The 72,089-nt window shown below is 44.4% G+C and overlaps 2 protein-coding genes across 2 annotated transcripts in view; one reads left to right on the top strand and one right to left on the bottom strand.

The window, feature by feature from the left end:
* The window catches only part of LOC123492833 (platelet endothelial aggregation receptor 1-like), a 24,427-nt gene extending 3,866 nt beyond the window's left edge, over positions 1-20,561 (top strand). The window contains exons 2-23 of the mRNA XM_045225975.1: positions 6,227-6,337; positions 7,241-7,342; positions 7,444-7,544; positions 7,768-7,860; positions 10,682-10,928; positions 12,343-12,448; positions 12,620-12,756; positions 12,991-13,203; positions 13,385-13,559; positions 13,746-13,866; positions 14,330-14,493; positions 14,844-14,946; positions 15,258-15,404; positions 15,515-15,646; positions 15,796-15,924; positions 16,075-16,200; positions 16,467-16,676; positions 16,824-16,933; positions 17,059-17,188; positions 17,353-17,415; positions 19,295-19,501; positions 19,949-20,561. Coding sequence (XP_045081910.1) covers positions 6,227-6,337; positions 7,241-7,342; positions 7,444-7,544; positions 7,768-7,860; positions 10,682-10,928; positions 12,343-12,448; positions 12,620-12,756; positions 12,991-13,203; positions 13,385-13,559; positions 13,746-13,866; positions 14,330-14,493; positions 14,844-14,946; positions 15,258-15,404; positions 15,515-15,646; positions 15,796-15,924; positions 16,075-16,200; positions 16,467-16,676; positions 16,824-16,933; positions 17,059-17,188; positions 17,353-17,415; positions 19,295-19,501; positions 19,949-20,091 — 3,070 coding nt within the window. The 3' untranslated portion in view covers positions 20,092-20,561. The remainder of the gene's footprint in view (positions 1-6,226; positions 6,338-7,240; positions 7,343-7,443; positions 7,545-7,767; positions 7,861-10,681; positions 10,929-12,342; positions 12,449-12,619; positions 12,757-12,990; positions 13,204-13,384; positions 13,560-13,745; positions 13,867-14,329; positions 14,494-14,843; positions 14,947-15,257; positions 15,405-15,514; positions 15,647-15,795; positions 15,925-16,074; positions 16,201-16,466; positions 16,677-16,823; positions 16,934-17,058; positions 17,189-17,352; positions 17,416-19,294; positions 19,502-19,948) is intronic.
* A 5,509-nt stretch (positions 20,562-26,070) lies between these two features.
* On the bottom strand, positions 26,071-56,066 carry LOC123492851 (lamin-A-like). The gene is made up of 13 exons (XM_045226167.1): positions 55,811-56,066; positions 53,422-53,813; positions 32,529-32,685; positions 31,987-32,112; positions 31,205-31,378; positions 30,906-31,031; positions 30,478-30,698; positions 30,049-30,385; positions 29,776-29,883; positions 29,466-29,585; positions 29,218-29,274; positions 28,655-28,861; positions 26,071-28,411 (listed from the first exon to the last, which is right to left on the bottom strand). The coding sequence occupies exons 2-13, from the start codon at positions 53,775-53,777 to the stop codon at positions 28,376-28,378; spliced, it is 2,025 nt and encodes a 674-aa protein (XP_045082102.1). The 5' UTR covers positions 53,778-53,813; positions 55,811-56,066; the 3' UTR covers positions 26,071-28,375.
* Between the last annotated feature and the right edge of the window lie 16,023 nt (positions 56,067-72,089).

The following is a 72,089-nucleotide window of genomic DNA, read 5'->3' as shown; positions in this document are numbered from 1 at the left end:
AAAGACAGTACCGTGCAGTACCGAAGAGCCCTCACTGCTGCTCGATCATCCTACTTTTCCAACTTAATCGAGGAAAATAAGAACAATCCAAAATTTCTTTTTGATACTGTTGCAAAGCTAACTAAAAAGCAGCATTCCCCAAGAGAGGATGGCTTTCACTTCAGCAGTAATAAATTCATGAACTTCTTTGAGGAAAAGATCATGACCATTAGAAAGCAAATTACGGACTCCTCTTTGAATCTGCGTATTCCTCCAGGGCTTAGCTGTCCTGGATCTGCACAGCTCTGCGAGGGCCTGGGATCGGGAGAGACACTTAAGTGTTTTAGTACTATATCTCTTGACACAATGATGAAAATAATCATGGCCTCTAAACCTTCAAGCTGCATACTGGACCCTATTCCTACTAAACTGCTGAAGGAGCTGCTTCCTGTGCTTGGCCCTCCTATGTTGAACATAATAAACAGCTCTCTATCCACCGGATGTGTACCAAACTCACTAAAAGTGGCAGTGATAAAGCCTCTCTTGAAAAAGCCAAACCTTGACCCGGAAAATATAAAAAACTATCGGCCTATATCGAATCTTCCATTCCTCTCAAAAATTTTAGAAAAAGCTGTTGCGCAGCAACTCACTGCCTTTCTGAAGACAAACAATGTATACGAAATGCTTCAGTCTGGTTTTAGACCCCATCATAGCACTGAGACTGCACTTGTGAAGGTGGTAAATGACCTTTTAATGGCGTCAGACCGAGGCTCTGCATCTGTCCTCGTGCTACTAGACCTTAGTGCTGCCTTTGACACCATCGATCACCACATTCTTTTGGAGAGACTGGAAACCCAAATTGGTCTACACGGACAAGTTCTGGCCTGGTTTAGATCTTACCTGTCGGAAAGATATCAGTTTGTCTCTGTGAATGGTCTGTCCTCCGACAAATCAACTGTACATTTCGGTGTTCCTCAAGGTTCCGTTTTAGGACCACTATTGTTTTCACTATATATTTTACCTCTTGGGGATGTTATTCGAAAACATAATGTTAACTTTCACTGCTATGCGGATGACACACAGCTGTACATTTCAATGAAACATGGTGAAGCCCCCAAAATTGCCCTCGCTAGAAGCCTGTGTTTCAGACATAAGGAAGTGGATGGCTGAAAACTTTCTACTTTTAAACTCGGACAAAACAGAGATGCTTGTTCTAGGTCCCAAGAAACAAAGAGATCTTCTGTTAAATCTGACAATTCATCTTGATGGTTGTAAAGTCGTCTCAAATAAAACTGTGAAGGACCTCGGCGTTACTCTTGACCCTGATCTCTCTTTTGACGAACATATCAAGACTGTTTCAAGGACAGCTTTTTTCCATCTACGTAACATTGCAAAAATCAGAAATTTTCTGTCCAAAAATGATGCAGAAAAATTAATCCATGCATTTGTTACTTCTAGGTTAGACTACTGCAATGCTCTACTTTCCGGCTACCCGGATAAAGCACTAAATAAACTTCAGTTAGTGCTAAATACGGCTGCTAGAATCCTGACTAGAACCAAGAAATTTGATCATATTACTCCAGTGCTAGCTTCCCTACACTGGCTTCCTGTTAAGGCAAGGGCTGATTTCAAGGTTTTACTGTTAACCTATAAAGCGTTACATGGGCTTGCTCCTACCTATCTTTCCGAGTTGGTCCTGCCGTACATACCAATACGTACGCTACGGTCACAAGACGCAGGCCTCCTAATTGTCCCTAGAATTTCTAAGCAAACAGCGGAGGCAGGGCTTTCTCCTATAGATCTCCATTTTTATGGAACAGTCTGCCTACCCATGTGAGAGACGCAGACTCGGTCTCAACCTTTAAGTCTTTACTGAAGACTTATCTCTTCAGTAGGTCATATGATTGAGTGTAGTCTGGCCCAGGAGTGTGAAGGTGAACGGAAAGGCTCTGGAGCAACGAACAGCCCTTGCTGTCTCTGCCGGGCCGGTTCCCCTCTCTCCACTGGGGTTCTCTGCCTCTAACCCTGTTACAGGGGCTGAGTCACTGGCTTGCTGGTGCTCTTTCATGCCGTCCCTAGGAGGGGTGCGTCACTTGAGTGGGGTTGAGTTACTGACGTGATCTTCCTGTCTGGGTGGCGCCCCCCTTGGTTTGTGCTGTGGTGGAGACCTCTGTGGGCTATACTCGGCCTTGTCTCAGGATTGTAAGTTGGTGGTTGAGGATATCCCTCTAGTGGTGCGGGGGCTGTGCTTTGGCAGAGTGGGTGGGGTTATATCCTTCCTGTTTGGCCCTGTCCGGGGTTTCTTCGGATGGGGCCACAGTGTCTCCCGGACCGCTCCTGTCTCAGCCTCCAGTATTTATGCTGCAGTAGTTTATGTGTCGGGGGGCTGGGGTTAGTTGGTTATACCTGGAGTACTTCTCCTGTCTTATCCAGTGTCCTGTGTGAATTTAAGTATGCTCTCTCTAATTCTCTCGTTCTCTCTTCTCTCTGAGAACCTGAGCCCTAGGACCATACGTCAGGACTACCGGGCATGCTGACACCTTGCTGTCCCCAGTCCGCCTGGCCTTGCTGCTATTCCAGTTTCAACTGTTCTGCCTGCGGTTACGAAACCCCTACCTGTCCCAGACCTGCTGTTTTCAACTCTTAATGATCGGCTATGAAAAGCCAACTGAGAGACCTGAGCCCTAGGACCATACGTCGGGACTACCGGCCGTGGTGACTCCTTGCTGTCCCCAGTCCGCCTGGCCTTGCTGCTATTCCAGTTTCAACTGTTCTGCCTGCGGTTATGGAACCCCTACCTGTCCCAGACCTGCTGTTTTCAACTCTTAATGATCGGCTATGAAAAGCCAACTGAGATTTATTCCTGATTATTATTTGACCATGCTTGTCACTTATGAACATTTTTGAACATCTTGGTATGGTTCTGTTATAATCTCCACCCGGCACAGCCAGAAGAGGACTGGCCACCCCTCATAGCCTGGTTCCTCTCTAGGTTTCTTCCTAGGTTTTGGCCTTTCTAGGGAGTTTTTCCTAGCCACCGTGCTTCTACACCTGCATTACTAGCTGTTTGGGGTTTTAGGCTGGGTTTCTGTACAGCACTTCGAGATATTAGCTGATGTACGAAGGGCTATATAAAATAAAATTGATTGATTAAGGCACCTAGACACCTGCCCAGGGGGAAGTTACAACCCCTACCCGTTCCACAACGGCCGTGGTCTCACCTATCGGTGGATTTTGTCACGGACCTTCCCCCCTCCCAGGGGAACACTACGATCTTGGTTGTTGTGGATCGGTTTTCTAAAGCCTGCCGTCTCATTCCCCTGCCAGGTCTCCCTACTGCCCTACAAACTGCTGAGGCCCTGTTTACACACGTCTTCCGACACTATGGGGTGCCTGAGGATATAGTGTCTGATCGGGGTCCCCAGTTCACCTCTAGAGTCTGGAGGGCATTTATGGAACGTCTGGGGGTCTCGATTAGCCTTACCTCAGGTTTTCACCCCGAGAGTAATGGGCAGGTGGAGAGAGTTAACCAGGATGTGGGTAGGTTTCTGAGGTCATATTGCCAGGACCGGCAAGAGGAGTGGTCGGGATATATTCCCTGGGCAGAGATAGCCCAAAACTCCCTCCGCCATTCGTCCACTAACCTTACGCCTTTCCAGTGTGTGTTAGGGTATCAGCCGGTTCTGGCACCTTGGCATCAGAGCCAGACCGAAGCCCCTGCGGTGGACGAGTGGTTTCGGCGCTCGGAAGAAACTTGGAACGCTGCGCACGTCCATCTGCAGCGGGCCATCAGGCGTCAAAAGGCGAGCGCCGATCTCGAAAATATTTACCCCAGTCCAATAAAGTGGCTGCTAATGTCGATTGCTCCTCTTAATAAAAACCATACGCCTGTTCTTGTAAAATTCTGTTTTAGTGGTGCAGCTTTTTAAGGCGTTAAGAGTGTGTGCCAGAATGTGTATTATTGTCACGGAATCAGCCGAGGCTGCTCCTCCTCCTTGCTCGGGCAGGCTTCGGCGTTCGTCGTCCCCGGAGTACTAGCTGCCACCGATCTATGTTTCGGTGTTTGACTTGTTTTGTCCTGATTGTGTACACCTGTTTCCCATTACGTTGTATTGTATTCCCTATTTAACCCTCTTGTCGTTCATTGTGTGTTGTGTATTATTGTATTCGTCATCGGCAGTGTTAGTGTGCGGGTTGTTTTTCCTCCTTGTATGGAGATTGTTTTCTTCTCTGGTTACTTTCAAGTAAAGTACGTTTCCAGTAAGCTCTGTGTCCTGCGTTTGACTTCGCCTACCGCATTTCACCGTCGCATTCTGACAATTATCTCCTGACACAGAAGACAGGAGGGTTGTAAGGGGTGATATATCAAAAGCAGCAGATCAGTGAATGTACATGATTTATGTTACAGGGAGCATTTGCCAAATCAACTCATAGCTACAGCTGTAGGTTTAGTGTGACTGCTGGGGTGTGGCTGCAGTTTATTTGTTACTTTGATTATGAAAATGCTTTGGCTGAAGCCCCTAAAAGGGATCCTAGCATGGCATTGTTGAAGAACCACACCCTTACGTTGTGAGGGGAGGAAGAGACCTTGTGAAGGGCTAGGTTGTTCCTCTCTTTGCTTGACTGAACCAATTACTAAATATCTTCTTTGGAATAGTCATAGAAATAGTTGAATACCCCAAGCTCTTTATTTCATGCTCGTTGGTGACATGAGAAGCTATAGTACACTAACTCTGTCATGGGGACTTATTACAAAAACAGAAGGGAATAAATAGCCTTGACCAATTCTATGTCAACATCAGTCCATCCTCCAAAGACCGTCCCTTTCCCACGATGAGGGGAATGGCCCTTCAGTCGACCCATGCTATAGTGTTCCTGAACTTCCCAAAATGTCCATGGGAGTTTTGGGGGAAAAATACCACTCTCTGTGCCGGCCTCCCTGCCGCTCCCTGAGAGCCTGCTCCGGTCCCCATCACTAGGCGTTCCCCTGGGTCTGCGTTTTGATTGGATCCAGATGGTGTGTGAGTGTGGAAGGGGACATGGCGGAAGAGTGTGGTCTTCTCTCCAGCTCTGATTGATAATAGCTAGGATGGTAGCTGAAGTCGCATTCCTCCCTCCAATCCATTTCTGTCTCTCTCTCTCTCGCTCGTTCACTCGCTCTTTATCACTCTCTCAGATTCAGTGGTGGAAAAAGTACCCAATTGTCATACTTGAGTAAAAGTAAAGATACCTTCAAAGAAAATGACTCTAGTAAAAGTGAAAGTCACCCAGTAAAATACTACTTGAGTAAAAGTCTAAAAGTATTTGGTTTTAAATATGCTTAAGGATAAAATGTAAATGTAATTGCTAAAATATACTAAATCATTTCAAATTCCTTATATTAAGAAAACCAGATGGCACAATGTTTTATTTTATATATTTCGGATAGCCAGGGGCACACTCCAACTCCAGACATCATTTACAAACGAAGCATTTGTGTTTAGTGAGTCCGGCAGATCAGAGGCAGTAGGGATGACCAGGGATCTTGATTAGTGTGTGAATTGGACAATCTTCCTGTCCTGCTAAGCATTCAAAATGTAAGTACTTTTGGGTGTCAGGGAAAATGTATGGAGTAAAAAGTACATAATTTTCTTTAGGAACATAGTAAAAGTAGTCAAAAATATAAATAGTAAAGTACGGATACCCCAAAAAACTACTTAAGTAGTACCTTAAAGTATGTTTACTTAAATACTCTACACCACTGCTCAGATTCCTCTGTTCTAAGTTGCCATATGGGGAGAATAGGGTGCGCGACGGGGAGGGTTTGGGTAAACGGCTCAATGCTGGCCCGCTGCCTTACCTCTGCTTCGTGTTTAATGAACTCTTTTACAAGGTGTAATACTTACCATGCTTTATAGGTGCTGAGAATATCATTAGATTCCCCTTGGACTGAAACTACGGGAAGGTTTCAGATAAATGTTAATATTCTTTACAATGTGAAGTGTTTGATATCTTTGTAATTCAGATGGTGGGCTAAAAGCGGACAAGTAGCCAAGCCAGTATGATTTGATTAGCTGTTTAATAAGAAAATAAAAAAGATAGGTATTTGATTGTCCCCTTTCCTGCTAATAACCTGATCCTTAATAACCCTCTCCTCAAATGTCGGTCCTCATGCTTTCGATCTATAGCCTATTATCACTGATATTTCTCCCATGGATAGGCATTATAAATATCCTCCATAACCTTTTTCCTCCCTTTCTCTCCTCAGGACCATGCAGTCACTGCAGACCTGTACCGTCCTGCTGGTTCTGAGTGTTCTGATTGGCCTGTCCTGGTCTCTGAACCCAAGGGATCCCAACGTGTGTAGCCTATGGGAGAGGTAAGTCAGTGTAGCTCATGTCATTTCATTGTACCAGAATAGAAGAGAGCACATTTTTTGTTTATACTGTTTAGTGTGTGAGAAAGAAGTAGAAGTATAACTAACTTGTTGTTCGTTGTTGCACTTATCATTGAATATGTAGCACTTGGCTCAAAATATGAACTTCAGGTTGTCTCAACTCTAGACCATGATGGGTCCTGTTAGAAATTGCATAATTCAAATCTGGTATTGGAATAAGAGAAAACATAATCAAGAGATATTCAATCCAAGCTAAATTTATTATATGCAAAATGTATGTATGATAAGTATGTTGGTTCGTATACGGGCTCACTGAAATACCACGCAGGGTAGACAGAGAACTAATCCATTGTTACAGGTTCTTCTTCAAATACTCTGACAGAGATATTTCCCACTCCCTGCTGGCCAATCAGAGTAGAGACTGAGCGTGGTTTAGACTTACTCAGCCAATCCGTTGGCGCACAGGCTAGTCCCAGCCTCTTGGCTCTCCACTTGTTGCACACTGTTGCCAGGCATAAGTTTTTATCATAACAACCTGTGGAGTCAGCACCCAAAAGACACCATTCCACTGTACTACGTTCAAGGACGGTTCACAGACAACAAAGAGGCAGTGTTCGTATCTGTGAGAAATACAAGTCTTATCTATAAGAAATACACGTTTTATCTCATCCTAGCCCCTAACGTTCCTCACATGAATCACAGCCTGTTATGTGAAACAATTCATATCAGTACAGTATAAACCTTTTATGCTTTAATCATTAATGCATTCTTTGTAAGTTAGTCATCCCATCCAGTTATGAGAAAATAGAACCCCACAGTCCGTTCTGTCAATGTATTGCATTTGCCTATTATTATGTCTTGAGTACATTTTGTCCTTTCATGCAGCTTCACAACCTCAGTGAAGGAGTCGTACGCCCACCCTTATGACCAGGTGACAGAGGAACCTTGCTCTGAGCCACGCACCTCCTACAGATGCACCCGTCACAGGTAACACAGTCTGCCGACTCACTTCCTGTCTACTTCCTGGTTCTGTCCATAAGGTCAGGGGGTAACAGGAAGGATTCTCTATTTGACTTTGTGTTGGCCAGGATCACCTATAAGACAGCATACAGACAGGCGGTGAAGATGGACTACCGCCGGAGGTACCAGTGTTGCCCTGGCTACTACGAGAGCAGAGACAAATGTGTCCGTAAGTTTAACGCCATAGCTTTTCTTTATTACCATATCAAAGCTAACTTAGAAGATTCATCAGTAGCATTTCAATTAATTAAATATAGACATATTTTGCCATTGATTTCTAGAATTCATCCTATTTTGTGCTTGGTTGCTGAGTTGGTTACATTCTGGAGAGTAGACATGCATGACCTTCGAGTCTACTAAAGAGTGTGTTTGTGTGTGTTTTTCATCACTAGCCCGCTGTACTAAGGAGTGTGTCCATGGGAGATGTGTTGCTCCAGACCGCTGCCAGTGTGAGGGAGGCTGGCGTGACGACGACTGCTCCAGTGGTGCGTTACATCAACACACACACACACACACACTGCAGGATATGACAGGTGACCATTACTCAAAAACTGATCCTCACACACAACACTCAGTCACACATAGGGCTTTCCAATGGAAACAGCAAGGGACCATTACCAAATAAACAGTGATGCGTCATTGAAGTAAGCCACAGCCCAGAAAACAGTTTATTAGACCAGGAGGACACTATGTCCCACTCCCTCCCCTTCCTGCCACTTGCCATTTTGTACTACATCAAGTATGTAACAGTGTATAGTGCGTATACTGCATGCTTAGACCCAGGACCCGGGATGTAAATCAATATTTTCCGTATTCTGCAAGTATACACTTTTGGAATCAAATGCAAAAAAAATTATAGTTTGCATATTAATTAAAATAGCTTTATCTTAGCACATTATTAATGTTTTACATTTTATTTATCCCAGAAACATTTTATTAACCCAGAAACTCCCAGTTAATCAATGCCAGTGTTCTTCTGAACTCAACCAGGTCACTAGTACAGTGCTGAATAGAGGGCTTAACTTAAGCTGGTGGTGTATGATGCCTTCAGAGGGGATGATGGGAAGGGGAAATGGAAAATGTTACCCCTCTCCCTATTTTTCCTCACTCTCCTTCTCTCTCTGGGTAAACGAGTGCTGGCCTTGGCACCATACTGCTGAGGCCTATAATAAAGCTCACTGGCAGAATGAGAGCTGACACTTAGATGCCTGTGTGTTGAGCTAGCTGTGGGAAATGAGAGAGAGGATGAGGTTTAGCACTGAGAGCTGAGAGAAAGACAGAGGAAGAGGGAGAGCGCTAGAGACAGAGAGAGAGAGAGAAGTGGACAGAGACAACGAGAGAGGAAGATAGAGATTAAATAAATGTAGTTTAATAAGAGGTCGTTGGGGAAGAGAGATTGTGATGGAATAGTTTATGTTGGGTGATGTTGGGGGGTTTAGATACAGAAAAGATGACTGGTTGAGTTTTGATGCTTAAGAACAGAGTGATATACTCTAGAACGGTGTGGGGGAAAGAAGGATGTGGTTCAGTTAGATATGTGGGAGATAATGCTGCTGTTGGATGCAGACGAGATCTCCACCACCACTCGGACAATACACTTGGGGAAAGAGAGGAATTTTCCCACCATATCTTAATGCATTCCATTTACAGAACAATGGAGACTTGCCATTTTAAAGAGCGCATCAATCAAAAAAATGTCACTTTAGAACCTTGATCAGATATAAACAAACATATGGACCATTTCTGTGAGAACAGGTCTGGGTTCTGTTATAAGTTGGGTAAGTGCAGAGGCTTGGGCACAGCCAGCTGGTCCTAGCACAGCTATTCAAAGCCTAGGTGTCCAATCCATCACGTTTCACTCACCCACACTCATGGCTGGCCTTGTCAGGCCTGGACTATGATAGCAGATAGTAGAAGGACTAGTAAACTGCAGGTCCTTTACTAAATCTCCATTGCCGTCCTGGAGAACGCCTGTGTAAACATTATTGCTTCTCCAGCTGAGCTTCCCATAACTCAATGTGACACACACTCGAACTGCAACCTCTCAGCGTCTCTCGCCCACACGGAATGAGTAAATGTTTGATTCATTTTAACAAAGAAAATAGAAAAGGGTCCTGTTCTGAGTTAGAGTAATAAACATGTCTCTGCTATGTGGTAGTTTTCACTCTAAACCCTAATTTGGCCATACTGTACCCTCCATTTAATTGTCAAAGAAGTCCTGCTTGAAACGGTGACACAGTACACACTGTATGTTACTGAAGGAAAGAGAGGTGGGTGGAAGATCTCATTATAAACTACGTAGAAAAGGTACAGTTCCTGTAGAAAATGTGTGTGCTTGCTTCAGCTGACTAAAAGTATTTTTTATCATAGTGGAAGTAGTAGTAGTATAACTGCAGTAGTAGTTGTGACTAAAGCAAGCACACTAGAATCCATATAGAACAGTACGATTTGTTTGTGATCATTCACACTGTATGTCATTCCCCACAAACCTCAATGAGACAATGAAGTATCAATCCATCATTGAATGGTTGTCATCATGATAGTTAGTGAGATCATCACTTGGATTGGATATCTTTTTTTCCCTTGAATGAGGTTTGTGCCCCAGTCAGTCCGCGTTATTGATGAGACATTGGAGGAGTCAGTGTGTGTCCATGTGGGATCCTGGTTTTCATGGAATCAGGAATGATCCCCCTGACGCTCTTTAACTCTGATTGAAATCCAAACCTTGTGCGGTTCACCGGTTGGCGATAACCACCAGAGCCATCCCGAAAGGCCACTGTAAAATTCCCAATTTTAACCTCATCCATCTTGTTGGCTCCATGCAAATCGCCCTGTCAATCGTGAATCACAAGTCGGTAACATGAGATTCATGAGCTAGTAGGGCTAGAGTTGGACATTGACTATGTCTCTGTTTGTTGGAAATTCATGACTATACATGGATAGATATATTGTCCCTGGGGGAGTGATCTTTACCATTGTCATCTACTCTGGTTCCTGTGCTGTTGTTTTTGGGTTGAAACATGACAGTCCCAGTGGTCCAAATGGAATAGAATTTAATTGGATTTGTTTTTGTTCATGTGCATTGCAATGAAATCACATACAGTATACAGTGTATCACCGTGCAACTACATCAGGTTAGGTTAATATAAGGAAAACCTCCTTCAGAGATATCAGATGGAAAACATTGTACACTGGTCCACTAGTCCACTGGTTTATCCATACATTTATATGATTACATATATTTTGTTGCATGGGGTTTATTTTTTGATGTGTCTGTTATCATCTGTGACTGTGTGTGTCTTCCAGCCTGCGATGACAAACACTGGGGTCCAGGTTGTGGTCAGCTGTGTAAGTGTGAGAACGGTGGCCTGTGCAATCCTGTGACCGGTACCTGCCAGTGTCCTCCAGGCTACATTGGGCGCCGCTGTGAGGACCCCTGCCCACCAGGCACCTTTGGCAAGGGCTGTCTTCAGAAGTGCCAGTGTGGAACTGGGGGTTCCTGTGATAAAGTGACCGGAGAGTGCCTGTGTCGAGAAAGTTTCACTGGGACATTGTGAGTAGTAGAAGTAACACTCTCTCAAATAGGCCTACAGCTATATGTATAAATATAAAGTAAATTGTATGTTAAGGTTGGAAAGACAAAATGTGAGGGCAGTAGACTAATTGTTATACCATATCCTATGGCCTTATTCCATTCTACCAATGCAGGAAAAGAGCCCCTCTTGAAACACTAGGTTAGAGCATGAGTCATTAGTTACAGCCTGTGTTTTAGATGCCCTTGAGGATGAGTAGAGAACCACTAGCTATTAGTGGAAACTCTTTATATGAGGCAGCTGCCAATGTCAGAAAACCGCACAGCACTCTAATAGTCCAAGGACCACCCACCAAAAATGTGTTGTTCCGTGACCTAGGAAGCAAAACTGCAAAATATCAACAACTAAGTAGATAAACTTATGAATATGAACACTGTGTGGTTCAAAACTTGTAAAAGTTGCACTTTAATGTATTATTTTTAATCAAAGAAATCATAGCGCATCTTGGGTAATATCCCTAGCAACGTTCCGACATTGGTATGTTTCACCTTGGTTACTTTTGTTGCACGCTGGCGCACAAAACACATAACTATTTGTGCGTTCGGTGTTCGTCCGTGCATAAGCCCAAGCAACACGTTACCGGTCCTTCACTGATCCAGATGAACCTGTATAAGGCATTTTGGCAGCTGTATTTAGCTTACAAGGCCATCATTTCGTTTGCCTGCTAGCCATACTAAAGACAGCACAACGTTTGCTAGCTAACACAGCTCTCAAAACATTCAAGGTCCCGACAGCTACATAATGCGCTGTTCTGGTATCTGAGATAAAAATCTATTTAGCACCTTTCAACAGCTTCCTACCTCGTATTATTCCGTGATTTTTCGGTCCGGTACATAAGTTGCCTTCTGCAAGCATGGACAATGGAACTTGTGTAACAAGGTTAACATGGCAACCTCATTATGTTGCTAGAGGAAATTACCCAAAATGCGCGATGATTTTGAAATTGTACCTTTTGATTTATAATATTTAAGCAATATGCAACTTTTACAAGTTTTGAACCACACAGTGTTCATACTCATAAAATTATCTACGTAATGATGTTAAAACTTTGTTGAAGTTTTGTTTCCTGGGTCACAGAATGCCTTTTCTGAAGCCTTTTTTTGGTGTGTGGCACTTTGACTATAAGAAATAGTAGAAGTGTTTGGCAATGTACCACTACTGATAAATTCTTCCGTGTACAGTTGAGTATTTGTTGCAATGCAGTCATTTTATTTGTCCTTAAACAACTTTCTCTGTATGTTTATGCACTGTGTCGCAAAGAGATTCCACTAAATTGAAAACGATAGGAACACCTTAACTTGTACCCTAAATTAAAATCTCTACACAACCTGAGTTGACCTGCCACTCAAGAGTTATTTCCTCCATGTTCCTCAGCTGTGAGAAGGCATGCCCAAGGAGTCGATGCCCGCTGCGATGCCCATGCCAGAACGGGGGCATCTGCCAGGGGAAGGGGATCTGTGCGTGCCCCCCTGGGTGGACGGTACGTTTCCTGATCCCTACACTGACTCAAACACAGCATCAGTGGGTCAACATGGAAATCTTTGTCTTTTGAGGTTATCAATCTGATCCCTGTTTTAATGTCATCGTACTATGTTCACTCTCTCTATTTCTCTTTCTTTCCTCTCTCTCTCTATCTCTCCATCTCTCTCAGGGTGAGGTGTGTACAGAGCGCTGTGCAGAGGGCAGGTTTGGTCCTAACTGTGCCCAGGAGTGTGTTTGTCACAACAGGGGCCACTGCGACCCTGAGACAGGCCAGTGCCAGTGTGCTGAAGGCTTCACTGGAAACAGGTGTGTGTGTTTATCTAACTCACTGCAGTAGAGACATATATTTGCAATATACTCAACCTGCACCCATGGTTGGGTCTAAGTTGTTTATATCATACAGTTCATGTATCTTTCATTCATAATATTAAATAAGATACATATAGAATAGTTTCTGATACAGTTCAAGCCAGAGATATCTTATTCCACTTTGGTTTCGGAGCATGTCCTGATTTGTGTGTATGTGTTGTATCTCCACAGGTGCAGTGAGGAGTGTCAGGTGGGTAGTTACGGGCGGGACTGTAAGGGTTTGTGTGACTGTGCCAACGGGGCTCGCTGCTATAACATAGACGGAGGCTGTCTGTGTGAGTCTGGCTTCAAAGGACCCCAGTGCAGAGAGAGGATGTGTACGCACGGCACCTATGGCCTTCACTGTGAACGCACCTGCCTCTGCCACGACACACACACACTCAGGTATGGATCAACAAAGGGTACACACACACATTGCCACACATAACAACTCACACACATACACACACACACAAACCCATAATAGTTTTTAAATGATTTTGTTGTTTATAATTCTTAGATTAGTTTAATTCCGTATTAATTGTGCTCACCCATGTGACCATATTTTCCTCTGTACATTGGCCAGCTGTCACCCACTGAAAGGCGAGTGCACGTGCCAGCCAGGCTGGGCGGGGCTTTACTGCAACGAGACCTGCTCCCGTGGTTACTACGGCCATGGTTGCCTGGAGCCCTGCCTGTGTGTCAACGGAGGGGTGTGTGACAGTGTGAGCGGGCGCTGCCACTGTACCCCTGGGTACACGGTGAGTGATTAGGACGGGCAGAACTGAATGGGGCACAGGATGGCACTGACAATAACTAAAGTATCATTTATTTGGGTTATTTACTTAAGATAATATACATGCATGCAGAAATGTATACTCATACTTCATATATTCTGCTTTTCTGCTGTTGTGAGCTGTTATAACGTGCTTATGTCTGTTGCGTAGGGTGTTCACTGTGAGAGTCCCTGTAAGAGTGGTACCTATGGGAAGAACTGCTCTCTGGAGTGCTCCTGCTCCAACTCAGTGGACTGCTCTCCAATTGATGGGACCTGCTTCTGCAAAGAGGGTGAGTCACTGATAGAGACAGTCTGACTGACAGATAATAGTCATAATATCTCTACTCAGATGGGACAAACAAACACACAGACATACTCAACGGTGTGTATGTCTGTGGCTACCTTATTGTATGAACAAGTCAGTTAGGGCTCGATTCCATCTGTATCGCTGAAGCGTTACAAATTGCACGATCTAAATTTAAACGTAATTTCCTATTGAGCCAAAATATGCACCGTTTACCGTGAATGCAGTCACCGCTAACGTGGGAACATTCCCTTTAAATTTCAGTGACGCTGTAACACTGAACTTCAGCGATACAGATTGAATCAAGCCGTAGGTCTCAGAAGCAGACTTGTATTTTGTTCCAAAATGGCTGCTCCTCTTTACAGAAAGACCGTTAGACAAACATACAGGCTGACAGACACAGACATGTATGATTCCTCTACAATATGTCCGTATCTGTTTCTCTCCAGGCTGGCGAGGGCGGTACTGCTCCATACCCTGCTCTAAGGGCACCTGGGGCCCTGGCTGCAACGCCACGTGCCAGTGCGCCAATGGGGCATTGTGTAACCCAGCAGACGGATCCTGCACTTGTACTCCAGGTTGGCAGGGGCCCCTGTGCGACCAACCATGCCCCGTAAGTGCCAGTGTAATACTGTAGCTATAACGTTTGTTAAAAGGTAACATAATCTAACATAACATAGGCCTAATGTGATTTTTTTCAATGCATAGATTAGTAATGTTACTCACACTATAATCACTGTCTTTATCTCTTTACTGTAGCTCATTCTGTGCATCCATAAACCTATATTCTGGACTACCCCTTATCTTCAGTCCTCCTTTTCCTCAATGAGATTAATCTGCCAGCTATGATGCATTTACAGTGTATCTTGCCAAAGTATTTGCTTGACTCTTGACTGTGCTGGCCAAATGGTTCAGGAATTCCCTTGACGATGCTTTCGCTGTTGGCATGTCTTTGCTGTACAGATGGGCACGTTCGGGCCAGGCTGCCTGAAGAGGTGTGACTGCCTCCACGCAGACGGCTGCCAGGGTGCCAGCGGGCAGTGCCAGTGTCTGCCAGGGTGGACTGGTAAGCACAGACGCCCCCGTTGAGTTTGTACCAGCTTGGATGTGGACCTGGAAATTAGTCAGTCCAATGTGATCTACAGGTTTTAATCTCTCTCTCTCTCTCTCCCTCCCTGTCTGTCTGTCTGTCTGTCTGTCTGTCTGTCTGTCTGTCTGTCTGTCTGTCTGTCTGTCTGTGTGTCTCTCTCTCTCTCTCTCTCTGTGTGTCTCTCTCTCTCTCTCTGTGTGTCTCTCTCTCTCTGTGTGTCTCTCTCTCTCTGTGTGTCTCTCTCTCGCTCTCTGTCTGTCTGTCTTGTTTGTGCCTCTCTCTCCTAGGTGCCCGCTGTGCCCAGACATGCCCAGAGGGTTCATGGGGACGTCGCTGTAACCAGAGCTGCTTCTGTCAGAACAGCGCCACCTGTCTGCCACACAGCGGTGCCTGCGTCTGTCGCCCCGGTTACTGGGGACCCACCTGTCAACATAGTGAGTACAGAAAATGATATTGTTGCCTTTATGAATAAGTAGAAAATGCTATGTTGAATGTTAAGTTGCTAAATTGTTATGCATCATCATAATCTCTCTCTTTCTCTCAGTGTGCAGTGCGGGTGTGTATGGTGACCAGTGCAGTATAACGTGCCCGTCCTGTGCCCACTCCTCCTCCTGCCACCATATCACAGGCCAGTGTGTGTGTACCCCAGGGTACACTGGAGCCCTTTGTGAACAAGGTCAGCACTAACCCATATCTCACCTATAGTCAAACTAGCAAACATATAGAAGACCTGCAGCATCTTGGCATACTTTAGTGCTTTACATGTTGAATATTTTATGTGAGTATTATATTTAACCTTGACGTGTGTTTTGGTGTAATTCATAGCCTGCCCAGTGGGTCTCTATGGTAAGCAGTGTACTGGAGTGTGTAGATGTGCCCACAACTCATCGTGCCACCATCAGGACGGGTCCTGCCACTGCCCCCCAGGATGGACAGGCCCTGACTGTACTTTACGTAAGTCTGGCTCAATGGATTTTGAAGTAAAATATACTGTATCACAACATATGCCCAACTTGATCTTTGCTGATTGAAATCAATAAACAATTGTATAAAGACTTCAAATTCATTATGAGTCATACTTTTAATCTCCGCCTATGTCTCTAGAATGCCATCCTGGGATGTTTGGCCTTAACTGTGCCCAAGTCTGCTCCTGCCCACCCAACTTCTACTGCGACCCACAGACAGGGGAGTGTGTGTGTGAGTCAGGACCAGGGATCGACTGCAGAAAAGGTATGGTATGGTCTCCCCTTTACCCAATGAACAGTTACTAACCATACATCTGTTTACAAGCTAGTAATGACATACTGTTGGCCATAGCTACCAGACTATAATAGTTGTTTATTGAGTTGTCTATTGAATCTACTACAATCCAGTTAAATAAGACGGTAATGCCACTTTGGTTATTGTCTATCTAAGGCAATCCAGCATTAAGCATTGTTACGGTGATGACTGGATGGCCTGTGACGGTGATGACCCATGTTCTCTGTGCTCCACAGAACGCTTTGTGAGTATGATGGTGCCCGTGTCCCCGGGGGAGAGGGACTCGTGGGGGGCCATCACGGGCATCGTGGTGCTGGTCATCCTGGTGGTGCTGCTGCTGGCCCTGCTACTGCTTTACCGCCGCCGGCAGAAAGACAAGCAAGCCAACACACCAACAGTCTCCTTCTCCACCTCACGCACGGTCAACTCCGAATACGCAATACCAGGTACTGTATTGATACAGCATTGATTTAAAAGATGATGATAAAAAACAAATGTTTACGAATAGTTTGACCACATAATGTATCCATACTGTAGTTTTACGTTAGGATTCATACACAGTAATGTATTTTATGTCCCTGCTTGCTCCTCAGATGTTCCTCACAGCTACCACCACTACTACTCCAACCCCAGCTACCACACACTGACTGGGGGCAGACCCCCTCTACCACACGTCCCCAACAACCAGGACCACGCCATCAAGGCAAGTGTCATAACCGTCATCTCCGCCTCGAGCCAACTCAGTTATATATTTAATACTGGATACACTTGTTGTTTGAGAGGAGCTGTATGATTTCTGATTGGTTAATATTGGTGTCTTTTAAACAGAACACCAATAACCAGCTCTTCTGTAACGTGAAGAACATGGAGAGGGAGAGAGGGCGAGGCCTGTTTGGGGTGGAGAGCAATGCCACTTTGCCTGCAGACTGGAAACACCATGAGGCTCGCAAAGAACCAGGTCTTTTTTACTGCCTGTTTCAAACTCTGCCCGTTCTTCGCCAACTTTCATCCTCAGCCGTTTTATCACCTGGTATTGATTTAATACCAAGACAGGCTATTTGTCTTTTATGAGTTTGCTATAAATAAAATAGATTATGCCAAATGTGTGTTTAATGTTTACAGGAGCTTTCAGCATTGACCGCAGTTATAGCTACAGTGCCAGCCTTGGGAAATATTACAACAAAGGTAGTTTTCCATGCTTCCTATATCCCTTTTCTCCTTCATTTCCAGCAATTCCAAGTTAACATGAAATATGCTTGCTTTTCTCTAGAACTATTCTAGGCAACATTTCCATCAATCCATTTTCACACCCGCCTTCCTTTAGTGGAATATTTGACATAAATAATGTCTGAACTGTCGACCCATCACCAGATTACAAGCTACAGTGGCTTGCGAAAGTATTCACCCCCCTTGGCATTTTTCCTATTTTGTTGCCTTACAACCTGGAATTAAAATTGATTTTTTTTCATTCGATTTACACAACATGCCTACCACTTTGAAGACGCAAAATATTTTTTCTTGTGAAACAAAACAAAAAATAAGACCAAAAGAATGGAAAACTTGAGAGTGCATAACTATTCATCCCCCCCAACAATACTTTGTAGAGCCACCTTTTGCAGCAATTACAGCTGCAAGTCTCTTGGAGTATGTCTCTATAAGCTTGGCACGTCTAGCCACTGGGATTTTTGCCCATTCTTCAAGGCAAAACTGCTCCAGGTCCTTCAAGTTGGATGGGTTCCGCTGGTGTACAGCAATCTTTAAGTCATACCACAGATTCTCAATTGGATTGAGGTCTGGGCTTTGACTAGGCCATTCTAAGACATTTAAATGTTTCCCCTTAAACCACTTGAGTGTTGCTTTAGCAGTATGCTAAGGGTCATTGTCCTGCTGGAAGGTGAACCTCCGTCCCAGTCTCAAATCTCTGGAAGACAAACAGGTTTCCCTCAAGAATTTCCCTGTATTTAGCGTCATCCTTCAATTCTGACCAGTTTCCCAGTCCCTGCTGATGAAAAACATCCCCACAGCATGATGCTGCCACCACAATTCTTCACTGTGGGGATGGTGTTCTCGGGGTGTTGGGTTTGCGCCAGACATAACGTTTTTCTTGATGGCCAAAAAGCTCAATTGTAGTCTCATCTGACCAGAGTACCTTCTTCCATATGTTTGGGGAGTCTCCCACATGCCTTTTGGCGAACACCAAACATGTTTGCTTATTTTTTTCTTTAAGCAATGGCTTTTTTCTGGCCACTCTTCAGTAAAGCCCAGCTCTGTTGAGTGTATGGCTTAAAGTGGTCCTATGGACAGATACTCCAATCTCCGCTGTGGAGCTTTGCAGCTCCTTCAGGGTTATCTTTGGTGTCTTTGTTGCCTCTCTGATTAATGCCCTCCTTGCCTGGTCCGTGAGTTTTGGTGGGAGGCCCTCTCTTGGCAGGTTTGTTGTAGTGCCATATTCTTTCCATTTTTTTATAATGGATTTAATGGTGCTCCGTGGGATGTTCAAAGTTTCAGATATTTTTTTATAACCCAACCCTGATCTGTACTTCTCCACAACATTGTCCCTGACCTGTTTGGAGAGCTCCTTGGTCTTCATGGTGCCGCTTGCTTGGTGGTGCCCGTTGCTTAGTGGGGTTGCAGAGTCTGGGGCATTTCAGAACAGGTGTATATATACTGAGATCATGTGACAGATCATGTGACACTTAGATTGCACACAGGTGGACTTTATTTAACTAATTATGTGACTTTTTAAGGTAATTGGTTGCACCAGATCTTATTTAGGGGCTTCATAGCAAAGGGGGTGAATACATATGCACGCACCACTTTTCCGTTATTTATTTTTTTAGAAACAAGTTATGTTTTTCTTTTCACTTCACCAATTTGGACTATTTTGTGAATGTCCATTACATGAAATCCAAATAAAAATCAATTTAAATTACAGGTTGTAATGCAACAAAATAGGAAAAATGCCAAGGGGGATGAATACTTTTGCAAGGCACTGTACATGTGACCTGGCTGACCCAGAGCTAGTCAGATCCTCTGTTAAATTTTACACTCTACCCCTTGTTAGTGACAGAGCTGAAGGACACTGTAGTGGCAGCTAGCAGCAGTTCTCTGAACAGTGAGAACCCTTACGCCACCATTAAAGACCTGCCCGGCCTGCCCTTCGGCCCTCCTGAGAGCAGCTACATGGAGATGAGGACGGCCATGCCCCGTGAGAGGTCCTACACCGAGATCAACCCTCCACCATTCAGCACAGCCACACTACGCAGAGGTGGTTTACTGTACTGTTCAGCACCCTTCAAGATCCTTCCAATTTATATCAGTAGTATATACGGAATATCTGGCTATTCTTGCATGTAAAACAGAAAAACAATGGAAAATTATCTCACTATGTAAAACGTTTAAGTTTCACATAGCATACTCAGAGAAAATGAATAAATGTTGGACTTAGAAGAACCCTGTGCAAATAGACAATTGTTTGTGGGATGGATTGACAAATAAGATGGATGGGTTTCCGTAACACATGGTTGAATGGGCAGAACGGTTTTCATGGAAATGAGGTCATGTGAGGGATTATTAAACCACAGGGGAGATGTCCTATGGATTATACTATCCTTAATTTAGCATTCACAGTATTTGAGTAAACATAAGACAATCAGAAATATAAACTCCAGTAAATGGATGACAATTACTTACAATATGTTTATTTCACATTTTTCAGAGCGCAGTTCCCTTGGGCAGGTCCCAGAGCAGGAGCCCCAGAATCACTATGACCTACCTGTGAACAGCCACATCCCAGGACACTACGACCTGCCACCGGTCCGCCGTCCACCCTCTCCCACACGCAGGAGACTGCCCCAATGACACCAGCCCAACTCTGAACATCACAATCAGAAGAAAAACTTTACTGCCATTCAAAAACATTGGTAGGAAGTTGTATTGGGGTTATTCAAGGCTACAAAACAGCCAGTTGCACCAGTGACAGTCAAGGCAACCTGACAAAGACAGCAGATTATGCCGATGCTTCTGTCAATGTGTTTACATTGTAACACTGCCCCCTGGTGGATCAATGTGACATTTTCTCCACCGTTACATGCTTGGGATCCAGACTCGAGCGCCAAGGCCTTTGGGGACAAGCTTTGAAGATGCCAGTATCGCAGTTCGAGGACATACATGCATACATTGGAGATTGACCAAATTTTGAGATTTTTTCAAAAAGTTATTTTCATACTGCAGTTGAAGGGACTTGGCTTTTGGAGCATGTGATTTGGCATACAAGCCTTTTGACCAGAATTGCATAAACCGGGACGGCAATTAAAGGGCATTTTTATATCTCAATGATGTCAGTAGTTTAGTATGATGTCCTCTCAAACCCCTTTTCCTCTCCACTATAGTCCATAGAATGTCAGCTTCCAATTAGGGGAAATCCAGAGCACATTTGTACAGCTAGCTCCTGAATTATTTTATATATTACAGTGGGGGAAAAAAGTATTTAGTCAGCCACCAATTGTGCAAGTTCTCCCACTTAAAAAGATGAGAGAGGCCTGTAATTTTCATCATAGGTACACGTCAACTATGACAGACAAATAGAGGAAAAAAAATCCAGAAAATCACATTGTAGGATTTTTTATGAATTTATTTGCAAATTATGGTGGAAAATAAGTATTTGGTCATCTACAAACAAGCAAGATTTCTGGCTCTCACAGACCTGTAACTTCTTCTTTAAGAGGCTCCTCTGTCCTCCACTCGTTAACTGTATTAATGGCACCTGTTTGAACTTGTTATCAGTATAAAAGACACCTGTCCACAACCTCAAACAGTCACACTCCAAACTCCACTATGGCCAAGACCAAAGAGCTGTCAAAGGACACCAGAAACAAAATTGTAGACCTGCACCAGGCTGGGAAGACTGAATCTGAAATAGGTAAGCAGCTTGGTTTGAAGAAATCAACTGTGGGAGCAATTATTAGGAAATGGAAGACATACAAGACCACTGATAATCTCCCTCGATCTGGGGCTCCACGCAAGATCTCACCCCGTGGGGGTCAAAATCATCACAAGAACGGTGAGCAAAAATCCCAGAACCACACGGGGGGACCTAGTGAATGACCTGCAGAGAGAGCTGGGACCAAAGTAACAAAGCCTACCATCAGTAACACACTACGCCGCCAGGGACTCAAATCCTGCAGTGCGAGACGTGTCCCCCTGCTTAAGCCAGTACATATCCAGGCCCGTCTGAAGTTTGCTAGAGTGCATTTGGATGATCCAGAAGAGGATTGGGAGAATGTCATATGGTCAGATGAAACCAAAATATAACTTTTTGGTAAAAACTCAACTCGTCGTGTTTGGAGGACAAAGAATGCTGAGTTGCATCCAAAGAACACCATACCTACTGTGAAGCATGGGGGGTGGAAACATCATGCTTTGGGGCTGTTTTTCTGCAAAGGGACCAGGACGACTGATCCGTGTAAAGGAAAGAATGAATGGGGCCATGTATCGTGAGATTTTGAGTGAAAACCTCCTTCCATCAGCAAGGGCATTGAAGATGAAACGTGGCTGGGTCTTTCAGCACGACAATGATCCCAAACACACCGCCCGGGCAACGAAGGAGTGGGTTCGTAAGAAGCATTTCAAGGTCCTGGGTGGCCTAGCCAGTCTCCAGATCTCAACCCCCATAGAAAATCTTTGGAGGAGGTTGAAAGTCCGTGTTGCCCAGCGACAGCCCCAAAACATCACTGCTCTAGAGGAGATCTGCATGCAGGAATGGGCCAAAAATACCAGCAACAGTGTGTGAAAACCTTGTGAAGACTTACAGAAAACGTTTGACCTGTGTCATTGCCAACAAAGGGTATATAACAAAGTATTGAGAAACTTTTGTTATTGACCAAATACTTATTTTCCACCATAGTTTGCAAATAAATTCATTAAAAATCTTACAATGTGATTTTCTGGATTTTTTTTTCTCATTTTGTCTGTCATAGTTGACGTGTACCTATGATGAAAATTACAGGCCTCTCTCATCTTCTTAAGTCGGAGAACTTGCACAATTGGTGGCTGACTAAATACTTTTTTTCCCCACTGTATATATACAGTGGGGAGAACAAGTATTTGATACACTGCCGATTTTGCAGGTTTTCCTACTTACAAAGCATGTAGAGGTCTGTAATTTTTATCATAGGTACACTTCAACTGTGAGAGACGGAATCTAAAACAAAAATCCAGAAAATCACATTGTATGATTTTTAAGTAATTAATTTGCATTTTATTTCATGACATAAGTATTTGATCACCTACCAACCAGTAAGAATTCCGGCTCTCACAGACCTGTTCGTTTTTCTTTAAGAAGCCTTCCTGTTCTCCACTCATTACCTGTCCCTCTCTGTGGATGACTTTGTCAACCACTTTGAAAAGAAGGTTGACGACATCCGATCCTCGTTTGTTAAGTCTAATGACACTGCTGGTCCTGCTCACACTGCCCTACCCTATGCTTTGACTTCTTTCTCCCCTCTCTCTCCAGATAAAATCTTGCGACTAGTGACTGCAGGCCGCCCAACAACCTGCCCGCTTGACCCCATCCCCTCCTCTCTTCTCCAGACCATCTCCGGTGACCTTCTCCCCTACCTCACCTCGCTGATCAACTCATCCTTGACCGCTGGCCATGTCCCTTCCGTCTTCAAGAGAGCGAGAGTTGCACCCCTTCTCAAAAACCAACACTCGATCCCACTGATGTCAACAACTACAGACCAGTATCCCTTCTTTCTTTTCTTTCCAAAACTATTGAGCGTGCCGTCTTTAGCCAACTCTCTTGCTATCTCTCTCAGAATGACCTTCTTGATCCAAACCAGTCAGGTTTCAGGACTGGTCATTCAACTGAGACTGCTCTTCTCTGTGTCACGGAGGCTCTCCGCACTGCTAAAGCTAACTCTCTCTCCTCTGCTCTTGTCCTTCTAGACCTGTCTGCTGCCTTTGATACAGTGAACCATCAGATCCTCCTCTCCACCCTCTCCGAGCTGGGCATCTCCGGCGCGGCTCACTCCTGGATTGCGTCCCTACCTGACCGGTCGCTCCTACCAAGTGGCGTGGCGAGAAGCTGTCTCCGCACCACGTGCTCTCACCACTGGTGTCCCCAGGGCTCAGTTCTAGGCCCTCTCCTTTTCTCCCTATACACCAAGTCACTTGGCTCTGTCATATCCTCACATGGCCTCTCCTATCATTGCTACGCTGACGATACACAACTAATCTTCTCCTTTCCCCCTTCTGATAACCAGGTGGCGAATCGCATCTCTGCATGTCTGGCCGACATATCAGTATGGATGACGGATCACCACCTCAAGCTGAACCCTGGCAAGACGGAGCTGCTCTTCCTCTCGGGGAAGGACTGCCCGTTCCATGATCTCGCCATCACGGTTGACAACTCCGTTGTGTCCTCCTCCCAGAGTGCGAAGAGCCTTGGCGTGACCCTGGACAACACCCTGTCGTTCTCCGCTAACATCAAGGCGGTGACCCGATCCTGCAGGTTCATGCTCTACAACATTCGGAGAGTACGACCCTGCCTTACACAGGAAGCGGCACAGGTCCTAATCCAGGCACTTGTCATCTCCCGTCTGGATTACTGCAACTCGCTGTTGGCTGGGCTCCCTGCCTGTGCCATTAAACCCCCTACAACTCATCCAGAATGCCGCAGCCCGTCTGGTGTTCAACCTTCCCAAGTTCTCTCCACGTCACCCCCCTCCTCCGCACACTCCACTGGCTTCCAGTTGAAGCTCGCATCCGTTACAAGACCATGGTGCTTGCCTATGGAGCAGTGAGGGGAACGGCACCTCCGTACCTTCAGGCTCTGATCAGTCCCTACACCCAAAACGAGGGCATTGCGTTCATCCACCTCTGGCCTGCTGGCTCCCCTTCCTCTGCGGAAGCATAGTTCCCGCTCAGCCCAGTCAAAACTGTTCGCTGCTCTGGCACCCCAATAGTGGAACAAGCTCCCTCACGACGCCAGGACAGCGGAGTCACTCACCACCTTCCGGAGACATTTGAAACCCCACCTCTTTAAGGAACACCTGGGATAGGATAAAGTAATCCTTCTACCCCCCCCAAAAAAAAATAAAAAAATAAAAAAAATAAGTTTAATTGTAAAGTGGTTATCCCACTGGCTATAGGGTGAATGCACCAATTTGTAGTCGCTCTGGATAAGAGCGTCTGCTAAATGACGTAAATGTGCCCTTGAGCAAGGCACTTAACCCTAATTGCTCCTGTAAGTCGCTCTGGATAAGAGCGTCTGCTAAATGACTAAAATGTAAAATGTAAATGTTAACTGCACCTGTTTGAACTCGTTATCTGTATAAAACACACCTGTCCACACACTCAATCAAACAGACTCCAACCTCTCCACAATGGCCAAGACCAGAGAGCTGTGTAAGGATATCAGGGATACAATTGTAGACCTGCACAAGGCTGGGATGGGCTACAGGACAATAGGCAAGCAGCTTGGTGAGAAGGCAACAACTGTTGATGCAATTATTAGAAAATGGAAGAAGTTCAAGATGACGGTCAATCACCCTCGGTCTGGGGCTCCATGCAAGATCTCACCTCGTGGGGCATCAATGATCATGAGGAAGGTGAGGGATCAGCCCAGAACTACACGGCAGGACCTGGTCAATGACCTGAAGAGAGCTGGGACCACAGTCTCAAAGAAAACCATTAGTAACACACTACGCCGTCATGGATTAAAATCCTGCAGCGCACGCAAGGTCCCCCTGCTCAAGCCAGTGCATGTCCAGGCCCGTCTGAAGTTTGCCAATGACCATCTGGATGATCCAGAGGAGGAATGGGAGAAGGTCATGTGGTCTGATGAGACAAAAATAGAGCTTTTTGGTCTAAACTCCACTCGCCGTGTTTGGAGGAAGAAGAAGGATGAGTACAAACCCAAGAACACCATCCCAACCGTGAAGCATGGAGGTGTAAACATCATTATTTGGGGATGCTTTTCTGCAGAGGGGACAGGACGACTGCACCGTATTGAGGGGAGGATGGAATGGGCCATGTATCGCGAGATCTTGGCCAACAACCTCCTTCCCTCAGTAAGAGCATTGAAGATGGGTCGTGGCTGGGTCTTCCAGCATGACAACGACCCGAAACACACAGCCAGGGCAACTAAGGAGTGGCTCCGTAAGAAGCATCTCAAGGTCCTGGAGTGGCCTAGCCAGTCTCCAGACCTGAACCCAATAGAAAATATTTGGAGGGAGTTGAAAGTCCGTATTGCCAAGCGACAGCCCCTAAACCTGAAGGATCTGGAGAAGGTCTGTATGGAGGAGTGGGCCAAAATCCCTGCTGCAGTGTCTGCAAACCTGGTCAAGACCTACAGGAAACGTATGATCTCTGTAATTGCAAACAAAGGTTTCTGTACCAAATATTAAGTTCTGCTTTTCTAATGTATCAAATACTTATGTCATCCAATAAAATGCAAATGAATTACTTAAAAATCATACAATGTGATTTTCTGGATTTTTGTTTTAGATTCCGTCTCTCACAGTTGAAGTGTACCTATGATAAAAAATTACAGACCTCTACATGCTTTGTAAGTAGGAATACACTGCCGATTTTGCAGGTTTCAAATACTTGTTCTCCCCACTGTATATATATATTTCTTTTTTTCTAGCTCCTCAATGTTTTTCACTGTTTTTCAATGTAATCATGCAATATGTTGTATATAATGTACATAAAATGGCTGAACTTTTTATGCACTTGTTCATTTGTATTTTGTACTCCAGTAGCTACTTGAAATCTAATATCACACATCAAACCACAGATTACATTTGATTAAGAAGTCAACCACAAGAGAGCAAGTGTTGGGAAAATAATTTTAAAGGCAAAAAATAGTAAATCACTACTACACTCTACTTGGATTGCATGGCTTTTTCATATTAGGAATAATCATTTCTTACAAATTCAATTGAGCATTATGTACAAGTACAATTTCCGTACAAATATGCAAATATGGCCTACATACTCTGTAAATCTATAAATTCCATTGTCTTTAAAGACAAAATACCACATATCTTTGGAATTGACACTTCATAATGCAAGAAGAATACATCATTTTCAATGATCACTAGCAGGTATCGATAAGGCACTTGAGAAAAGAAATATACTGAAAAAAGTAAAACTATCTGAATCGGTCAAGTAAGAAATGATTATTGAGCTTTTCTCAGGTATTTCTGAGGCAGTGAACTTTTCTCCTGTTTGGTAGTGATAGAAATGTGTATGAAGTACAAAAAAACACAAAATGTTCAAAAACTATCAAGTATTCTCAGAAAATCTTTACTGCTTATACATCCTATAAAAGGCTGCCAGACTACTGTACATGCCTCTTAATATGCAGTGGATAAAGCTTTGTAGATGATTGTAGCTCGTTCTTGACAAAGTTATAAAGAAATAAGAAGCCCTCATACACCCCCCCAAAAAAAAAAATTTATAAACATGCCCAAAAGCAAAGCCACTAAGCTCAGAAAAACATAGCCATTATAATCCTTTAGTGGGAGAGAGGCCTCTGGACAATAGTCTCAAGACTACAATACATGATTACAGAGGACAAAATAAGTCAATTGGCATCATATCATGAGGAATGGATGGTTTAAGTTTCATTTAGGTTTCCTTCTCTAGTAAATACTCTTTCTGACATTGTCAAAGTGAGAGTTCTTATGCACCATGTAAATATAAACAGTAATTGAAGACAATAATTGATTACACTGAAAATATGCTATGAGGCAATATTGGCACCAACATATTTGCCAGTGCAACATACTGTAGTTCATTAATAAAGTAAACGTTTGGCCAGATAGACTATATGGTATTAACTACCCCTATGGGCCGTTCAGGCTTGAGCAAAGCTTACTTACTAACTATCTGAACCCATTCTTTCTGACACTACACCTAATACAAACAAAGGTACAGAATGTACACATTCTGTTGCACTGCTGTCATGAGAAGGTAAGCATTGTCCTTTCATTTAAATCAACATACTTCCAACTCAGGCAATTTCTGACTTTAGAGTCTGCCTCATTCCCTCATCCATTAACATGCAGAATCATAATAGAACGTTACAGTAACATTACTATAATCCATCTGGCAATTATCCCAGATTCAAAATGCAGCAAAATAGTCCCTAGAAATCATATTTTTCTGCCTTGATGAGTTGCCCTACAGTACAACTACCTAAACAAAAAAGTGTGGCATAATTGTTTTGTTTTTTCAAACAAGACAAAGGTGAGGTCAGACAAGGATTATCAGCCTCTAAGAGGAAACTCTTTCTAGAGGTCATATCAAGACCTTCAACAACTTTACAATACAGTCCTACTTTGTCTTCCCCATATCTGTGCTCTCATCTCGTTTGCTTTCCTTTCTTTAACAACTACGAACCTCTTTCAAGCCTGTGAAAACAAGTCACAATTTGGAACCTATATCCATATCACCATAGTTGTCTGATTGTTTCATGAGTAATACTATAGATGTCATTCCATAAAAAACTACCGCCTTGTGTTCAGAAATATAAACCACTTGATGGCAGTTTCAAGTTTGAGCTCCTCTTTGTAACTATGGCTTTAGAATGACCAATCCCATCATCCCATCGCTCAGTCTAATACAAAAAACCCATAATCCTCTAGGGGTCTGAGGGGGTCAACTCCATCTCTATTAAGTGACATTCAGGACATTCTATGGTAGTGTATGGGGAATACCAGGGCAGAGATCCCTGGTTCCAGCCCCCACAGGGTTTGCTGCTGTGCGTGTTTAGTGTTGACAGCTTAGACATGAGACGCAAAAGTCCACTATGGATCAAAGTCCACTGTAATGGTTAAAGGTGCTTTCTGTGCCTCTCTCCCTAGATATGGCCCTAAACAGTGCAAGCATCTGCCCAGCCCACATGCAATATAACTCGAATATACAAGCTCATATATCTGAAGTGAATACGCAGCTCCTAACCCTTTTCCAAACACCAAAGCCAATCTAACCTGCAGATGATGTCATACAAAATAGGACCGATCATATACGAAACAAAGGAAATAAAAAGTAATAAACAAATAAAAAAAAGGAGTCTCCCATCCATGTGTGGTGTGGGAGGTTCTTGTCCAGGTAAGGTGGTGCCTGCCTGGTTTTACATGATGGAGCAGTTCTCCGGTCTGGGACCTCCCTGAGAAAGACAGGAAGTGACATGGGGGGAACAGGAAGGCGATGTTGTCATAACAGCACGAGAAACAGGAAAACTGGGATAACAGTGTTGCTGTGCGCATGTGAGTGAGAGAGAGAATGAGGGGGTGTTTGTGCTTTGAAACAGAAATAGTGTGTTAAAAGTGTCTTAAAATGTATGTTAAAATGCATTTGTCTTCATTAAAACGATCTACATGATCAAACAGATGATGGAGTCCTACAGTACCTGTCTGGGTGAGTTGCTGCCCATTATAAAGAGGGGAGACATCAGGCCCTCAGGTAGACCACCTCCTCCACTGCTGATGGAGCAGGAGCCGCTGGACACCCCTGAGGTGGCACAGCTCTTATCAGACGGCTGGCCACACGAGCCACAGACCACCGTGCGGCTCCGCAGGTTGTACTCACTGTCCACACCGCATGCGCTGTGGTTGCCCTGCAGAGGGAGACAGAGAACAGAAGGTTCGAACATTACTGTTAAATACCAACTGTAGCCACTGTGAGGCAGTGGTTCCTACACTTTTTAGCACTGGGACCCAGTGACGGTAAATCAAAGTATTTCTATTTTTCTTGTCACCCTTTAGATAAGTATTTTAGATGTATCATCACACTCCCCTGGCCTTGTTGGGTGACTAAATAAGTACTCTACATAAATTAACCTATTTTCATCTGAAACAGGCGATCATGAACAATGTTTTGGCTCAATAGCCTTCCTCACAGTGCAAGTATAGTATGAGTCATTTATTTATTTATCGTCCTGAGCCTGCGTCTTTCATAAACAGTGAGACTCACGTCATCGTCATCATCTTCCTGGAGCAGGGTGCGTGTAACTTTCCTCTGTGCCATTTCCTGTGGGAAAGAGAGGCGCAGAACAGTCAGTTTGTCAATTGGCTATGACGTGAGTAATGTAATTTATCAAATCTCACATGCATTCAAATATGTAGGAAGTGGGATGATGTTGCCAAGAGCAAGACTGAACAGTCAACGGGACAATGGGAAGGTACAACTACAAACATGTGCGTGTGTCGTGTGTGTCTCACCTCTCCATTGGCGCTGACCAGGGTGGTTTGGAACAGGTCTCCGCTGCCCCATGAGTTCTGGGTCTTCCACACCAGGTCTGAGGGGGGATTGTGGGTGCCACCTGCTCCTGAAGCCCAAATCTACAGAGGGAAGAGGTACAGGACTGTCTGTTATGGCCTGATCACATGCTACAGATACTTTACACACAGGCCTACATTGTGACAAACATGCTGCTCCCTGTTAGAATACACACTTCTCTCAACATCTTGTACGAAAAACTGAACACAAACATATTGATGACAGTGCAGACATGATGAAGGTTTTACTCACGGTGACGGTCTGTCCTGCCTTAAGGGTGAACTTGGGGGGGAACTTGTAGACGATGGGGGTGCTGGTGCCCACCTGTCTCTTCACCTGCCAGTGGCCCAGGAGCTGGTCCTGAAGGAGAACAGATAAGCATTAAGTCTGTTTCAGCCAATGTCAACTAAAATCACTAAGTAGTTCATCACCCAACATGGTGTTTTTACCATATAACAGAAAGCATGCGACGCATCGTAGCATAAAGCACCCATTGTATGTCAAGCTGACCGATTAACTCCATACCTCGTTGGCCTTGTTGCTGAGGCGGACGTACTTCCCCTCCAGGTCCACCTCGTCCACGGTGACGCGGCCACTAGCAGAGGCCTGCTGGGCGATGCGTGTACGGGTCACGACGCCCCCCGCCAGGCTGGAGGTCTCGCTGTCGTTGTCATTGAGCCGTCTCTTCTTGGCGCTGGCCGTGCCTGAGGAGTTGCGACTGCCGCTGGTGGACTGGAAAACGCGGGCGCTGTGGCTGTGTCCTGAGCCGGAGGTACGGGTGGTAAGGGTGTGTGCTGAGCCCGAACCGGTGGTACGGGACACGGTGACTCGGGTTGGGGGAGGGCTGGGAGACAGACGCAGTCTGGGGGGAGGCAGAGAAGAAGATTGTTGATACAAATCTAGTGTGTGTGTGTGTGTGTGTGTGTGTATGCATGATGTGTAATGTCTCCTCACCTCTCCTCCTCTCCCTCCAGCAGTTTACGGTAGGCGCTGATCTCCATGTCCAGGGCCAGTTTGATGTCCAGCAGCTCCTGGTATTCATCCAGCTGTTGCTGCATTCGCATGCGCATGTCCCTCATCTCCTTCTCCTTGTCCTCCAGGCGCTGGCGCATCATGTCCCGCTCACGGGCCAGAGACTCCTCCAGCTCACGCATCTTGGCCTCCCTCGCCGCCAGCTAACACAGAGAGGGTTGATACGCCGGTTAGACCAACCAAACGGCCATATTAGATAGAGATGAGATGAACTGTGCTAATACTTTGTATTAGAGAGCCAACACTTGAGCTAAGATTACAGCTGTCAGAGCTCCACAGTACGGAGATATACGGTAAGAGACTTCTGTGATTGACAGTGTGATTGACAGATGGACAGGGTGCAGCCGTACCTGTTTCTGCAGCTGGCTGAGCTGGGAGGACATGCCCTCCATCCGCACACGGGTCTGCTGCAGCTCCTCGTGGGCCGCCCCCACCAGGGTGCTGTTCCTGTCTGCAGAGTGACGGGCGTTCTCCAGCTGAGACACACACAGGGCCAGAGGTCAGAACGAAACCATGTGTCTGTGCTAGGTTGGCACTGGGCCAGTGAAAGGATGTTGAATGATGAATGGACAGTACTACCGATTTCAACTGATCTACTTCTAGTCCACGTTTGAGCTGGCAGTGTGGACCTGTGGGTTCTGCTCCCTACCTTGGAGTTGTAGGTCTTTTCGATCTCGTCCTTGTAGATGCGGACCTGCTCCTCGTGCTGGGCTCTCAGCTCCATCAGGGCCTCGGCCAGCTTACTCTCGTAATCCTGCTTTGTTCCTGCACTGTCAATCTCCACCATGCGAGACTCGTGCCTGCGCTTGGACTCCCTCAGCTCCTGCAGGGAGATAGACGGTACAGGCATACCTGAGTTATAGAAGAGAGGGTGAAGAGGTAACCTCATAAACCAGACTGATCTCGGTGTTCCATCAGTCTGGTTTACAAGGCTAGTGAAGCGAAAGAAAGAAAGAAAGAAAGAAAGAAAGAAAGAAAGAAAGAAAGAAAGAAAGAAAGAAAGAAAGAAAGAAAGAAAGAAAGAAAGAAAGAAAGAAAGAAAGAAAGAAAGAAAGAAAGAAAGAAAGAAAGAAAGAAAGAAAGAAAGAAAGAAAGAAAGAAAGAAAGAAAGAAAGAAAGAAAGAAAGAAAGAAAGAAAGAAAGAAAGAAAGAAAGAAAGAAAGAAAGAAAGAAAGAAAGAAAGAAAGAAAGAAAGAAAGAAAGAAAGAAAGAAAGAAAGAAAGAAAGACGAGGAAACAAAATAAGGGAGAGAAAAATAATGAGAGAAAGAAAGAGAAGAGAGAGAAAAAGAGAGAGTGAGGTAGAGAGAGAGGTAGAGAGAGAGGTAAAGAGAGAGAGAGGTAAAGAGAGAGAGAGGTAAAGGAAGAAAATGAGAAAAGGCGAGACAGAGGGTAAGTGTGAGGTAAGAGAGAGAGAGAGAGAGAGTCTCACCTCTCCGTAGATGTTCTTCTGGAACTGCAGTTCTTCCTTGAGGGTCTGCAGGCGGTTCTCAGCATCCACTCTCCTCAGCATCTCATCCTGAAGCTGCTTCTTAGCATCGCTCAGACCGGTCTCCAGCTAAGGGACAGAGAGTTTAAAGTTGGATGATTATCTTTAGGGTTATGTTAGATATGACAAATTTGTTGATCCTTTGGCAAGGAGGAATAGAGGAGTTGCATGTAGGATGTCAACTCATGACAGGGTGAAACTGTAGTTCACTTACGTGACCAAAAGGTGGCATAGAACGATCCATGATGATGCACTGAACTTGTTACAGCACTTACCCAAAAATCCTATTCACAATTGATAGTTCTTTAAATGTAACCATTTTTCTTTATATACAATGGAAGAAAAAATATAATTTCCGGTAGGGGAGTTTTTTTTCATCCAATTATATGCAGTCTGAAACCTGTACCTGAGGTGCGAGTATGCAGTATGTGTAGAATTCAGAGTTGTCACAGTTATCCATTAGGCCTTTACCACTAGTCTCTTACCTTGGCTAGCTGGGCCTTCAGGTCCCTGACCTCAGCATCTAGAGAGCGTTTCTCCCCCAGGGCGGTGGACAGGGAGGCATCTTTAGAGTTCAACAGAGCCTCTAAATCCCTCAGCCGGGCCAGAGCAGCCTCCAGGTCCGACTCCTTCTTCCCATTTCTGTTGAGACAGGTAGTTAAATACACTGCTCAAAAAAATAAAGGGAACACTTAAACAACACAATGTAACTCCAAGTCAATCACACTTCTGTGAAATCAAACTGTCCACTTAGGAAGCAACACTGATTGACAATAAATGTCACATGCTGTTGTGCAAATGGAATAGACAACAGGTGGAAATTATAGGCAATTAGCAAGACACCCCCAATAAAGGAATGGTTTTGCAGGTGGTGACCACAGACCACTTCTCAGTTCCTATGCTTCCTGGCTGATGTTTTGGTCACTTTTGAATGCTGGCGGTGCTTTCACTCTAGTGGTAGCATGAGACGGAGTCTACAACCCACACAAGTGGCTCAGGTAGTGCAGCTCATCCAGGATGGCACATCAATGCGAGCTGTGGCAAGAAGTTTTGCTGTGTCTGTCAGCGTAGTGTCCAGAGCATGGAGGCGCTACCAGGAGACAGGCCAGTACATCAGGAGACGTGGAGGAGGCCGTAGAAGGGCAACAACCCAGCAGCAGGACTGCTACCTCTGCCTTTGTGCAAGGAGGAGCAGGAGGAGCACTGCCAGAGCCCTGCAAAATGACCTCCAGCAGGCCACAAATGTGCATGTGTCTGCTCAAACGGTCAGAAACAGACTCCATGAGGGTGGTATGAGGGCCCGACGTCCACAGGTGGGGGGTTGTGCTTACAGCCCAACACCGTGCAGGACGTTTGGCATTTGCCAGAGAACACCAAGATTGGCAAATTCGCCACTGGCGCCCTGTTCTCTTCACAGATGAAAGCAGGTTCACACTGAGCACATGTGACAGACGTGACAGAGTCTGGAGACGCTGTGGAGAACGTTCTGCTGCCTGCAATATCCTCCAGCATGACCGGTTTGGCGGTGGGTCAGTCATGGTGTGGGGTGGCATTTCTTTGGGGGGCCGCACAGCCCTCCATGTGCTCGCCAGAGGTAGCCTGACTGCCATTAGGTACCGAGATGAGATCCTCAGACCCCTTGTGAGACCATATGCTGGTGCGGTTGGCCCTGGGTTCCTCCTAATGCAAGACAATGCTAGACCTCATGTGGCTGGAGTGTGTCAGCAGTTCCTGCAAGAGGAAGGCATTGATGCTATGGACTGGCCTGCCCGTTCCCCAGACCTGAATCCAATTGAGCACATCTGGGACATCATGCCTCGCTCCATCCACCAACGCCACGTTGCACCACAGACTGTCCAGGAGTTGGCAGATGCTTTAGTCCAGGTCTGGGAGGAGATCCCTCAGGAGACCATCCGCCACCCCATCAGGAGCATGCCCAGGCGTTGTAGGGAGGTCATACAGGCACGTGGAGGCCACACACACTCATTTTGACTTGTTTTAAGGACATTACATCAAAGTTGGATCAGCCTGTAGTGTGGTTTTCCACTTTAATTTTGAGGGTGACTCCAAATCCAGACCTCCATGGGTTGATAAATTTGATTTCCATTGATAATTTGTGTTATTTTGTTGTCAGCACATTCAACTATGTAAAGAAAAAAGTATTTAATAAGATTATTTCATTCATTCAGATCTAGAATGTGTTATTTTAGTGTTCCCTTTATTTTTTTGAGCAGTGTATATCAGTTTCCTTTTTCACTAACACTGTCGGTGTTTGAGCAACTTGGGTCTAATGCAGTATGATTACAATAAAAGCTGTTATGCATTTAGGCTCTTACAAAGCATCAAACTGTCTAGTAACCTCTGTGCATCAACTTCCTATTGACAAACCTTATCCACATTGGTTCCGATTCTGGGATAACATACTCACTACCTGTGAAAGAATCATGAATGCCTTGAGCTGTCCCTAACTGAACTCAAATCATATTGCATTGCATTGAAATGAATTGACCGGAACATATAATTGAATCAAGCTCACCCTTGTTCGAAACAAAGGCCAACATAGGCACTCCTGAGGGAATCCCAGTTAAAATCAAATGGAGTGGCTGCAGATCCAACTTTTCCCTGACCTTTTTTCCATGGACTAAAGTTCCTGAAGCTTCTGCACGTACGGCTCACGTTATGCGCCTTCATTTCTTTACGCACACATTTTTGTGGTCTCCTTCCCTTCACATTTCTCACTGTCAATCGTGAATGATCATTCTTTAAGTTTTACCATCTGATTACCAAAAATTTGAGCTCACTCAGTTTCATGGGGACATGCATTTAGATCTTCTTGAGTTATACAGTGTTGTTTCGAAGTAGCCTACAGTGTTGTTTTGAATGATGTACAGAGCGAATTTGAGAAAAGATGGTGTTAAGAAACTGTAGCATAGCCTACTTGTGTATTTTACCTAGCGACACACGCTTTTCAGTTTTGGCCACGAGAGAAAAATGCGTTGGTGTTTTGTTCTTACAGTAACGTCATACTATTATAATCGGTTCTGTTATGTAGAATACTATCATTATGTGATCTTGCAGACATTGATTGAGCTTTGATCTAACTTTATTAAACGAGTACTATTCACCAGAGTAGCCTGTTCTCTACGAGTAAAGCAGAGAATAGTCTGGAAAAGGCTTAAATCAAAAGCATTCACATTTGTTGGCATGTGCGTGTTTTCTTTTGTCAGACCTCTAAAGCAGGCATCAATTTGCAGTAGTGGTAAAAAAAAAAAACTTGGACTCGGACCGTGGAAAAACGATATAGCCAAAACAGAAGATGAAGAGAAAGTGGTAGCTTGAGCTTCATACCAGTTTGGCTGGCGCACTGTGAAAGCCAAGCAGGAAATAGATTCCCCGTTATTACATTTGGCCCCTGTAGTTCAATGTTCATTGTCACTAATGACGCCCATCTGCTTGGGAGATGGCATCCAGACCACTAACCCACCACTTAGCCCTCATGCTCCCCCAGCCACTGCCAGCCTAAAACAACCTCTTTCATCCAAATGTATGCATGAATTCAATAAAAGACACAGAAAATCAGAACTATATGGAAATGCCTGTATAGCCTACACTGTACAAGAACACACATACCGTCTACAATGGAGTAGAATTATGCTCTGCCACACACTGACTAGCCTTAGTCCCATCTCAGATTTCACAAAGGCCCAGAGAGTGATTGATGGACTAACAGGTGGTATCCAACCCCATTTACCAGCACCAGCACCATCACGGCCACCCACACAGACATAACCATTTGCATGAAAACAAAGACCCAACACAACATCCTTCATGCACAGGAACACTAACACCCATACATATATTACAGTGATGATGGACAAGATCCAGCAATTACAATGTACAGAGGCATATTAGTATGTAGAAAGGGTCCATTAAAAACATTGTCTGCATATTTAATAAATAATAACTTAGCTATACATGTAGCAGTACACTGCCTAGTTTGATCTGAATTAATTAAACCAGTATTTCTAGTGGCTTAAGGAAACTCTACCCCTGTGTAGATTTGATTGGGCTCTACTCATTAGACTTTATGACTGACACTGGGGTCATATTTAGCTTATTTTCCACCTGTGTGGATGGAGAGGATCAGTCTAACAGCTTGTACTGATAAGCCTGACTGGCAGTGACACACAGGAGAGCTCAGTGGGACGTGAACAAGGAGTCATGTGAGTAATGTGCTGGTACTGTAGCCGGACAGGCCAGACAGGGAGAGGTGAGAGGCTTTTTATCTGGAAGAGAGCGCTAAGAAGAAAGGAATTCTTTCCGGTTGGCTCCTGTGCTGAAATATTTCCACTGAACTGCAATAAGAGTCACTGTTTTAGAAAGGCCTAGCTCTTATGTCATAGATACTCACACATACACAGGCCCTCATACGCGCAGGTACTTGGAAGGCATAAGACATGTCCCACTAAACAGCAAAGCTTTCAACCAAAAACAAGTTAATCAAGACAGACAGCTTAGTGACTGGGGGCAAATGAAACCGCAGTTACTATACTGTTATTGTCATTTTTACAACCTACGTTCAACAATATTTGTTACGTTTAACCACCTTTGGTGGGGCCAAGTTCCCTCTGGCTTATAGCCTAACTGTGGCCCTAATGAAGTTCTCACTGTTCCAGTGGTTAGGAGGGTGTTGTTTGTGTGGAATATTTTAAAAATAGTCATTAAAATATAATAGACATGGGAGAACCCAGAATAACCCAACATAGGGATGTTAGTCCTGTGTTATGAGGTGTGAGTGAGTTTGTGTGTCTGCATGTGTGTATAGCCTAACTTGCACACTGAGTTGGAACAGTAAAGCGCTTGTGTCCAGATATTTTCAGTGTTTATTTTTTTTATTTTTTTATTTCACCTTTATTTAACCAGGTAAACCAGTTGAGAACAGGTTCTCATTTACAACTGCGACCTGGCCAAGATAAAGCAAAGCAGTGCAATAAAAACAACACAGAGTTACATATGGGGTAAAAAAACATAAAGTCAAAAATACAACAGAAAATATATATACAGTGTGTGCAAATGTAGCAAGTTATGGAGGTAAGGCAATAAATAGGCTATAGTGCAGAATAATTACAATAGTATTAACACTGGAATGCTAGATGTGCAAGAGATTATGTGCAAATAGAGATACTGGGGTGCAAAAGAGCAAAATAAATAACAATATAGGGATGAGGTAGTTGGGTGGGCTAATTTCAGATGGGCTGTGTACAGGTGCAGTGATCGGTAAGGTGCTCTGACAACTGATGCTTAAAGTTATTGAGGGAGATAAGAGTCTCCAGCTTCAGAGATTTTTGCAATTCGTTCCAGTCATTGGCAGCAGAGAACTGGAAGGAATGGCGGCCAAAGGAGGTGTTGGCTTTGGGAATGACCAGTGAGATATACCTGCTGGAGCGCAGACTACGGGTGGGTGCTGCTATGGTGACCAATGAGCTAAGATAAGGCGGGGATTTGCCTAGCAGTGATTTATAGATGGCCTGGAGCCAGTGGGTTTGACGACGAACATGTAGTGAGGACCAGCCAACAAGAGCGTACAGGTCACAGTGGTGGGTAGTGTATGGGGCTTTGGAGACAAAACGGATGGCACTGTGATAGACTACATCCAATTTGCTGAGTAGAGTGTTGGAGGCTATTTTGTAAATGACATCGCCAAGTCAAGGATCGGTAGGATAGTCAGTTTTACGAGGGCATGTTTGGCAGCATGAGTGAAGGAGGCTTTGTTGCGAAATAGGAAGCCGATTCTAGATTTAACTTTAGATTGGAGATTCTTTATGTGAGTCTGGAAGTTGAGTTTACAGTCTAACCAGACACCTAGGTATTTGTAGTTGTCCACATACTCTAGGTCAGACCCGTCGAGAGTGGTGATTCTAGTCGGGTGGGCGGGTGCCAGCAGCGTTCGATTGAAAAGCATGCATTTAGTTTTACTAGTGTTTAAGAGCAGTTGGAGGCTACTGAAGGATTGTTGTATGGCATTGAAGCTCGTTTGGAGGTTTGTTAACACAGTGTCCAATGAAGGGCCAGATGTATACAAAATGGTATCGTCTGCGTAGAGGTGGATCTGAGAGTCACCAGCAGCAAGAGCGAGCATCATTGATATACACAGAGAAAAGTGTCGGCCCAAGAATTGAACCCTGTGGCACCCCCATAGAGACTGCCATAGGTCCAGACAACAGGCCCTCCGATTTGACACACTGAACTCTTCGAGAAGTAGTTGGTGAACCAGGCGAGGCAGTCATTTGAGAAACCAAGGCTATTTAGTCTGCCAATAAGAATGCGGTGGTTGACAGAGTCGAAAGTCTTGGCCAGGTCGATGAAGACGGCTGCACAGTACTGTCTATTATCAATCGCGGTTATAATATCGTTTATGACCTTGAGCGTGGCTGAAGTGCACCCGTGACCAGCTCGAAAACGGATTGCATAGCGGAGAAGGTACGGTGGTATTCGAAATGGTCGGTGATCTGTTTGTTAACTTGGCTTTCAAATACTTTCGAAAGGCAGGGCAGGATGGATATAGGTCTGTAGCAGTTTGGATCTAGAGTGTCACCCCCTTTGAAGAGGGGGATGACCGCGGCAGCTTTCCAATCTCTGGGGATCTCAGACGTTATGAAAGAGAGGTAAAATAAATAAGACATCTAAACATTTCATGCTGGGGCTACATTAATGCCTCTAGAACTGTAGCTTGTGTGTGGGTGGTGGGCCATTTATTATGGCTAGTGGGCTATGTGGATCAGCTCTGGTACTGAATCTATGGTGATATAGAATGTAAATAATAAGCATGTAAACTCAGCAAAAAAAGAAACATCCTCTCACTGTCAACTGTTATTTCCGCAAACTTAACATGTTTAAATATTTGTATGAACATAACAAGATTCAACAACTGAGACAAACTGAACAAGTTCCACAGACATGTGACTAACAGAAATAGAATAATGTGTCCCTGAACAAAGGGGGGTAAAAATCAAAAGTAACAGTCAGAATCTGGTGTGGCCCCCAGCTGCATTAAGTACTGCAGTGCATCTCCTCCTCATGGACTGCACCAGATTTGCCAGTTCTTGCTGTGAGATGTTACCCCACTCTTCCACCAAGGCAACTGCAAGTTCCCGGACATTTCAGGGGGGAATGGCCCTAGCCCTCACCCTCCGATCAAACAGGTCCCAGACGTACTCAATAGGATTGAGATCCGGGCGCTTCGCTGGCCATGGCAGAACACTGACATTCCTGTCTTGCAGGTAATCATGCACAGAACGAGCAGTATGGCTGGTGGCATTGTCATGCTGTAGGGTCATGTCAGGATGATCCTGCAGGAAGGGTACCACATGAGGGAGGAGGATGTCTTCCCTGTAACGCAGAGCGTTGAGATTGCCTGCAATGACAACAAGCTCAGTCCGATGATGCTGTGACACACTGCCCCAGACCATGACGGACCCTCCACCTCCAAATCGATCCCGTTCCAGAGTAAAGGCCTCGGTGTAACACTCATTCCTTAGACGATAAACGCGAATCCGACCATCACCCCTGGTGAGACAAAACCGCGACTCGTCAGTGAAGAGCACTTTTTGCCAGTCCTGTCTGGTCCAGCGACGGTGGGTTTGTGCCCATAGGCGACGTTGTTGCCGGTGATGTCTGGTGAGGACCTGCCTTACAACAGGTCTACAAGCCCTCAGTCCAGCCTCTCTCAGCCTATTGCAGACAGTCTGAGCACTGATGGAGGGATTGTGCGTTCCTGGTGTAACTCGGGCAGTTGTTGTTGCCATCCTGTACCTGTCCCGCAGGTGTGATGTTCGGATGTACCGATCCTGTGAAGGTGTTGTTACACGTGGTCTGACACTGCGAGGACGATCAGCTGTCCGTCCTGTCTCCCTGTAGCGCTGTCTTAGGCGTCTCATTGCAATTTATTGCCCTGGCCACATCTGCAGTCCTCATGCCTCCTTGCAGCATGCCTAAGGCACGTTCACGCAGATGAGCAGGGACCCTGGGCATCTTTCTTTTGGTGTTTTTCAGAGTCAGTAGAAAGGCCTCTTTACTGTCCTAAGTTTTCATAACTGTGACCTTAATTGCCTACCGTCTGTAAGCTGTTAGTGTCTTAACGACCGTTCCACAGGTGCATGTTCATTAATTGTTTATGGTTCATTGAACAAGCATGGGAAACTGTTTAAACCCATTACAATGAAGATCTGTGAAGTTATATGGATTTTTACTAATTATCTTTGAAAGACAGGGTCCTGAAAAAGGGACGTTTCCTTTTTTGCTGAGTTTACATGACATTATCTCATGTGAATGGCTGGTAGAAGGTGACATCGAATGGTAATAGGACATGGTAATACAGGAGGCCTGGCTGTGATGACAGAATGTGAATGACCGGAGTATGGCAATATTGGATGTGATGTGTGTCAGTAACTTTGTTCATCAGCTGTAGTACTGAGGATATAGGTGATAATGAATATGAATGGCATTGTTGATCAGCTCTAGTGTTGAGGATATGGATGATATTGAATGTGAATGCCTGTGTATCTATGACTGCAATGCGTTTGTTTGCTCCAGGATGTCAACTCAATGGAATGCATGACCTGTAAACAATGGGAGGACATTGGAGAATCTCATGCCTGAGCGTGAATGTGTGAAAGGGAGAAAATGTGTGTGTGCAAACTGAATACATTTGTAGAGCAAAATTCACTTTGAAGTAAGTTTACATTTGAATCCATCCAAACTTGGACCACACCTCAGAAACCAGTGTGGATGGAATTCTGTTTATCAAAACAGCATGTGTTGGATGTGGACAGTTTATACAACTGAATTTTAGGGGACAAAGAACCAAACCGGCGTACTGTATTTATAGCATATAGGGTGTGTTGTGTTCAATTGTCACAATTACTCATAGGCCATTGATCCAGGCATCTAGAAACCATGTAAAGAAAAGGAGTTAAGGAAGCCTACAGTTAACGGTCTGATTTAGATAAGAGAAATATGCTGCAAATAGGAGCAAGTCGATGATGCTTCGAACACACTGTAGCCCAACTGTTTCTCCTGTGCACATTACTGTTGTGATAATCCCGGTTACCCAGAAGTAAAATTATCTTGCGAAAAAGTTTGTCAATTCCTGTTTTACTTCTGGGGGGGAATGGCGTTAACAATTGTGATTACCTTTGTGCAAAGGAAGGAAGCGAAGTCTCCTCCCTCGCAAACGGAAACTCTCAGCCAAACCCCTCCCTTCCACTAATTTCCGCCGTGTTTATCATGGCCAAAATGCACATTTCAGTTTCCATTAATTTTTACATACAGACAATTTTGACTTTGTGGCTGTGGAATCTAGTGGAAAGCGTTTATCATCCGCACACAGGCTTGAAAATCACTGCACCAGTTTAAGCACCGCCTTCGCCCAATCCCGATTCGTCCAAGTAATCAACGACGAAAACCCAAAACCAGGATCTACTGCTGCTCGTAATCACATAATTCTATGTGAGCCATGACAGATTCTTGCCGTTTCATCTGTCCATGAGAATCTGTCCACGAGAGATTACTGTTGTGACAACAGTGTTATATCAAAGACCACATATGACTTAAAGGACAAAGGACAAAGAGCTCTGTCTCTAAACGTTTTCCAGTGTACATAAAGAGAGCAGCAGAGCTACTGCCGAAAGACAGTTTAGTAGAGTGTGTGAGAGAGAGAGGGGGAGAAAGAGGTGAGGAGAGAGAGAAAGGGGAGGAATGTGTTGGTTCAGCCTCCACTCTTGGGTGACTCACTGCTATCTTTGTCCACCTCAATGACGAGAATGGAGCCCCCCAAAAAAATATATATATATATATATATATATATATATATATATATATATATAAAAAAGGAAAAGCCCACAATCCTGGCTGTTTTGCTGTGCCGTTGCTATGACAACAAAGGCCTACTCATCAGGCCTAAAGTATGGCATTTCCCCACATTTTGGATGGAATGGATAAACATGTAGAATTTTCACTGCCGATGCTTACTTTGAGCATATTTCAGAGCTAAACTCTGTCGAAAAGCTTTCCTCCCTTATAGGCCTATTTGGAAAAGCTTTCCTGTTAGGCTCCTGGTGGAAAATCTAGCCTATAATTACTACAATATGACAGATGCAGCATGCGGAATACCCACAGTCTTAAAGGCTTTTAATGTCCTGGCAGCAGTAACGGCTAAATAATGATTCACTATGAAGACCAGCCAGAAACCAGAGATCGTATCTGTTTCCCATGAAGTTGATGTTAAACAGATCATTCATTGCATGCACTCTATATCATTTTTTAAAGGATAGGAAGCATATGAACAATACTAAACACTGTTCATTTTAACTAGGGATACATATGGTTCTTGTCCAAATTACTTTTTACACACAACTACTACAGTGGCATGATTATAGACAACTATGAACGCTCCTATACTGTGTGTGTGTGCATCCTCTGGTCCCCTCATTATATTACCACACCTACTTTCTGACTCTCACTTTGTTACGCACAGTAAATTACAGTCACCCACCTTGTAAACAGCCATTTCCCTATCAGTGCAGGCTAACGGGCTAACAGTATACCGTAGTAAGGCGGTCAATGCTAAATCACCCCACTAATGGGAAAGGCCAAATCTCAATAGTCACACAGTCAATCAGGCGGTGCAAAAAGCCCTCTGGCCTCTCAGTGCTATTAGGGGGTCTGTTAGGAATGAGAATGTAATCACCCCCTCCCTCTCCGGTGTTACTACACAGTCTTCCACTGCACGGAGTTGTAACGGTTGATTGATCTGTATGGTACGGTGCGCTACTAAGGAACGACGCCCCGCCCGTCTGGCTGACATGTGTGAACACGTGTGGGTGGGGTTCCTTGGAAGTTGGAAATTACCGGCAGTCCTCTATCCCTAAAGACGATCTTTGGGCTCCCATCCCTATTAATAGCAATCCTTTCCAATCCCATTTTCAAAGTGGTACGTTTAGGAAACAGAGAATACAGAGGGGAAAAGGAAGGCTGTTGAATAATGGGGTCGTAGTGCAAACAGGGTCCAGAAATAGCAGTAGAGTTTTTCAAGACCAACAGCCAGACTATACAATGTGTCAATGGAGTTTCAGGAGAACTCTGAAAACAGCATTGATTAAATGAAAGATTTTCGGTTCGTATCAAAGATAAAGTTCAGTATTCAGACCATGGATTGGTTCAACTGTTACTTCTGTATTGATTCAACAAAATGTTTAAGTATGTCATAGTATTACTTCAACTAAAGGTTGTTTATGTGAACATAATTTAGAAGCATTGTTAAGAGGACATGGGGATCTTCCAAATGGGCTAAGCAACTCTGACATTAAAATAACATAATACAATAATAAGTACAGCCTGGCACATGATCATGTCTCTTCTGGGATCAAATACAATGGAAGGGATTGTTTTCATTCCGTGTGTGTGCGCGTGAGAAAGAGAGATAAATCACAAGGGGAAAACAACCCAGCCATAGCCAGAAGCCACCCACTCACCACATCCATATGGGCAGATGGGAATAGAGTTTCACCACCAACATCATGGTGCCCATGACTGATAACTTCCTTGGTGCGTTTCAAATAGACAAGAAGAGAGAGGGGGAGATATGGAGAGGAGGCCATTTCATATCACATAAACATCCTACACATGGGTGATGCTCAGTAGGTACAAAACGTTTTGAAACAGAAAAATAAAATCCCCCCATTTTGAAATGTTTTCTCCCCTTGTCATGTCTATTGAACATGACCCTGCATGTGCCTCCCATAATATCCCCATTCAAACACATGGCCAGCGATGAGGAAAAGAAAGCGTCTCTCCTACAGATAAGGCCTTTTATGTAGCTCTGTGTATAAGTGACACAGGCCTGGTTCTGCTTATAATGATTAGTTAGTGATTCACCATGACATGAGTCAGAAGCCCAGTGCCCTTTCATTCAGTCTGCATGTTGGCATAAGAGCTAGCTATCGTTGTTTGATTTGATTATCTAGCCCTGATAAGGTAGATAACTAGAGAACACAGGTTAGCCAGTTTGTCCTTGTCTTACCACTTGTAACACTCGTCTTATAACACTAGTTAACATGAAATCAAACTACTGCATACTGAAATCAAAGTCTAAATTAATTTCTAGAGTTATCTTTTTCATTCAATATTGGTGCAGCCAACCTTGGTAGAACATACGCTCCATGTAGATGAACAACAAACAGTGTATGATTGGCTTTGACAGAGCAAACAGAGCCAGTGGCGTGTCCAGGGGGTGTCCCAGGGTGGCCACCCCAACCCCCATATATTTTTTTTATATATGGTTGGCCACCCCAATGGCCCCCCCCAGAAATGTGGAGATCAGATAGGTCGTCTTTGAATATATTGATCTGGATGCTTTCTCTGGTGAATTGAATGAAAATTATGAAAGATAGTTGGACACGAATGAGAAATCATTTTATAAGTTTGTTTCTTTTTTTTTTATTGTTAATTTTTGGGGATCCTGGCTTCCCTTGGCAACCATGAATACACAATACTTTGTAGGCTGAATGTCATAACACTTATGGCGTTTGTAATATCCCTTTCCATTCAAATGGTGGGTGCACAGTTCAGATGCTGGACTTATATTGGAGTAGACAAACATGTGCAGGTAACCTACTTGACCTACTTTTTGAAGTGATTTGTTTACCAATCAAATGAGAACATAATGAGACTGGTTGTGTTCATGACACATTAAAAAGGTAATATATTTTTACAGTTAAATTACATGCATTTACTATGAAGCTGATAAAAATTAATTTGTGCACGCGCAAGCACACATAGGAGGTTGAGCCAAAAAAATAGAGACCACCCGAATGTCACGGTATAATTTGCTCTCTGGATGTCGCTTTCAAGTCAATTTACTGCTGTATGCTAACACATTTGATTTTTTAAATGTTTTGTCATTTAGCAGACTCTCTTATCCAGAGCGACTTACAGGAGCAATTAGGGTTAAGTGCCTTGCTCAAGGGCACGTCGGCAGATTTTTCACCTAGTCGCCTCGGGGATTAGAACCAGCGACCTTTCGGTTACTGGCACTAACCACTAAGCTACCTGCCGCCCCCTTATATAAAATCCAGACCTCGAATGCAAACACTAACAAAACTTTTGGAATTGATTTATGATTTATTTGAACAGGGAAAATGTACCAAACCTAAGCTGAAGCATTTAATGCATTAAACCATCATAATTCAATTGAAAATAAAATCCTGGTTCAAAATGGTATGGTCCCCCTAAACTGGGTGTGTCCCACCTTGGCCACCCCATTCAAAATGTTCTGGACACACCACTGAACAGAGTCAGAGCTTAACTGATCTGAGGCCTATTACCCCATGCAGCTGCATTGAGTTACAATGAAAGCTCTGCTGTGGTGCCATGTGAATACATTTTACATTACATTTTAGTCATTTAGCAGACGCTCTTATCCAGAGCGACTTACAGTTAGTGAGTGCGTACATTATTTTTTTATTTTTCATACTGGCCCCCCCGTGGGAATCGAACCCACAACCCTACCAACTGAGCTACATCCCTGCCGGCCATTCCCTCCCCTACCCTGGACGACGCTGGGCCAATTGTGCGCCGCCCCATGGGTCTCCCAGTCGCGGCCGGCTACGGCAGAGCCTGGATTCGAACCAGGATCTCTAGTGGCACAGCTAGCACAGCGATGCAGTGCCTTAGACCACTGCGCCACTCTGGAGACATATGTAGATGTAATGTGAATAGATGGGGAGTGGCGCTAACGTTAGCATTATGGAACTAATACAGCAGACTGTGTTGCACATATGAGGAGTAGCAGTGTTAGCTTTAACATTCTTTAGCCTATTCTAGCCCATGGGAATAAGTCTGTAACAGCACAAAACTGTTGTTAGATGCACTAAGCAGAAATCGCTCCGCCATTTCCCGGATGCTACAATTCTAATAGTTCGCCTAATTTCAGTTTGTGACAAAACAAGCAAGTATAGTGTAGAGAATCATTGTACCATCTAAACAACTGTGAAATGTATTTTCCATAACCAAAATATTACAAATGAAACTTAAGAACAGGAAGCATAGAAATAGCACACATAGAACATATCTACTGCTTCTTAGACTTGCTTTCAATGAGAATGACAGATCTATAACACACATTTCTGTGACTTTGGTCAGGTCGCCCAAAAAGTTACATATTCCAGCTTTAAGAGGTAAAGATGAGTTCGCTTCTGCTCTACGGTATGTAAACGTCAGTAAACATTTCCCTAATGAGCACTTGCATTGAGGAGTGCATTGGACAACATTGGCCTGCATCTGGTTAACCATCACAATAATCCTTTTAAAGCTTGGATTGTATAGGCTCCAGTAAACAAGAGTGATTGTTAGTGACACAAAATGCAAAACATCTGGAGGTATTCCTGAATGCTCAAAATGCTCCATGCAAACATCAAGCTCTGTTGAATGAAATGAAAACGCTTCAGATTTATTGATTATCTCAAATATACTTGTGAGTTAATGAGCATTCAGAGTTGTGGTCATCAACTGGCAGTTACATTACTGACCAGATTAGGAAGTTTGAGGTCACACCCACTTCATCCACTACCAAATGGGAACTTCCCAGTGTGTTGAGTGTGCATGACTTACTTTGAGACGTGTGTGTTTTAATTTGCATTTGTGTACATGTAATGTGTGTGTCTAAGTATGATGTGTGTTCGTGTGGAGTGAGCATGTGTGATTCTGCAGAGGCCCAGCATCTTAAAGTGATTTACCCTTTTAGCGAGCGGATGACTCATTCAGTTTGGCTGGGTCCTGAATAGAATCAAAGTGTTATGGAAACTCTGATCCAAACACTGCTCTACACACACACACACTCGTTCCAGTCCACCAATGCCTTCTCGGAACACAGTACTGGTCTACCGAAAGTCCACCTACCGAAACACTACTCTTTAATTATCAAAACTCCAACAAAGAGAGCTCTATATAGCAGACATCACATTTACAGTCTTAGCGCTAGTGGAGCAAGAAGCCACAGGACCAGGCTAGGTATACTCCCACAAGACCTAAAAGACACTAAGTTAAAAGACAAAACAATATATTAGAATAGCCATCAATTGTACAACTACTATTAACATTGTTGTGTAACTACAGTCAACCCTCAAGCTACCTATGCATTGCTAGTCAATACACTAGTTGAAATAACTACTAATGACACAGTAAACACAAACACAAACAATTTTTCAATAACATTATTTAAATATACTTACACATTTTCAATAAGCCTAAACCTGTGTCTCTAATAGCAGGTCACACAACAACAGGTTTCATTTGTGGCCAAAATAAAGTGTCACCCAAATCCAGGGAGCCTGCGGTCCAGACAGACCCCCTTGGTTCTGTATAACTTGAGAAGGTCACACTGCGTCACATGATACAGGCTGAGGACATGCTGGTAGAATATGACGCTGCCCTCGAGGGAGTTTACAGAGAGAGTGGTGATCCAAACCTCCTGGGAGAAGCTGTAGTATAATAAACTGTCATGGTACACATTTCTTCCCTGAGGAAAACGAGGGGGGGGAAAGGCTGCACTCTGTCGAGTTTCTATTTGTTCCATGAAGAGCGAGCGTTTTAGAAACCAAATATTTATTATTTGTGCCTCACAAACTGTACCAAAGATGGACTACTTGTTGAATAAGAAGTGTTTCTTCTTCTATTCAATTCAAGTTCTGCACAATTAAGGATGTTCACCAACTATTTCTCTCTCTCTCTGGTGTACTTTCCCTGTTTCTATTGTGTACTTTAGACATTCATATCCTGAGGGATTGTGAGCCAAAAGCCTCTATTGAGAGGATGTTTGAGTGCAGAACCACAGAGTATTTGAATAGCTTTGGTACATCATCATTCATTGCTCTTGTCCATTTTAGGGGAGAAGGACTTAATTCAAACACTTTAGCATAACAAATGGACTTCAATGGGTTCCTCCTATTGTCCAGCTATGTGTCAGCCCCACCAAACATTCACATGATTAAATGGAAGTAGAGTGCATTACACGTCAGCAAATTGTTTAGAGTTTCCCTGAGCTAAAAGTAGCAGTATACTCCTTGGTTACTAGTGGTAACCAAACTATGTGTTTAGAAAATATTTGGGCCTAAAAATAGACCAATTAGCCTCCTTGTATTACTATCCTTGTGGGTACCGGAAATCCCAATTTGATGACCACAACTCTGAATGCTCATTAACTCACAAGTATATTTGAGATAATCAATAAATCTGAAGCGTTTTCATTTCATTCAACAGAGCTTGATGTTTGCATGGAGCATTTTGAGCATTCAGGAATACCTCCAGATGTTTTGCATTTTGTGTCACTAACAATCACTCTTGTTTACTGGAGCCTATACAATCCAAGCTTTAAAAGGATTATTGTGATGGTTAACCAGATGCAGGCCAATGTTGTCCAATGCACTCCTCAATGCAAGTGCTCATTAGGGAAATGTTTACTGACGTTTACATACCGTAGAGCAGAAGCGAACTCATCTTTACCTCTTAAAGCTGGAATATGTAACTTTTTGGGCGACCTGACCAAAGTCACAGAAATGTGTGTTATAGATCTGTCATTCTCATTGAAAGCAAGTCTAAGAAGCAGTAGATATGTTCTATGTGTGCTATTTCTATGCTTCCTGTTCTTAAGTTTCATTTGTAATATTTTGGTTATGGAAAATACATTTCACAGTTGTTTAGATGGTACAATGATTCTCTACACTATACTTGCTTGTTTTGTCACAAACTGAAATTAGGCGAACTATTAGAATTGTAGCATCCGGGAAATGGCGGAGCGATTTCTGCTTAGTGCATCTAACAACAGTTTTGTGCTGTTACAGACTTATTCCCATGGGCTAGAATAGGCTAAAGAATGTTAAAGCTAACACTGCTACTCCTCATATGTGCAACACAGTCTGCTGTATTAGTTCCATAATGCTAACGTTAGCGCCACTCCCCATCTATTCACATTACATCTACATATGTCTCCAGAGTGGCGCAGTGGTCTAAGGCACTGCATCGCTGTGCTAGCTGTGCCACTAGAGATCCTGGTTCGAATCCAGGCTCTGCCGTAGCCGGCCGCGACTGGGAGACCCATGGGGCGGCGCACAATTGGCCCAGCGTCGTCCAGGGTTTGAAGCTTAGGGGTTAGGTTTAGGGTTGCAATTAGGGTTAGGGGTTAGGTTTAGGGTAAATATGATTTTGAATGGAAATAAATGTTAGGTCCCCACAAAGATAGTAAAACATGTGCTGTGTGTGTGTACGTGTTTAACTATTCTTGTTGGGACCACACCACAAGAATAGTAAACAAACCTACATTTGACCAACTGGGAACATTCTGTTGGTCCCCACAAGGTCAAATGCTATTTCTAGGGGGTTTAGGGTTAAGGTTAGAATTAGTGTTAGAATTAGGTTTAGGGTTAGGAGCTAGGGTTAGTTTTAGGGTTAGGAGCTAGGGTTAGGGTTAGGGTAAGTGTACGGGTTAGGGAAAATAGGATTTTGAATGGGTCTGAATTGTGTGCCCACAAGGTTAGCTGTACAAGACTGTGTGTGTGTGTGTGTGTGTGGAAAGGAAACTGTGAGAACAAACTTTCTTAATGAAGGAAATGTGTTTGTGCTATATGATAAGTGTACTTCCTGCTGTGTTGTCTGATAGTCCCAAAGTGTTACAAGTTGGCATACATAAAGAAGCCAAATGACGTCATATCAGATGTTCCATCATTCATGTCATTGGAATGAAAACACAAGTAAAAAAGGAAATATGTTGGGATACTTCACACTGTAATCATATGAATTATAATGAACATTTAGAAGTATCCTGCATACCGTACCCTCAATAAACAGACAAAACATCATAGCCCTACAAGTGTTAGAAGATCTTAACAAATGATCCATTGTGTTAGACTTTTCCAGTCCTGCCCCACCCTTAGCTACGCTGATCTGTTACTCTGTGCCAACAGGTATGGCACACAGCAACCTTGGAAAAGCGCTCAATAAACACAGACTCTGGAAATCCGGAAATGGGCGCGGCTATTGACTTTTGAAATCCCTCAATGATATAGCCTACTCCACCACCTTTGATCATGAATGCCTACAACATTTCATCATTGTTTAACAGTCTGCAATAGATTAGTGAACCATCTTTACTTCCAGGTGTGAAGAAAAAGGTTAAAAAGCAACAGGTTAACAATATAATTCGCATTGTAAACTGGACAAAAGTACATTGTCAACACAAAGCAGTCTATTCATCCAGACGTCTATTCATTGTCTGGGAGGGGAGACAGGGTTGTCCTGCCAATGACGACCAGGAACAGGTTCCCCCACACATGCTCCTGTTTCACAGCCACTGGCACAGATGGAAGGCACTGTGGCACGAGACTAGCGTCCGCCGCCCCTCTTATGTTCTAGAGGAGGAGCATCCACAGTGGACAACTAGACTAGACCTTGACGAATGTGGGAGTGTGAGCCTTGGGGCTCATGTTGAAGCTTAGCAAATCATATTGTAGCATAGCAGCGTCTTAGTTAAGCAGTCGATATTTTAGGCTACCCCGCTTGTCTTCTAGCCTAGCGATTCTTACTCTATCCTAACAGTGGAACATGCTTTAGCCAAATAAGGTTTGTTTTTATCCCCCCTGGCAAATCATTTACAAGCTAGACTGGGTTATAGACGAGCAGTTTACATCCCAGTAGCACAACGGCGGTGGTCTGCCCTCAGGGGAGTTGCATGTGCGACACAAAGACGTCTGTGTGGCATGGCCCAATGGCATGTCTATGAACAGGTGTGTACAGTCATAGGCCATGGTAAGTGACAGTTACATCTGTTGCAGCACACATCAAAACAGGGCTAGAGAGGGCCTGGCTCTGTATAATGTACAAGCTATACAGCATGTAGGGCCTACAGTAATGGGGCATTATAATATTTGAATGACTAACAATATCGTTGAAAGGGACATGCACACTTTCTGTTTATTTGTCAATCACATTGCTGGGACAGTATACTGCTCTGTCTCTGATAAGAAAGTTACATTTACTTGCATTATTATTGCAAGCCCTCATAGGGCACCAGCAAGTGGTAATAACATGGTGTTGATAGGGAACTAGATGATACGTATTAACTATTAATAAAGATGATGCACTGCCCCAGAGGTCCAGACCTAAAGGAGAGGACACAGCCAGCAGCCCCTTCCCTTCCCACAACCAAAGCCTTGAAAAACCTCTGAGTCACCACCCTGTCACACACCCATATCAAGACTCCCCAGCTGCCATGGCAACCAAACACTGGCAAACACACCAGCTGAAGAGTAAGAGACTGAGCCTGCCCACACGGGGCTGAGTGATACATTTCCACCACACGCGTAACAAATGATTGGTTTCCTTTGGAAAGCAATATAGTTATAGGTGCTGTTGCTATTTTTCACTCAGCTAAGGACCTTATGGCACAATGGGAAAGAGAATAGAAGTGAACTGTAAAATTCCATTCAATCACCAAACTGACTTGGTTTTTAAAGAGAGACACTACACTCTGAAATGTATCCACTTCTTCACACAGCCTAAATCACTCAACACCCTCAAGTCAACATCCAGAAGTCCACACCCTGACCAAGGTCAACACTGAAACACAAACCCACCCCAGAGCCACACCCTCACCTGCAACCTTGGGCACACCAAATACTGTACATTTCATCTTGACGGATACACTGCAAACATCAATTGAAACATTAACCAAGTGAAAACACAATGGCACTATGGTTGGACCAGTAAGACTCCACCCACCTCTCTGTACAGATGCCGTTGCTTCAACATTGCAATTGCACAGTGTTGAAACTCACTGAGGTATGTCAATGAGAAGCTGTTGAAGACAGTGTTTGCATAGCTTAAAAATATTCCTATTCTCTGTTTGCGACTCCCTTTGGAAGGAAGCCCCATGCATAAATGATGGTATGTTAAAAGAAACAAAGTAGGAGAGTAAAAAAATAAGTAAATACAACTAATACTTTCAACTGTCTTTCATTTTCTCAGACGCACTCCAACCCGATTTGCACTTTGCCAAGACTTTCAAACATTCCTGTGGAGTCATTGCAGGCTGTTGCCTGCTAGTAGGAGAGAGAGTTGTATGCTATTTTCTGTCTGTGGACACATTCACCCACTGAACTCTGGTAGAGAGATACCTTTAACATTCTCCCCAAGGTCTAACTAACCTGCCCAGCCAGTTCAGATGGCTCAGTTGGTTGGAGCATGGTGCTTACAACACCAGAGTTTGGATTAAAGCATGTTTTATCTTAACCTGGAAAGGCTTTGATTGAAACGTGTTGCGTAACAACGCATTGCGGGAATGTTGAGTGTGTCATTACACTCGTAAGTCAAGCTAAACAGAGCGAGCTGTTTGTCAGGGGCGTGGCCCCGTGTGGGGGAATACAGTATTTACTACCCAACCTGCTGAAAACCACCAGGAATGTACTCAACTAATGTCAGGCATGTCACTCTCCATACCTCTTTCTAAAGTATTTTAGAAGTTGGAGTTGAACTAATAGGTGGTGTACATTCTGGTGCAAAATGGATGTTGCATCACCCAGGTGTGGATTAGAAGCACTACCACTCACACCCTCAGTGGCAAACTGCCTTGGTATTAAAGGTTGCAATGGGTTCAATTCAATTATTTATTACTAAAGGCTTATCTAATCAACACTCTGACAAATGTGCCAGCATACTGAAAATGGCTTCAGGGCTGGTGTACTTATGGTTTGGAAGAGAGAGCGGAACATACTGTAGAAGTGGAAATCTACTTCATTGAGAAAGACTGTGGTGAAGGAGTAAGAGCAGACATGCACTGGTTGATGAGTCAGAGCCAGTACAGGGAAATAATGTTACCACTAATTATGTGTAATGAAATGAGATGGTGTCTCATCCTCTGGTTTGAATATGCCCCTCCCTATCATCATGTAGGAGGTTGTAGGCAGGTAAATGTGTGTCATTGATGTGTGTCAGTGAGATTACATGCTGAAGCACAATCACTTTCAAATTCAGACTAAATGAATTAGTCCCTTGGCCAGAACCCAATGTGTCCCTCAGCCAGAAACTTACAATAGACTCACTTTATGACACCACATTCAGATAAAGGATTACCCATAAACCTCCTGCCTTTCCGTCCCCATCCCAGTGTTTCCCCTAATAATACTCCTGCCACCCCATCTTCGCTAGCTCTCTTACCCTCCACCGAGAACATTTGGCCTCAATTAAATTGAACATTTGGTGTTTGCAGCCTTTGCATGCTGCCTACGGAAAACTAACCTATAGGGGAAACCCTGCCAGTCTAATGTGTCCTACCTGACTTTGAGCTCCTTGTACTCCTCCTTGACTTTGCCTAGCTCCAGCTGCAGTCGGGCGCGCTCCTTGGCCACCGAGTCGAGGGTCTTGCGGGCGTCAGCGAGCTCCGTCTCATAGGCCGCCTTCATGCCCGTCACCTCACGGCTGATCTCGGTCTCAGACTCGGTGATGCGGAGCCGCAGCCCAGCGTTCTCTACCTCCAGTGAGCGCACCTTGTCGATGTAGACGGCCAGCCGGTCGTTGAGGTTGCATAGGTCGTCCTTCTCCTGCAGGCGGGAGATACGGGTTGGGGAGAGCGGAGTGGCGGCTCCGCCACGGCTGGTTCGTTTCTGACCCGGAGTTTCCATAGTGGACATCCAGCAGGTGGTTCAGGTGGTTAGCTGGGAGACAGGCTGTGGAGGGAAGGATGAATTAATTAACATAAGATACAGAAGATGTTAGAACAAGTATAGTGAAGCCTGAGGGAACCATGTGAGTTTGCATGAAAATAGTAAAGGAGGAGGGGGTGGGGTTTAGGCGTGTAACAGCTATGCATCTCTCTCACTATCAGAAGCCTTATTAAATTGCTGTTTGGGTGGTTAAGCAACTTTAGCTCTCTCCTGAGCAAGTCAAATTCCCACCGTCTGGCGTCTGCACAGTGAACAGGCAATTACGATAATATACAAAATATGTATTCAAGAACTACAGAAGCATACAAAACAATGAACAAACATTATGCAAGCAAAGAATAGCTGCATCATCTCCCTTGTCGGCCAACTGCTTGTTGAGACAGAGTGAAGAAGTACTAACAGCCTGCTAATTATGCCAGAGTCATTAATTCTGAGAGATCTGTCCGATGGTTGTCTCCCTCCACTTACATTCGGCTTGCCTAAACCTCAGTCATTATACCACAGCCTTGACTCACTACATAAATAAACACAGCAGGATGCCCTGATTAGGAGATGAAGAACCACTGTCTCAATGTTTAGACAGGCAGAGGCAGCAGTGAAATAAATGACTGTCAGAAAGTACTGGATGAAAGGCTTTTGAAGGCCAAAAAAACTAGCTTAGATTCCACTCTGGAACTTTGATATGGCCGTAGAGTATATTATGTTTCCACAATATATTGACAATTAGCAATATAAAAATATATATATTCATGTAAAAAAAAAAATATATCTGTAAATACTACTCATATTACAGAGCAAGCTGAAAAGCTTCATATGCCACCAATTTTTGCTTTGTAGCGTCTACAGCTGAAACATAATGGAGTCTTACAGGATAACTTGGTAAGCCCAAAATGTCATAAATAAGCCAACTTTGATTAATTATTTCTCAATTATGCTTTTAGATACAAATTTCAAATACACATAGTGTACCAAACATTAGGAACACCTTCCTAATATTGAGTTGCACCCCCTTTTGACCTCAGAACAGCCTCAATTCGTCGGGGCATGGACTCCACAAGGTGTTGAAAGCGTTCCACAGGGATGCTGGCCCATGTTGACTCCAATGCTTCCCACAGTTGTGTCAAGTTGGCTGCATGTCCTTTGGGTGGTGGGCCGTTCTTGATACACACAGGAAACTTAAGTGTGAAAAGCCCAGCAGTGTTGCAGTTCTTGACACACTCAAACCGGTGCGCCTGGCACCTACTACCATACCCCATTCAAAGGAACTTAAATATTTTTTGTCTTGCCCATTCACCCGCTGAATGGCACACATACACAATCCATGTTTCAATTGTCTCAAGGCTTAAAAATCCTTCTTTAACTCGTCTCTTCCCCTTCAACTACACTGATTTAAGTGGATTTAACAGGTGACATCAATAAGAGATCATAGCTTTCACCTGGTCAGTCTGTCGTGGAAAGAGCAGGTGTTCCTAATGTTTTGTACACTCAGTGTACGTCAACAATCCTTCTTCCAAAGGACTTTTGTATGGACTACATTTTGTGAAAATCCCCCAAATCATGGTCTTTTTTTGTCTGGGTGTCGTTAGGAATCACTCAATAACAGATAGATGACATCTATTTCATAACTCGTGCAATGATACAGCACATACGATAAATAAGTAACTGATAAATGTGAACACCTTAACACTCCATATAATGTACAACGTGTCAAGTCCTTTCCATAGATAATGAGGTACTTTTGGAAAGAGTAACTTTCCCCAATAACCATGCATTTCAGTAACCTACACTGAATGACATATACTTTAAAAAGGTCCCAGCCGAGTTGTTATCCCACGCCCCCAACCGGTCAACAATGAAAGTGAAATTACATTTCAACTGTACACTGTAGCCGTCAAGATCAAGGTACAAGCAGGAACCTATTCTCTCATCTCTGTTAGTGTGGGCTCACATTCACAACTGTCAGTCAAAGTGCAACCAGAGCTAAAACGCCTTTGTCTTACCTTAGTGGGAGTGTCAGGTTGTGAGTGGAAGCCTCCTGGTGGTCTGCACAGCCGGACCTCTGGAAGTTTAGCAGCCGGTGTGTGTTGTAGATAAGGTGTTCTTCTCTGGGTCTGGTATGCCCCTGTGGAGTATAGGGAGTAGGATCAGTGCTGCCTGGCTGTCTGTGTGCCTTTGGCTCACACTCTGGAATGGCTGCGTCACAGTCTCTCCCTGCACATGTATCGCTGAAGAGAGAGGGAAGGAGGGAGGGAGGGAGAGAGGGAGAGAGGGAGGGGCAGGGAGGAGCCAGGCTGGACTAATACAGACAGAGCCCACACACAGCACAGCAACTACTCAGCTCGCTGGTGTCTCTCTCTTACTCTCTTTTCCTTTCTCTTTCATTCACACAGTGGGCTCACAGACACAGTGATCCCAACTCCTTGCACATTTGGCCTGTCAGTAAAAGCTCCACTTTCAAGTGCAAACAGAGAGAAAAATGGTTGGATGGAAAATCCGCCCTTATCCATTCTTTAACTGTACGGAACAGTACAAATTAGTCTGTAATTGCAAATCATCACCTTACGGTCAGCTTGCAAAAAATATTGCATTTTCACAATTGTTTAAAATGAAAAGACCAAAAATCCCAAAGAAAATAGTCTGAGTTACTCCAATATTTCCAATGAAGGGTACAGCACAGTACACCAATATAGTCATTCCCATAGGTCATCTTCTAAGCTCCCAGGTCTCTACCATCTCTGCTCGAAGATGGATCTTGTATTTATTGCCTCGGGGTGGAGTTAATGAAAGAACAGGTCCAATAAAGTCCAATGTCAGGAGAGGATGGTTTTTCTGGTGTGTGTGTGTGTGTGTGTGTGTGTGTGTGTGTGTGTGCGCGTGTGCGTTGTGGATAGAGAGTGTGGGCATGGCATGGAACAGGCCCAGTGGCTATGGGAGTACCCTGGCGAGGCCCTAGCAGAGGAGAAAACCTGTAATTCTGTGGCCTTCTCTCTCTGAGTCACAGATCCCAGCACAAACAGCTCACTGTGTTCAGCGGTGCCCCAGTCTTTTTTTTAATCCCTCCCTCTCTCCCATTTCTCTCCCTCCCTCCCTCTGTCCTCTTGCTCCTACGGCATTCCCCCTAACCAGTGGTGGAAAAAGTACCTAATTGTCATACTTGAGTATTATATAAATAGTAAAGTATTGTTCAGATACCCAAAAAAGTAGTACTTTAAAGTATTTTTACACACCACTGCCCCCAACAATGGACAAGTACTTTACACCACTGCCCCTAACAAACAACAAGCCTGTTCCAAATGAAGTATTTACCCCAAACTTTTATACTGGACATTGGACTATACTAACAAGGAGCAAATAGCCAACTCTTTGCCTGAACCATAAAGGACTCAAAAAACCTAGTCCTAAGAAGCCATTGGGTTTGCTTCAATTCACTTCATTTTAGTTCATTCACAAAGCACATAACCCAAAGGGTTTTATGGTTAACAATAGTAGGACCGGGACGATACCAGTATCGCGATACTCATTAGTATCGTGGCAAGGAAACAAAACATGAAGCGGATTTCACTTCTTTAGGAAAACAGCCCTAATTTTGGAAACAAACATTATGTCATCCAGAGTCACATGTATATATTTTCCAAGCTATAGCACACAATATTTTACATTTATCCGGTTTTAAAGGACCAAAGTCTGCTTCGTGTTCTCATTTTTGCCATGGAAAAAAATATTATGATACTGGTATCCTCACAGCCCTAAACAAACATTTCAGGTTTGGATAAAGGCAGTTGATTGATGTAAAACCAACACACAAAGTGGGTCCACTGAAATCCAGGGTCAGGAGTGAATGCTCTAACTCTCTGAGGCACTCATCCAGTCAACAGGCAGGAGCAGGAATGACAACCTGTGATGCAACTTACGAGACATGACAGGCAACAAACGGCATGTTAACTCTGCAGTCAGCCCTTTCTTTATTTTTTATTCTCTTTCACCATTTCTTTCCATGCCCCTATAGCATCCCAAGAGGGCAATAAAAAACACAAGGCACTCTGTTGAGCAATCTAAATGTTATTTTTTACAATGAGATACTCTATTGAGTGCTGATGCACTACGTACAAGAATGAGGGGTACGAATGTATCTCTGAATAATTAATGCAAGAGGGGACTTGAAGGGTAACATTCCTGTTTCAAAACCAAATCAATTAAAATGACTTCCTTTCCTCATCTCATTTCCTTCATGGCCTCTCATTTAGGGCTTGAATAAATGCTGCAATAATTCTCAGATCACAGTATAATCATACAGATACAGCTTATCTTTGGCTGGGCATGGTACATTTACAGTTACTTTAATATCACTGTTGCTATGGTCAGCAGGTATACTGTACTGTACTCACACCTGCTCTTGCTTTGTCCTGGTATCATTTTTAAAACGCTCTGTCAGACACTGGTCACCGTGTCAACCCTTTCAACAAAATGAACAGCCTCTGCACTATGGAAAAAACAGCCCATTGTTCATGCTGTAACATCATCAAATCATTAATAAGCCACCTGTTCAGAATGCTGGGAAATCTACTGTACATGTGGTTGCTGTTCGTATCTTCTAAAGCCACAGTAAAACTGCAAATAGTAATCACACAGTATGGAATATTCACCCGAATCTGAATCATAATTACGGTACCATTTCATGTTACCCTTAAAAGTAGTATCACTTGTTACATTTCTCACCACATGGCATATCCTAGTTTATTTCATAATTCCACCTAGGTTTATTTTGTGTTAGCTTGAAAAATGAACAAATAGCTACAGAAAATCATTTTTGACATGCAGTTGAGACAGGTTGCTATAGGCTGTTTGCTTTGGTGTAGCTAGCGGGCCCATCTATCTGCCTCCGTTTACTGAGTGTGAATTGTGAATTGACCAATGGTGTAAAGTACTTAAGTAAAAATACTTTAAAGTACTACTTAACTCGTTTTTTTGGGTATCTGTACTTTACTTTACTATTTATATTTTTGACAACTTTTACTTCACTACATTCCTAAAGAAAATATTGTACTTTTTACTCCATACATTTTCCCTGACACCCAAAAGTACACGTTACATTTTGAATGCTTAGCAGCACAGGAAAATGGTCCAATTCACGCACTTATCAACAGAACATCCCTGGTCACCCCTACTGCCTCTGATCTGGCGGACTCATTAAACACACATGCTTAGCTTGTAAATTATGTCTAAATGTTGGAGTGAGCCCCTGGCTATCCGTAAATAAACAAAACAAGAAAATGGTGCCGTCTGGTTTGCTTAATATAAGGAATTTGAAATTATTTATACTTTTACTGGGTGACTTTTACTTGAGTCATTTTCTATTAAGGTATCTTTACTTTTACTCAAGTATGACAATTAGGTACTTTTTCCACCACTGGAATTGACTATTGAGCAACCAAAGCTGCAGACATATCCATCTCGCAAACCTTTTTATCTAATGTGTTTTTGTGACCAGGTTCAATCTCTACGAAGTTCAACAAAAAATAATTTTACATTAGCCTACTTTGTATTGAAGATTCAGTATATGCTAAGATGGTTTATACTGTATGTTGTATGAATGGCTTTTGATGCATTGTCCGGCTAGTATTCACTGTAAATCTTTACCCTCAGGGGAACAATGGCAGGCTTCACTTCAGATAATCTACTCTTCTGCTCCTGATTTACTAAATGTATCAGCAGAGCAGAGACAGTGGGATTACATTGGATGTGCTAACTTTGTTTTGTGCACGTATCCTCCCTTTGGGTGGGTCCAAAAGAAACAGGACCACAAGGGACGAAGGATCAAGGCCCATGGTCCCATTTAGCATAATTAGGAACATGATGTGATTATGAAGTGTCCCATAGGAACAGATAAAGAGGGTATAGGGCTTAAAAGGAAAAAGAGCTCCAATGTGCCCCTTCCTAATCCTAACCACTTGTTTATAAGGCTGGCTGAATTTCTAGTGAGTGACTACTGAGGCTATAATGATGAGCAGGCCCAAAATATGGGTTGGGAATTTTTTACATTAATGTATCTATAGACTCTGGAAAAATAGCAAGATGTTCAATAAAACACAGATCATGTAATTATTCTCTCATCATTCCAAAAACTGTAATTCATCTCTCATCATTCCATTCTTTTGGAATGGACATTTTGGTAGGTAGTCCTTGACGTTTGAGACACACGTGGGCGCGCCCTCTCCTGCTTTCTGTTATCCACCCAGTCCAGACAATTTTCCTCCTTCAGTAACCACAGGCAGAAACAAAGACATAGGCGCCACCCACCGGCCAACTGTTGATGAGAACTCTGACTGACGTGAAGTGAAGGACTTACATTTTAGGAAACATATTATAGAAGTAAAAATTGGTACGGAAAAATGCTGATTGAAAACAGCAAACCATTTCACCTGAAGAGAAGTGGTAGCCTAGATATTTGCGGAGAAACAAACTCATCTCAATAGACATATGGCCATATTGGCTTCTTTGATAAAACTTACCACAACCAGCTGGGGACTTTTTGGTTTGTTGACAGGTGAAAGAAAGACACTTCAAAAACCTACGCATTTGTCATCCGTAAGTGAAATTTAAGTAGCCTACAATTTGTTTGAAATACTGATGTAGCCTAATTGTACACTATTTGGCATACAGTGTCACGGCCATCTGAAATTACATTGCTGCGCCCGCCACCGTCTTCTTCCTTGATATCATGGCGTTTGCTCATTTTGTTTGTACTTGCCGCCACCTACTGTGCGGTAGTGTGTGGTCAATCACGTTATATTCATTTTGTGATACAAAAATAAAAAAGGAAAGGGGAAAAGGAAAAAAATGGCACCAACTAACCCTACACCTATTTACAGGTTCGTAGTGCTGAGCAGGGGCGGCCTGTTCAATAGGGCGATATGGGCGACGCACTGCCAAACGGGAAAAGGAAGGGATTTTTTTTCTAATCAATTATATCACGGCAACAGTAGTTATCAGTGTTGTAATCTATACGTCTGATCTGCCACACTGCCACTAAATGTCGAATCAGGCTAAAGTCGTGCTTCAAATGGCTCCCCCCCCTTTTGGGGCGATTTCAGTCAGGTTGAAAATCGCCCAGAAGTCTGTAATAGACTCCCATGTAAAATCTATTTTTTTCAAATTTCAGAGCCTTCAATACAATCTCAATGGGTGTCTGTGGGCTTGCACTTACGCGCTTTCGTCATACGTTACATAACCATGAACGTAACTGAGAAAAGAGTGGATTGTTTGAAAGAAGTTCCTTTTTGTCGGCGAACAAATGGAGATAAATTGGCAACGAAACAATTAGGACCTCCCAGACCAAATTTAATAATTCAACAGGTTTCTACTAAAGGCGGAAAGTCCTACACCCGAGGATTTTCCAAAAATTGGTACGAACGAAAAAGACATTGCCACTCACTCAACTGGATGACGAGGGATACAGGCTAGCTGTCCGCCGCCACAACGATGAGGTTAGTGTTGATAATCACAAGTTTACTGGATGTGGATATGGTGTAATAAAGGCAGTTTATTCAGAGGTAAATATATCTGGAATCGCGTTCACGGACCCGTTCGTCAAACTCTTAGGGAGCTATAAATTAAGCCCCATTACTTACCATATCAGATAAGAGAAATTGCTGCAGCTACATATATTTTACATCCTGGCCCTACATAGTTCACTATTTGCATCACTTACCAAAATATTACATGTGGTCATATATGCTTGGAAAGTGGAGATGCCATAGAACGTCAAAAAAGTAAACATTGCTGGAGACACATTGCCGTTTTGGAGAAGACATCGCGTTTGCTAGCGAAGAGATTTGTTGTGGCAAATGAACTTGGGCTGGGAATTGCCAGGAACCTCACGATAAGATATATGCATCAGCATTGCGAGTCTCATGATTCTATACGTATTGCGATTCGATACTGTGATTTTATTGCGCACCATATGTCTGTTGCAGAGGGATCAGAAAGCCATGAGAACGAAGTTTTGATCAGTCATGGAAATAAAAGTGCTGAAAACAAATTGGCTCCCAATGTGAAAAGATTGAGAACAAGCTATGAAGGAACAATAATGGTGTTTTGGTGCAGGTACAGCCAACTAGCGCTAAAATATTGCGATATTGTCAATACAGTATATCGTAAAGTATCACTATGTAACTCGATTTCTTTCACCCCAATCCCTCAAATTAACGGTAAATAACTGAATTGTTTGCCCCACATTTAGCTAAGATGATTAGCTAGCCAGCTAAAATGTTTTATTTAGTTAGCAGTCGCATCTACAATAGTTTACTGTCAATAACATGTCTCCAAAAATGACGTGGTGTCTCCAATTGTGTTGACATTTTACAATTGCAATGCGCATCCATGAGTATCCACTTTCTGTAGCTCAGCTGGTAGAGCATGGTGCTTGTAACGCCAAGGTAGTGGGTTCGATCCCCGGGACCACCCATACACAAAAATGTATGCACGCATGACTGTAAGTCGCTTTGGATAAAAGCGTCTGCTAAATGGCATATTATTATTATTATTATTATTATTATTATTATCTGAAGAGAGCCCCAAACATTGTGTGCAGACATTTTATGCAATAAATGAAGTAGGTTCAATCTAGTAGTTCTGATCTTCTGATTGGTCCTGATGAGTTGGGCGAGGTCCCCTGCAGGCTACTGTCACTGTTGCATTGGCTCTGAGTCGGGTTCTCTGTCTTCAAATGTTCAGCCTAAGAGAGGGGATTTTTGTGTGTGTGTGTGTGTGTGTGTGTGTGTTTAACAGTGATGATGTGTGTGTGTGTGTGTGTGTTTAACAGTGATGATGTGTGTGTGTGTGTGTTTGTGTCTGTGTGTGTCCTCAGAGCAAGAACTCGTGAGTTGGAAGAACTGAGAGGCCTATGGCGTGGGTGTTGTCCTTGGCCACCTGCTGACAAGGCTGACAAGATAGGACCCTTTTGTCCATTGTTATTGGATAGGAACAGAACTTATAACCAGCTCCTGACCTAAATAGATCTTAGCACAACATTTTACTCAACATATCATATTCCATATTCACTATAACAAATATATTTACTACGACATTAGCAAGAACCGCCACATCCTCAGCCGGCTAATCCAGTGTGTGAAGTTTTGCGGAGTGTTTGAGTTAGCTTTGCGAGGCAAAGATGAAACTGAGGGCTCCACCAACCCTGGTAAGCCAACACTTTTGAGATCAGTCAATAAATGCTTCTGGTATTGACTTATATGCTGCCCCTGTCTTCATGTTGTTGCTGGACATATCTTTTTTAAATGTGTGTAGGTCACCTAAATCATCAGAAAAATTGCCCCTCCTGAGAATTTTTTCAGGAGCCGCCACTGGTGCTGAGGAAGCTTTTTCATTTTGAGAATACACTGAAAATTATTTATAATCAATTCAGAATCAATTATATTTACTTACCAAAAAATTCTCAGAAAAATGATAGAATGACAAACCAAATAGAGACCCATAAAATCTTGTGGTCAAACACCGTTCTTTTTTCCCATAGGGAATTTTTGAAACATTTCAAATAAGGGCTGTGTTTCGTGTAGGCTTACACTGGCATGAAGTTTTGATAACCATGTAAATCTCTCTCGGACAAGGTGACTTTTACCAATATTTTCAACTCTATTTACTCTCAGATTCAAAAATGCTAATTAGCATCAAAGTAGACTACAAAGATTTACACGGTGATCAAAACGTCACGCCAGGGTAAGCCTACATGAAACACAGCCCTTATTTTAAGTGTTTCTAAAATCCCCTGTGGGAAAAATGAATGGTGGAAAAATGATTGGAACCATTTCCTTGTTTGATAAAGGCCCCGTGTAGCTCAGTTGGTACATTTACATTTTAGTCATTTAGCAGACGCTCTTATCCAGAGCGACTTACAGTTAGTGAGTGCATACATTATTATTTTTTTTTTTTTCATACTGCCCCCCCGTGGGAATCAAACCCACAACCCTGGCGTTGCAAACACCATGCTCTACCAACTGAGCTACAGTGGGGGAAAAAAGTATTTAGTCAGCCACCAATTGTGCAAGTTCTCCCACTTAAAAAGATGAGAGAGGCCTGTAATTTTCATCATAGGTACACGTCAACTATGACAGTTGGATTTTTAATGAATTTATTTGCAAATTATGGTGGAAAATAAGTATTTGGTCAATAACAAAAGTTTCTCAATACTTTGTTATATACCCTTTGTTGGCAATGACACAGGTCAAACGTTTTCTGTAAGTCTTCACAAGGTTTTCACACACTGTTGCTGGTATTTTGGCCCATTCCTCCATGCAGATCTCCTCTAGAGCAGTGATGTTTTGGGGCTGTCGCTGGGCAACACAGACTTTCAACTCCCCTCCAAAGATTTTCTATGGGGTTGAGATCTGGAGACTGGCTAGGCCACTCCAGGACCTTGAAATGCTTCTTACGAAGCCACTCCTTCATTGCCCGGGCGGTGTGTTTGGGATCATTGTCATGCTGAAAGACCCAGCCACGTTTCATCTTCAATGCCCTTGCTGATGGAAGGAGGTTTTCACTCAAAGTCTCACGATACATGGCCCCATTCATTCTTTCCTTTACACGGATCAGTCGTCCTGGTCCCTTTGCAGAAAAACAGCCCCAAAGCATGATGTTTCCACCCCCATGCTTCACAGTAGGTATGGTGTTCTTTGGATGCAACTCAGCATTCTTTGTCCTCCAAACACGACGAGTTGAGTTTTTACCAAAAAGTTATATTTTGGTTTTATCTGACATTCTCCCAATCCTCTTCTGGATCATCCAAATGCACTCTAGCAAACTTCAGACGGGCCTGGACATGTACTGGCTTAAGCAGGGGGACACGTCTCGCACTGCAGGATTTGAGTCCCTGGTGGCGTAGTGTGTTACTGATGGTAGGCTTTGTTACTTTGGTCCCAGCTCTCTGCAGGTCATTCACTAGGTCCCCCCGTGTGGTTCTGGGATTGCTCACCGTTCTTGTGATCATTTTGACCCCACGGGGTGAGATCTTGCGTGGAGCCCCAGATCGAGGGAGATTATCAGTGGTCTTGTATGTCTTCCATTTCCTAATAATTGCTCCCACAGTTGATTTCTTCAAACCAAGCTGCTTACCTATTGCAGATTCAGTCTTCCCAGCCTGGTGCAGGTCTACAATTTTGTTTCTGGTGTCCTTTGACAGCTCTTTGGTCTTGGCCATAGTGGAGTTTGGAGTGTGACTGTTTGAGGTTGTGGACAGGTGTCTTTTATACTGATAACAAGTTCAAACAGGTGCCATTAATACAGGTAACGAGTGGAGGACAGAGGAGCCGCTTAAAGAAGAAGTTACAGGTCTGTGAGAGCCAGAAATCTTGCTTGTTTGTAGGTGACCAAATACTTATTTTCCACCATAATTTGCAAATAAATTCATTAAAAATCCTACAATGTGATTTTCTGGAAAAAAATTCTCAATTTGTCTGTCATAGTTGACGTGTACCTATGAAGAAAATTACAGGCCTCTCTCATCTTTTTAAGTGGGAGAACTTGCACAATTGGTGGCTGACTAAATACTTTTTCCCCCCACTGTACATCCCTGCCGGCCATTCCCTCCCCTCCCCTGGACCAATTGTGTGCCGCCTCATGGGTCTCCCGGTCGCGGCCGGCTACGACAGAGCCTGGATTCGAACCAGGATCTCTAGTGGCACAGCTAGCACTGCGATGCAGTGCCTTAGACCACTGCGCCACTCGGGAGACGCCAGCGTTGTGGGTTCGATTCCCACGGGGAGCCAGTATGAAAATGTATGCACTCACTAACTGTAAGTTGCTCTGGATAAGACTTATTCCTCATCAATCTACACACAATACCCCATTATGACAAAGCAAAAACAAGTTTCTATAATATTTTGCAAATTTCATTTAAATAAAAAACTGAAATATAACATTTACATAAGTATTCAGACACTTTACTCAGTATTTTGTTGAAGCTGTTATGATTTAACTGGATAAGAACCCAAATGCAGACAAGTACACGAAGCCATAGAAGTTTTAACAGGTTTATTTACAATGTTCAAAGTCCAGGTTTCCAAATATATGGGAAGAGCAAGTCCAGGTTACAGGGAGGGTAACAGATCCAGATCAGGGCAGGTGTGGTACCGTAATGTCCTAGTGTCCGTGATGAGTCCAAAAGAGAGGTCCGGTATTGGAGAGCAGGATGGTGGTGGCAGGAGTGAAGCGGAGGCAGGAGTCAGGTTCCAAATATCTGTGGCACAGGAGAAAAAGTAAATAGAACAGACCAAAAACACAAAGAGCAAAAATAACCAGGTTGAGTCGGCAGCGAGACTAACATGGTCGTCTTGACTATGATCTGACGATGAGTGGTAAGTTTGACCGGGTCTTAAAGGCTGAGGTGATTATGGTGAATGAGCTGCAGCTGGAACCCTGACTCCCGCACACCAGACTTCACTCCTGCAATCAAGGACAGACAGAGGGGAGGGAGAGAGCAGAGAGAGCTACCTAGCAGCAGTAGGCCTAACAGTACCCCCCCTCTACGGACGCCACCTGGCGGCCGACGGGGTTTATCGGGATGTAACCTATGAAACTCTCGGACCAGAGCAGGATCCACAATGAAGCTCCTGGGCACCCAGGAACGTTCCTCGGGACCATAACCCTCCCAATCCACCAGGTACTGGAAACCACGACCTCGGCGGCGAACATCCAGAAGTCGCCGGACAGTGTAGACCGGACCCCCCACCCACGATCCTGGGCGGAGGAGGGGGACGAGAGGGCGGGCACAGAGGGCTAACCGACACAGGCTTAATCTGGGAAACATGAAAGGTGGAATGAACCCGTAGGGAGGCAGGAAGCTGTAGCTTAACCGCGCAGGGGTTAACAATAGACAGTATCTTGAACGGTCCTATAAAACGAGGCGCCATCTTCTTAGACTCCACCTTCAATGGAAGGTCCCGTGACTTCAGCCATACCTCTTGACCAGGAGAGTAACCGGGAGCCTGGGACCGGTGACGGTTGGCTTGCCTCTGCATGTACGCCGAAGCTCGGGACAGAGCTACCCTGGCCTTCCTCCAGACCTTGAAGCAGCGGCGCATGTGGGACTGCACCGAGGGTACCGCCAGTTCCCTCTCTTGGGAAGGGAACAGGGGAGGTTGATAACCCAGAGCACACAGAAAAGGAGACAAACCAGAGGAAGCGTTAGTCAAGGTGTTATGAGCATATTCCACCCAGGGGAGCATGGAGCTCCATGACCCAGGGTTAGACCCAGTGACACAGCGAAGAGCGGTCTCCATCTCCTGGTTCGCTCTCTCGGCTTGCCCGTTGGTCTGGGGGTGATATCCAGAGGACAGGCTGGATGTAATGCCCAAAGCTTTACAGAAAGCTTTCCACACCTGGGAGACAAACTGGGGACCCCTGTCAGAGACAATATCCGTGGGTAGACCATGAGAGCGGAACACATGTTCAACCAAAATATCAGCCGTCTCTCTGGCAGTAGGCAGTTTAGGTAGGGCCAAAAAATGAGCGAACTTAGAAAAACGATCAATCACCGTAAGAATGACAGTCTTACCAGACGAGGGGGGAAGTCCAGTGACAAAATCCATAGCGATATGCGACCAGGGCCGGCTGGGTATAGGTAGAGGTCGTAGATGACCAGCGCTGGCCTGGGTGGAGTTCTTACTTCGTGCACATACCGTACAAGCAGCAATGAAGGCTCGAGTGTCCGCCTCCATCGTGGCCCACCAGAACTTACGTCGCACAAAGTCAAGGGTCCGCGAAACTCCAGGGTGACAGGTAAGGGGAGACGAGTGAGCCCACTGAAGTACCTGGGAGCGAGCAGACTCAGGGACAAACATCCGGTTAGGAGGACCCCTCCCAGGGTCAGCTTGATGATGTTGAGCCTGTCTAACAATCCCCTCGATGTCACATGTGATGACTGCAATACTGCAGGTAGGAGGCAAAATGGGTTCAGGGTTACTACCAGTATCAACAGCCGAATGAACACGAGACAGGGCGTCAGGCTTGACGTTGCGTGACCCAGGACGGTAAGACAGAGAAAAATTGAATCTCCCAAAAAATAGTGCCCACCTGGCTTGACGGGGGTTGAGCTGCTTCGCTGACTGGAGGTAAGCCAGATTCTTATGATCCGTCCAAACGATGAAGGGTTGTTCCGCCCCCCTCCAACCAATGTCGCCACTCCTCGAGAGCCAGCTTAACGGCGAGCAGTTCACGATTGCCAACATCATAATTCCTCTCTGCCTGAGAAAGTTTCCTTGAGAGAAAAGCACAGGGATGCAGTTTGTTATCTTCAGGAGAACGTTGTGACAACACTGCACCTACCCCAGTGTTGGATGCATCCACCTCCACGACAAACTGGCGGTCGGGGTCCGGCTGCATCAGAATGGGAGCCGAGGCGAAGCGATGTTTCAGTTCTTCGAACGCTGATTCGGCCCCTTCATTCCAAGCGAACGGTCGTGAGATGGAGGTGAGAGCGGTGAGTGGCGCCGCAATGCGGCTGTAGTCCTTGATGAACCTCCTATAGAAGTTCGCAAACCCCAGGAATCGTTGAAGTTGTTTTGCGGGTAGAGGGAGCTGGCCAGTCCGTGACAGCAGAGATCTTAGCTGGGTCCATCCGCAACTCCCCCTGAGCTATGATGTAACCCAAAAAAGAGGTCTCAGACACATGAAATTCACATTTCTCCATCTTCACAAACAGTTTGTTCTCCAACAACCTTTGCAACACCTGGCGCACATGTAGTTCATGTTCCTGGGAGGACTCTGAGAAAATCAAGATATCATCCAGATAGACAAAAACAAACCGATTCAACATGTCCCGAAGGACATCATTGACTAGTGCCTGAAAAACAGCAGGGGCATTGGACAACCCAAAAGGCATAACCAGATACTCAAAATGTCCCAAGGGTGTGTTGAAGGCAGTCTTCCATTCATCACCCTTACGAATGCGCACCAGGTGATACGCATTTCGTAGATCCAGTTTCGTAAAGATGGTAGCACCATGAAGGAGGGGAAAAGCAGAATTAATCAAAGGCAGAGAATACTTGTTCTTAATGGTGATGTTGTTAAGACCACGGTAATCAATACAGGGTCTGAGGGTCTTATCCTTCTTAGCAACAAAAAGAATCCCGCTCCTACAGGTGACGAGGAAGGACGCATAATACCTGCCGCCAAGGAGTCCCGAATGTAGTTCTCCATAGCCTCCGTCTCCGGCCGGGAGAGATTGTACAGGCGACTGCTGGGGAGCGGGGCTCCTGGCTGGAGGTCAATGGCGCAGTCGTAAGGCCGGTGAGGAGGAAGAGAAGTAGCTCTGTGTTTGCAGAAAACGGATGCCAGGTCATGATACGCGTCAGGGACAGCAGAGAGATCCATGGACTCCAGTGGAGGTTGAGGCACAGTACTGGCAGGAGTCTGAGCAGAACACAAACAATTCACATGACAAAATGTGCTCCATGAAACAATGTTACCTGTCACCCAATCAATGTGTGGATTGTGTCTTATGAGCCAGGGGATACCAAGGACCAGGGGTGTCTGTGGGCAGTCGATAATATGGAATTGAATGTTCTCCTGATGATTTCCCGACACTCTAAGACAAACAGGAACAGTTTGATGGGTAATACGGGTCAACAATTGTCCATTTAGACCCTTAGCCTGCAGCGGACAGTCCATAGGAACAGTCTCCAAATCCATTTGTTGAGCCCACTCTCTATCCAAAAAGCTTTCGTCGGCACCAGAGTCAATCAGCGCACTAACAGAGAAATTCTGGGACTGCCACTGGAGGGATGCCTGGAGCAGAATGCGGGGAGAAGAGGAAGAATCCGCTGCTCGGCTCACCAAAACTTCTCCCATTAATGATGAGCCGGCCCTTTTCCCCGGACGAACTGGGCAGGAAGGAACGAAATGACCAGCTTCTCCACAATACAGGCAGACCCGAGCCTGAATACGACGTGCACGCTCCTCTGAGGACAACCGTGCACCGACCCACCTCCATGGCTTCGGGTTCAGTGCTCCTCGTATCGACTCGGGAAGACACGGCTTTCTCCGTAGGGAAGATGCAGGGAGGAGTTTGTTGATGACAGACAGGTTGCTTGGAACTAACACTCCTCTCCCGGCGGCGCTCCCGAATCCGATTATCCAACCTGATAGTGAGTGAAATAAGATTATCCAGCGTAGCCGATTCATCATATGACACCAATTCATCTTTTAAAGTCTCAGACAAAGCATTGATGAACACTCCTTGTAATGCCTCGTCATTCCAACCACTCACTGCTGCTAAAGTCCGAAACTCCACTGCCATCTCCGCCACACTACGAGCCCCCTGTCGAAGAGAGAACAACCGTTTCGCAGCCTCCCTTGCCTCGTACGGGGTGGTCAAAAACCTTCCTCATCTCCGTGGTGAAGGCAACGTAAGCGTTGCAAATGTCCGACTGACTCTCCCATACCGCGGATCCCCAGGCACGAGCGGAACCGCTAGTAGAGTTAATAAGGTAGGCAAACGGGCTCTTTCTGAGGCGTAGGTGAGGGGCTGTTGTTCAAACACTAACGAGCATTGAGTCAAAAAATCGCCACAGGTTCCCATGTTCCCGTCATAGCGCTCTGGAGCAGGAACAAAAGGCTCTCTGATCTGGGCTGAAGGGGTAGTAAGGGCAGACACTTGATTGGTGAGTAATTGAACCTGATTAAGCAGCACCTGACTGTCCTCAGCAATCGTCTTAAACAGGGTATCATGTTGGCCAAGTAAAATGCCCTGATTGGCTATGGCAGTCCAAATTTCAGTGCACTCTGGGGTGGTATCCGAGCTACTGTCTGCTGGGTTCATGTTGGTCAGATCATACTGTTATGATTTAACTGGATAAGAACCCAAATGCAGACAAGTACACGAAGCCATAGAAGTTTTAACAGGTTTATTTACAATGTTCAAAGTCCAGGTTTCCAAATATATGGGAAGAGCAAGTCCAGGTTACAGGGAGGGTAACAGATCCAGATCAGGGCAGGTGTGGTACCGTAATGTCCTAGTGTCCGTGATGAGTCCAAAAGAGAGGTCCGGTATTGGAGAGCAGGATGGTGGTGGCAGGAGTGAAGCGGAGGCAGGAGTCAGGTTCCAAATATCTGTGGCACAGGAGAAAAAGTAAATAGAACAGACCAAAAACACAAAGAGCAAAAATAACCAGGTTGAGTCGGCAGCGAGACTAACATGGTCGTCTTGACTATGATCTGACGATGAGTGGTAAGTTTGACCGGGTCTTAAAGGCTGAGGTGATTATGGTGAATGAGCTGCAGCTGGAACCCTGACTCCCGCACACCAGACTTCACTCCTGCAATCAAGGACAGACAGAGGGGAGGGAGAGAGCAGAGAGAGCTACCTAGCAGCAGTAGGCCTAACAGAAGCACCTTTGGCAGCGATTACAGCCTTGAGTCTTCTTGGGTATGACGCTACAAGCTTGGCACACCTGTATTTGGGCAGTTTCTCCCATTCTTCTCTGCAGATCCTCTCAAGCTCTGTCAGGTTGGATGGGGAGCGTCGCTGCACAGCTATTTTTAGGTCTCTCCAGAGGTGTTAGATCGGGTTCATGTCTGGGCTCTGGCTGGGCCACTCAAGGACATTCAGAAACTTGGCCCGTAGCCACTGCTGCGTTGTCTTGGCTGTGTGCTTAGGGTTGTTGTCCTGTTGGAAGGTGAACCTTTGCCCCAGTCTGAGGTCCTGAGCACTCTGGAGCAGGTTTTCATCAAGGATCTCACAGTACTTTGCTTCGTTCATCTTTCCCTCGATCCTGACTAGTCTCCCAGTCCCTGCCGCTGAAAAACATCTCCACAGCATGATGCTGCCACCACCATGCTTCACCGTAGGATGGTGCCAGGTTTCCTCCAGACGTGACGCTTGGCATTCAGGCCAAAGAGTTCAATCTTGGTTTCATCAGACCAGAGAATCTTGTTTCTCATGGTCTGAGAGTCTTTTAGGTGCCTTTTGGCAAACTCCAAGTGGGCTGTCATGTGCCTTTTACTGAGGAGTGGCTTCCATCTGGCCACTACCAAAAGGCCTGATTGGTGGAGTGATGCAGAGATGGTTGTCCTTCTGGAAGGTTCTCCCATCTCCACAGAGGAACGTTGGATCTCTGTCAGAGTGACCATCGGGTTCTTGGTCACCTCCCTGACCAAGGCCCTTCTCCCCCGATTGCTCAGTTTGGCCGGGTGGTCAGCTCTAGGAAGAGTCTTGGTGGTTCCAAACTTCTTCCATTTAAGAATGATGGAGATCACGGTGTTCTTTTGGAC

Source organism: Coregonus clupeaformis, chromosome 17 (assembly GCF_020615455.1).
Source record: "Coregonus clupeaformis isolate EN_2021a chromosome 17, ASM2061545v1, whole genome shotgun sequence".
Classification (NCBI taxonomy): Eukaryota; Metazoa; Chordata; class Actinopteri; order Salmoniformes; family Salmonidae; genus Coregonus; species Coregonus clupeaformis.
This window is presented reverse-complemented; position numbering and strand designations above follow the sequence as displayed.

Coding starts and splice junctions, on each gene's coding strand:
- LOC123492851 (XM_045226167.1), bottom strand. CDS start 53,777: ATGTCCACTATGGAAACTCCGGGTCAGAAACGAACCAGCCGTGGCGGA. Junction 29,884..30,048: donor TCAGCAACAAGGCCAACGAG/GTATGGAGTTAA, acceptor GTTCTCCTTCAG/GACCAGCTCCTGGGCCACTG. Junction 28,862..29,217: donor AGGAAGATGATGACGATGAC/GTGAGTCTCACT, acceptor CTCCCTCTGCAG/GGCAACCACAGCGCATGCGG.